Below are 71823 nucleotides of genomic sequence, written 5' to 3' on the forward strand. Positions count from 1 at the left end.
TGCCAAATTATAACTGCCAGTCAACTGTAATCTCTGCCCTATTTAAGCTAGGAATGCACACATGAAACTCCTGTCGCTGCTAATCCCTGGGATCATCCCATCCGTCTAGCAACAGAGTGGTGGAGTGGAACGCCTCCTGATTCTTCCAGACAATCTGCTTCTCCATAATGGACATGTAAAGCACGTACCTGGAAACCGAACGCTCCTTTCGAACATTGTTATATTCCATCACTTCCTTAGCAAACTCATCCTTTGTAAACTCATCAGGTTTGGACTTTTTCTTTTCCCTGTGAAAACAAGTTTGACCTTTACTACCATTGTAGTTTGACCTTCATTACCAAAAGACATCAAGAAACACAACATGGCCACTAGGAGAAAACGCCTACTGCATGCAAATGCAAAAGGTGAACAGCTAACATCGAAGGAAGACCAGTTTAGAATACCTACAACTTTTAGCCAATATTTTAGAACTACATTTGTCTTGTCTCAGTTTTGCATGTTTACCCTTTGCGAAGAAAAAGGACATGACATTATGACACCGTGACGATTCTTGCATTTTGTTGATGTCAGGTGCACTGTGGTGTAACTGCAGTCTGATATGCTATTGAAATACAACAACGAAAACCAAGGCAACTTCATTGAGCCAAATACTTACTCCTCTTGCAGTCTCTGCTGTTCTCGGTAAAACTCCTCCCTGGATAAAGGAGGTGCTTGTGTCATGAGGATGGTATTTGCATGAGCCCTTGGCACTGCTGTTGCTACCCAAGCTGATGACATGTTGGCAGGAGCTGGAGGATATCCTGAAGGAAGTGCATGGGGTGGTGGAGGGTATGAGGGAGCTGGAGGCACAGGCACGACGACGGATGTTGATGCTGCTTCTGTTGGGGCATGAGTCCTTTGGGAACGTCCACTGCGCAGGCGTCCTCGATTTGAACTTCTGAAGAAACCCAAAAACATGTGTCACTCTTTGTCACACTCTGCCCTGATTGTAAAGAGAAAAGCGAATGAAGCGACAGCCTGGTGGCGAGCACTTCCTACCCTCAACTTCAGCATTTTTCTCCCTGCTTTCCCTTCACTTGAGACTACGCTCCCTTCTTGATCCTCATGCTTGCCTTCCAGACCCTCGCCCACAACAGCTCCCGCAGTCTTCTCCCCTTATACTCCGCTTTGTGACCGTGGATGGAGGCTGCCTGTGCTTAAAAGACACTCCCATCTCCCATGTGCCAAGCGCCCACCGCTCCTCTGCCACTCCTTGATGTACTTACTGCTTATACTTACTACTGAAGATCACACTGCTGATCCTCAAAGTACTGCACAAATATTAACTAATCTTCTCTCAAACTTCTTTTAGCTTCTTCCAGAGGCATCTCCTGTGGTCTTGCCTCATGATGATGTCTTTGGCCTGTTCTTGTCCCTGAATTGTTATTTTCTTGCTTACTGAATTTGAGAGTTTTAGGAAATCTGTGGAATCATCCTGGCTTTTGTTGTGCTTTATCTTTAAGACATCATACACACAATGCACGCTTACAACCGATCTCTAACAAAGGCGTACCAAAAGGAAGGACTAACTTGACATGGCAATAATAGATCAAACAAACGCCTCTCTCTCCCACTGAGAGAAAGCACCTTGGCTCGTTGAGATGAGAACATTGAAGAAATTCAAAATTGTCATCAAATAACAGCCTTGACTTTTCCAAGAATTTGCTCCACCAGTATCCGCTAACTTGTGAAATAAAGAATGTTGGAGGCTGATTTGTATTGGGAAATCAATGTCTTCAGGTCTGTTCAGCCAGTAATCAAAAGGGTGGCTTTCCACCCAATCCTTTAGTTATATTTCATTTTTAGATGTACTGCTGGTTCCCTCAAAAACTGCTCCTTTTTCAGAGTCCTCTTTTCAATCACGTACTGGAGTTTTACTTTAAATACTCCTACTGCAAGCACAGATCCCCTTTGTCAAAGCCAAATCAAATTAAGCCCTTTAAAAATTAATCACCGCTTCTATTCTCCACAACTATCTGGGCATACTTACTCCATTATAAATCAGCTGTTGTCTAAGTTAAGTGTTACGGCCTCGTTGAACAGGTTACGGGTCGTAATATACCGGATTTCTGTAGAATACTTACCGTTGCCAGCCTGGTCTGCCACCAGCTGAGCCAACTGTGCTGCCTGTGATTGCATGAGCTTTTGGCGTAGGGAGAGGAAAAAGAGAAAAATCCCATTTAGTTTATCTCAAGACAGCTTTTTAAAAGAAATTCTAAAGTTATAGTGACTTACCGGTTGAGGGTACTGATTGCCCTTGGGGGCCCAGAAGACTTGGGATCGCTGGTTGCCTTAGTGCAGGAACATGATCGCCCTTGTCAATACATGCAAACAGATAGAAATTAAGCTCCACTAAAAGGCAACAGTCACTGCATCATTTGAAAGAAAACTGACCTCCTCTTCCAACAAGCTGCTGGTTGACAGAGAGGGAAATTTCAGAAGTTCAGTAGCAGTCACCAGAGCAGCAGGAGGTAACACAGTATCAGCATCACTACAAAAAAAAAAAAAAAGTTATTATTCAAACAGCATTTTCAAGTGCTACTGGAAATAGCAAGTCCAAGGTGAGAAAAGGCTGACTACTGCAAACAGGAAAAAAAAATTTAAAAAATCTTCATCAGATTTACAGATGTGAAGTTGGCCCATTCTTAATGAAGACTGGAAAGAAGTCGATTTGGACTACTGGCATGCCAAGAGAAAGCTCACTGGAAAAATATCTTCTTAAGCTAGCTGCACGTGAAAGGGTTAGAGCACATACAAGTCACACACTGAATCTCCGTTTTGGAAGACGCGAGAACTGAAATTCTATGAGGAAATGTTTATGTGCGAGTGCAGAGGCTGCCTTAGAGGTTCTTCTGAATTGCGGTTCTTTGCATTCAACGCTACAGCTGAGCCCGACAGTCTTCTGGACAGAGAGGCTATTTGCAGCCCAGGCATAAAGCTGAAAGGCCACAAGGCCTAAACAATCGTACAGATCTTTCACGTCTTTTCATGTGACTTCACCGGGCTGCAAACTCAGACTTTCATGTTTGTAAATACTTCAAAGTTACGGCGTTTCAGCGTTTATTAGCCAGGTCAGCACGCGTCACCGACTGCCCTTTGTGTTACTGAGGATGACTCTGACTTATCGTAAGATTGATGGTAGAAATACCGTAGAAAAAAGTAATAGGAAAACACCTGCTCAGTTTTAGCTCTAATTGTGCTTTTACAGGTTTCATGAAACTGTTGCTTCCTCCGTACTAGAGAGAAATTAATGCACTCAAGAAGCTTTGACATAACTAGAGGGCTCCTTTAGGAATTGCTAGCCACATAAATCCAAAGGGCCCCTGGGCAAAATGTGCCTCTTTCAGGGTAAAACTGGTAGCCGATGACTGATAAGGGAACTAAGCAAGAAATACTTCTGAGAAAATCCTTGCATGATCCGAGTTATCAAAGTGTCCTCACTCAAAGTAAATACAAAAACCAGAACTTCCACTAGTATCGGGAACTGTCACTACCGATAGATACATAGCTAGTGGAGAAGCTCAACAAGAAGAAGAATCTAACTTGAGCATTTTAGTGTCCTTTATATCCCTGTTGATCTACAGATTTACTTACCAAAGAGGTCCATCCGGCTGTTCAGCACAGAGAGACAGGGACACTGCTGGAGGGAGACCAGAGGTGACGACAGAAGACGGATTTACTGGCAGCCCAACGGCCACAGAGGACTGACCAGAGGCCAACGATGACAAAGCAGCAGCAGAATGAGGAGCCAGGGATGCTAATGGAGTCATTAGTGGGTCCTGCTGTCTGGAAACTGCTGGCCGGAGCTGAGGCTGCATGTTGTGCGCTCTTGTTTGTCTCGTTAGTGGTGGTGGAGGTGGTGGAGGTGGCGGCTGCTGCTCATGTTGCTGCTGAATCTGCTCTCTGTAGCCAGTTCCATTATTGAAGTTGTTCACAGCCTAGAGGCAGAAAAACACGTACAGAAAGGCACTATGAAACTTCAGTACATGTACGAACAAAAGCCTCCCCAGAGCAAAATTGCTTGTGTGTTCCTGTAAACATTATCAATCCTAAAATCAATCAACATACAGGTATAGGAAGACATCAGGTGAAACACTGACCCTAACGATGGGTAACGCAGAGTATCTCTATTTACAGTACCTCAGTGTTAACACCAAATCTGAAAGTGAGGCAATCACGTTAAGCAAAAGTGTGACCTGAATTTGCCAGATTCTCTCTAAAGAGTTGTAAGCTTCTCTAACACCAGATAACGTCTCTGAAAAGTAAATTTAGCCTTATTCCATTTAGCCTTGCTTAAGGAGATGTAAACGAGTATTTTCTTCCCTTTCAGCTTTTCGCAAATAGACCTGTCTAACAAACAGTTTACATAAATGTCAGCATGTCACCTGGCGTAACAACTTGTTGGCAGTTAAAGCATCGGGAGAAACGTCTGTTTGATGACACGTTGGGCATGTATGTTCCTCAGATTCCAGTAACGCTGTTCTAATACCTGTGAATAACGAGAACCGTCAAAAGAGTTTTCAGCAAAACTAAGGAAAATGTTGGGGTTCTAATCAATTATAAAAACACGTATATGATTAATGGGTGAATACGGTCTTGAACTGAGAGCCTGAAGCGGTAAATGTCCAATAGTGTAAAAAATGCCCAGCATGCAGCAAATAACTAAGCAGTGTTGATATTTCACTGTTGTTACTTGGAAGCTGTAGAGTAGGCTGTGTCTCGATGTTTGGACTGGTCTTTCCACTACACAGGACAGTGAGAAGTCACCAACCTCAAGGTTGATGAATAAAACACATCTCAAAAAACCGTTCATAGATTCAAGTTCTGAAGGATTTCACCAACTCTCCTGTGGAGAAGAATGTGGATTAAACGCCCAACTCTCCGTTTGTTGCAGACCACAGTAAGTCACCAGAGCAGGCTATAGAATTTTGCATGAGAGAAAGGACTGGGGACAAACTAAATGCATTCAGTATCTCATACTGTAATCACCTGCACGATTACACATTCTTCTTCTTCCACATGTACAGAGGGTTTAACTAGACACGTAACCAGGGAAAAAAGCTTTCTGCCTTTTTTTCTGCCATTTGCATGAGCAGGGTCCTCTCCCGTTCTGGGTATACTCAGGTATCAAATAGAACAGGTAACCAAGTAATTTCGTTCTCTCCCAGTTCTGCCTTCGGAAGGTCAGATGCCATGTTTTGAGTTAACAACCGTGGGAGTAAGACTTACATTCGTCACAGTAACTGTTTCCACAGCAGGGAGTAACAGCTGCGTCACTCATGACCTCTTTGCAAATGAGACATAACAACTCCTCTGGAATAGGAGCGTCTGAGGAGGAGGAGGAGGACGACTCCTCTGGTGAAAAGGGAGGCTTTTCCTTCTTTCCTCTAGCATACGCTTCCCTGGAGGCGGGGCGGGGAAGGAAAAACAACAAGTGAAGATGGGCAAAGGAGAACTTTTCCAAGCTTTGGATATCCTGCAAGGAAGGTAAAATAGATGGCATTCTTCTCAGTCCACATTAGCCTTCTAAAGCGTAGGCATTTAGTTTCAACTACTTCTCTTTGGCCACCACACCAGAAGAGGGAGGGGGAACAATTTTCCTTCTGCAGAACTCTCCCATTCATGGGATCAACTAAGAGATTGGCTCAGACTAGAAAAATCATTTTTCAACATCCAGAAATCAGCTGAAATGAATCCCACCTCTCCTCTGCCAGAGGGTCAATGTAAATTGCAGGCTCAGGATCAAGTGAGTCTCCGATTAAATCCACTTTATGAATAAAAGAAAACTATGTCTCAGCTTCTACACAAGGAGATCCATGACAGCCACAAACAGAAGTGCTACCAAGTGCATTTCTTCCCAGCCACTCTTGTCACCACACAGTAGGATTTTCTTAGGGTAAAGCAAAACAGGAAAACATCCGTCTGGTTCACACATGAGATTTGATGAAAGCCAGAGGGGGAGGAAATCTCAGTCACACAGCTATTTGCTAAATTTGGCAAGAAGCCTTTGAAACGTCAAAGAGAAGCAAAACGAGCTTTCGAGGAGAATGACTCCAACGGTAAGCACTAGTGAAATCTTTTGCAGACCTACAGATTCTAGGTGTACCACAAGTTGAACCAACTTCCAGGGGTGTGAACAGCAGGACCAGTCTATTTCCATATTAGAAAGTATCACAGATTTTAAGGGAACGATACAATGATGGTGCTTCCTCCCTCGTAATTACAGACGCTGGCCAACTTGCTTGCATTGCCACTTGGACACACACGCATGGTTTCTCTCATTCCCTTTCTGCTCAGTCCCATTAATCCCATACTTACGCACTAATAATTGGTATGGCGTATTTCCCAGTGCTTGTCAGCATAGCGCCCTTTATACTGGGATCTTTCACCTCCATCAGGAAACTCCTCGGAATTCCTGTGCTCCTTTTAATTCTGGGAACAGACTCAAAATTTCTGTCCTGTTAAGAAAAGAAGTGCAGATATCTCTCATCTTAAAACCCACCCTTTAAAGGACATTTCAATATTGATTTTCAGCAGCAAAAGCCTTTAATCCTCTGCTTTTACCCAGTGTAAGGCTTGCTTGACTAAAGTACCTTTCTTCCTAAAGGAATATAGCCAGGGTGTCCCAAAGGCTGGAGCAGTGTTTTGAACTTGGTCGACATTCATATCTCACGCATATACATTCAGCAACTGATGTCAAATGGCATGGCTACTCAGCCAGGTGCTTGTGTAATTAAAAGACGCAAACATTGAACGGATGTCGATAGAAACATCTTGGGTTTTTACAAACTACTGAAAACTGTGAACTGTCATTAAAAAGCATTGAAACCAGAAAAATTTCCAATAAAATTGAAATGTATAAAATATGCATGACAGTGTGCAGAGAAAGATCTATGGACATATGTAATGTCCATGGCCTAGAAGGAAGAAAATGTTACATTTATAACTCCACGTTTCCCGTGAACTGTAAAGGGCTTTGCAACATTGCCACATGACCTCTGAATTTCACCCCAAAAGAAACAATTCTTAACAGGAGTGTTCATGTATTTGTTACGGAACTGCCAAGGGAAAACAATTTAAAAGTAAGTCACACCAGAAGTCCCCCACAATCTTACCCCCTTTGTTGGGCAGTTCTTTACACAGTGGCCAGGTTTTCCACAACCAAAGCAAGTATATGATGTCGGAGGTGGACCCAAGGCTTTCTTCGTGTAACTAAAGGTGTTTTGGGGAAAAAAAAGAAAAAGGATGCATGTGTTAAATCCATGTTTGTTAAAACGAACAAGTTTACAGTTTTTCCATCATCGCCAAAGATCGGATTTGACATTATCCACACTTACTTGGCTGGATCATATTCACGGCAAGACTGGATCATCATGGCTTTTATTTTATCTTCTTCGGCAGCATTGGCTTCAGCCAGATTGGCAGTCTGTTGTTTAACAAGTAATCGTTTGAGAGGCACATTAGAAACACACTGAAGCGCACACAGCCAAAGACAACACCACTCACCCAAGCCTGTACAGAGCAGCACAACACTAGCTGAGGTTGCCTGAAAACAGCTGCTTATACAAAAAATAGTTGTGCTGAAGGTGTTCTGGGGAGTCCTTCTGCCATGACATGATGTTTATTTGCCTGTTAACCTACTTGAAAAGAGCATTCTTGGGCACTTAAAACCTTAGCCTCATGTTGGACCTTACATAAGGTCTTGAGCACCTACTCCAGTTTTCTTCCAAGTGGACTGAAGCTATGCACAGAAAAAGTTAGACCTGCCAGTATTATTAAAGGGATCTTTAAGCTCCAGCCTATTTGAAGGAGAAGACAGCCACTGTACATTGAATTGAGAAAGATGAAGGCAAGTACCATTGTTTACATTTGCAGCATCAGAAGGATACACAACTTAAAGGTCAGGGAAGTTGGTTTTGCTTGCTGAAATTCAGCTTCAGACACAGAAGCATTACAGAGATTCAAGCTTTTTAGAGCCCCTCAGCAAGACAAAAGACTCTTTTCAGTAGAAATTGGACCACTCGTGCTGTAGGCAGTCCAAACTGCACGTTCCCCCCTGCTAAATTCTTCATATTAACTGATGTAACTAGGAACATTTTCACAATCTACACTGTCTGTGCCTCAACAAATTAGACCGTGTTGTCCATTCTAGATATACTGCAATTTATGAAATTGTGCAGCATTCCAAGAACGGATCTATAACTATAATGACCTGAAATTCAAAAATAGCCATGCCATTGCCCATGCGACAGAAACGCTTCTACTTTGGCTGTTGCAACCCCCCCCAAGATGTCCATAACCAACAGCCAATTCAATTCTTCTGTGAACATTGTGTTCATTTCCAGTGTAAACCTAACGAAATGTGTGAACAAGTCAACAGCTTCTGCAGGGCTGCTGCTTTGTGTCTTGAAGCTGAGTCATACTGCAACACTATGTGGAGGCTGATAAGGTGCTCCCCTTGGATCTTCCCAAAGTGGGAACTGCTCTTCACAGGATACTATCAACAGCTACACAGGCTTTAAAGTTCAAATAAATAAATTATTAAAAACTACATTAAATTTTTCTTCCCATTACAACAGTTATCCTGCTATAGATCACAGTGTACAATTTAAAAATTTGAAGCAAACACTTTTTTTTTAATGTATTTGACAGGAAAAAAAAATATATATACCTTAATCAGCTGGGCCAGAGAAAGAGGTGCAGAAGAGTCATCACTCTGTTCACAAAAAATTAAAAACATCTTTAAGTTTTACAATCAAAACCTAGCAATAGTTAACCTCTACGGTAGTCGGAAATTCTGCACTATATCCTCTGAGCATCACTGAAATAGGCATTTCCAACCTAGTGTCATTTGCCTGTGTTCAAAACAAAGTCCAAACCCACGACAGCTTAGGAGTGCCTATGTGGTTAAGGAGAAGAAACTAAAACAACCAAAGACGCTTGAGATTACGTATTGCTCCAGAATGTCTCAGCCTTGTCAAATGCTCACAACTGCTTAAAAGTCCAAGGGGTAAGGAAGCTGTCAACTGTCCGCTAAAAGGGATTCTAAAACAATATTTATGTTTCTTGGAGAAGGAAGCATCACTACAGGAAACTTATTTTCAGTGTAGTTTGTAAATCAATCAGTTAGCGTCTCATCATTTATAAATGCACATGGCTATGCCTTTATGAACACAGCCTAGTTGCCTGTCAAAATCAAGCATGGGCACATCAGCCCTGAAACAGGAACTCTGCCTCTCCTCTCCATAAGTTTAAAAATGCCAGGCTCACCACACCCCACAAAACCCAAATGCAAACACCACTCCAAAGCATCCGCCATAAAAGTAACCCACCACTTTATCAAGAAAAAAAATAAGCTGCTCAAATTATTGAAATTAAGGTGTCTGCCATGACAGAGTAGCCTATAAAAACTGAGAAAATGGATTTCTTGTCGTGTATTAGACCACAGGCCACACTACGCAAATTAGTTTGGGAAGTGTGAGAATTTAATATTCTTCTCCTTGCCAGCAGACCAAAACCAAGTCTTAATGATGACGAAAACATGGATTCAGAGCACAATCCTGGGATTTTTTTTTTTCTCCTTTGCAACCACACTCCTCCCTCCCAGCTACCTCCTGCAACAGCTTGCAGGAATGAAGTCCTCAGGCCACCAGTCAGCAACAGACTGCGGCATTTACTGGGAACTAAGATGACATGCGGTTTTTCCACAAGTCAAAAGGGTAGCTCTCATCTGGTTCCTTTTCCAGGATATTGAATTCTATGATGCCACAAGCAGCAGTTAAGCTGACACTAGTAAAACATCATCAGAAAGACATCCGAATCACTGCTTAGTTTTTTAGAAACGTAGAATAAAATTTCTATGATGCTGAATCAAATACATTGTACATACAGCATCTATGTTTTAGTGGAAAATATATTAGGTTAATGTTGGGGAAATTAACACAAGGCTACATTGATTGGAATTAAGTGCAGTGTGTAGAAAAAAGTGTGAGATGGTGTTTTACATACGCCTCTTGATATTCCACTCACTGGCTCAGTTTGACATCTGGAAGAAGAAATAAAAGTGATCAGAACTTAAAAGAAAGCCCTTGTGCCCAACATACAGCAGTGACAACAGATTACAGAACTTGAACATCAAAACGTGATGTGCTGATAGTCTAGTGCATGTGGAAACGTATTCATATACATAAACGGTTCTCTCTTGGTACCTTCAGTGCAACTAAAAAAAGCCCAAAAAGCCCATTTCTACTTTGTCAGAAAATTACTCTAAGACTTACAGAAATAGAACACCAAAGTGCCTCAGATATTTTGTCTCTGCTACGTAAGTATCAAAAATATGAAGTCTGTACTACAGTTTTGTGTATTAAACATGGTGACTAAAAATAGTAGTAGAAATGTCACCTGAAGGCAGTGCCTAGGATTTTCTGCGATTTAGGAGTCCTGTGGGGAAATAAAAAAAAAAAAGGACTTAATTGCCAGAATTTGCTTTAAGATAACCTTGAAAATGCTACAGTATTTGGGGAAATATTTATTACATCTGGGAACTTGCTGAGATTCCACATACTCATTGATCTGTATCTGCCTGCAGATCATCATGAATGAGACATGCAGCCATCGATGTAGTGAACAAATAATTCCTGCATCATCCCAAGTGTCCCATCAGCAGAGCTGGCAAGCCTTGGTCTTTCCCCTCTAGCTAGTATGCAAAAACACCAGATTTGGGGCATAAGGATACCTGCCATATGCCACCCCCGTGCCCCAAATAGACACGGAAACACTGAGAATCAGACTCTTCTGAGATGGGAACAAATTCTAAGTTTACACTCCAGTGCGTACCTGTCTTCACTCTAAAAGCAAGACAAGCAAACACGTGTAACAAGGAATCTCTCCACGTAGAGGAAACAGCATCAAAAACTTGGCGCTCAGAAAAAACAACCCCAAGATCAAACCAAATAGAATCATTCTTAACAGTTACCGTTGTTGGAGTTTGAACCCCATGTCCCAGCAGGCCGAAAAGCATAAGTTTACTTTGGGACAGGAACAATAAAATCTACCCCATTACAACAAAAAGTAACAGCAGCTTTAACCAGAAAGATACAATCTGAGTGCCTCTGGAAACGAACATCAATTAGAAAAGGTAACACACCCAAACCACTAACACAGAACACAGTGCTTTATGGATACCTACAGAACGTATGTTTTGCGGGTAGCTTTAACTGCTCCGACAGGGATTCTTCTCACAATTACTGATGAGTTCTTAGGAATCAGGGCATTAGCCTCTGTGTATTCTGAAAACAACATAAATGCAGAAAAAAACATTAGTCAATTCATAAGAATGTATATGAATATGTAATTACACAGCGCGGCAGAGAGGGAAGCCCTTTGCAGATAGAAAAGCCAAATTTCAGATGTAACGGTGCATTTTTATCGTCTCAGCACACTAGCAGTACATTCCAAGAAATCTTCAGGTTTGAGAACCAAACGCAAGCAGCACAATCTTTTCCATTTTTTTTTGAGAGAGCGTGAATGCCAACAGAAAAATGGTCCCAAAGGTCACTAAAGGAGAGTCTGCTAGCGCATGAGGTTCTGTCCTGATCTAGCTTAAGTGGCTTTTGCTTCTGTTAGGCTACAAAACCAAGGTATCTTTGGAGAAAAACAAAGCACAGCCAAGTCTCACCTGTGTAAAGCAGATCTGAAGTCAGACAAGCTTGCCCTGCAACAAAACAGGCCCTTAGCTAAAGCATGAAATCTCTGCGCCGTTGCTTTCATAGCTGCTCACTAAAAGCGATTCGGCCACGCTGCTGGTGCTCAAGGCCGACAGAACACAGAAGACAGCCGGCCACCTCTGTCTATGGCTTGCAGCTTAAGACTGCAGACTTAAGGGATGTGGTACCAGTTGGCTTTAATACATTTCTATTTCCTTCGCCTCGATTAATTGAATTCATTTTGGTTGATGGCACCTTAATAAAGGTGAAGTCAAACAACGCAGACTAAAAAGTTAACTTTCTTTTTCTTCTTTTAATAGGAAAGGATTAAAGCTGGAGCACTATTCCTGAAGTGCCTGGAAATTTTTGTTTGCTTGATTTGAATTTAACAGATGCCAGCTTAGTTTAGCAGCTCTCGGACAAAACTGGCATCTCCCAGCAGGAACCTTTTCCTCCTGGGCAGCAATATCCCCGAGCAGAGACTTGGCAACAAATCTTTCTATTTCTGAAAAGTCACACCCCAAGGCCTGTAATCACATTCAAACTTGTCAAGACAGCAGCTTACCAAACTGAAATATCATACTAAGTACCACGAAACCATTATCATCTCTGAGAATCAAGCACCACTTTTTAGGTTTAAAAGAATTTATGACTTCTCTAAGAACGTTACTTACGTATAGTCACCATAAATGTTCTGCCGGAAAACTTCAGTAGTGCCCTGATATAGTTCACACGCAGTACCAGGGAAAAAAAACGCTTAGAGACATATGGTGAAATGATGCTCGATAGCACCTGAACGACAATGTCTTTGGTGTAGAAAAGAAGCGATATTAACAAGAAATTCCAAGGTGTCATTTAGATACGGAGAACATCCATGGCAGAGGGGCCATTAGAGGGTCTGCACAGATGGTAACTCACAGCTACCCTCTTGATCCAAAGTGTTGCTAGCAAGCAGTTGCTGCAACAGCCACCAAGCCAGTTTTCCAGTGCAGTGGAGTAAAGCAAGGTGATCACAAAACGAAGTCACCAAAGACAATTTATTTCTTCAAAGTAGCCACCTGTTCTCTTCCCGTCCCTTTCAGCTTTCTCCACCTGATTTCCAAGACATCTGGAGAGGTTATTAATATAAGATATCCTCCCATATTTCCTTATCATTTTACCTAGCAGAATTCCAGGAAAGCAAAAATTTCTAAGCCCTGTACATCACACATCAACCACACATTCTTCTATGCCTGCTCCGCGCCCAAAGCACAGATCTGAAGGTAGTTGTCAGAACAGCAACTACAAAAGAACAGCCCTGAGGCCCCCAACACAAGCCACAGCTACCGAGCGTGGCCAAATCACATTATCGCTTCCCACCCCGTGTAAGCCCCCGCGCCGCTTGCCCTCCCAGTCCCCCCGCAGGCCGGCAAGATGGGCCTCAGGCTGACTCAGGCTACGTGGGGACGAGCCACAAAGAGCAGAGCGTGGCTCCCACAGGCCATGGCCATCACAGGGTGGTCTGTGACACTGCCAGCCGGGCAGTCCCCGAGCCCCCACGCCCGCCGCCCCCACGCACCTTCTTTGGTCTGGGCGTTGGTGATCTGCAGGTCACAGGTGGCCGCCTTCAGCTTCTCCCGGCCCATGATCTGGCGCTTGAGGTCACACAGGGAGATGTGGAGGCCAGTGAAGGTGACCGTGTCATAGCTCAGCTTGGAGGAGAACTTGTAGTGGACGCACGACATGGTCGGGGCCTGCTCCCCGACGGCGTCTACTACAGCGGACCGAGGGGTCTGAGCTCACCCCCGCAACAAGTCCGGCCTGCGGCCCTCAGCGACGGGTGGGCGGGCGGATGACGGGGAGAGGCCCCCGCGGCCCCGGCTCGGCCTCTGCTCCCTCTCTCACGCAGCGCTCCCAGGCCCAACCACTCGCTGTGGGCACTCGGGCACCTCTGCCTCAGCGTTCCGTTGGGGGTTTAACGGACGCCAGCCGCAGGGGCTGCCCTGATCGCATCACTGCGCGTGCCCAACGGAACACTGCACCCCCCCGCGCCTCACCTGGCCTGTGGTGTCCCTCCTGTCACCCCCCTGGGCCTGCCACTGCCTGGTGTCCTGTCACACCCCAGGCCTGTGGTGTCCTTCCTGTCACCCCCCTGGGCCTGCCACTGCCTGGTGTCCTGTCACACCCCAGGCCTGTGGTGTCCCTCCTGTTATCCCCCTGGCTGCTCATTGCCCGGTGTCCTGTCACCCCCCAGGCCTGTGGGGACCCTCCTGTCACCCCCCAGGCCTGTCACCGCCTGCTGTCCCTCCTGTCACCCCCAGGCTGTCACCCACCCGCTGTCCCCTCCTGGCAGCAGCCGGCCAGGACAAGACAGCCTGGGGAAGATGCAGTGGGCTTTGCCGTGCGGCACTTGGCTGCCCGTGCCCAGGCCCAGCGAAGGGAGGGGACATCTCAGGGTGTCTGAGTGTCTCTTCTTGCATTTACGGGAAGTTCGGTCAAAGAGCCAATGGCCATTGATGGTTATTGCCATAAACCCATCTGCTTGTACTGGTACCGCTTCCACAAAAAGAAGACGACAGGTCATTGTCAGAGGAGACTCCCTTCTGAAGGGCACAGAAGGCCCCATATGCAGACCGGACCCACTTCTTAGGGAAGTCTGCTGCCTCCCTGGGGCCCCAGTTAAAGCTGTGAAGAATAAGCTTCCTACCCTGGTACGGCCTCAGATTATTCTCCATTATTGATTTTTCATGTAGGTAGTGACAAAGTTGCAGCAAGAAGTCCAAGGGCAATCAAGAGAGACTTCGGGGCCTTGGCACGACTGGCTAAGGGATCAGGAGCACAAGTAGGTTCTCCTCGGTTCTTCCAGTTGCAGGAATGCTGACGGAAGGAACAGGAAGAGCCAGCAGCTTGAGCCCGGTGACACCGGCAGAATTGGGAGGTTTTTGATCATGAGCTGGTCCACACGACACCAGGCCTGCTGGTGACAGGTGGGGTACACGTGTCTCAAAGGGGGAAAAGGGTCTTTGCACAGGACTTAGCAGGGCTCCATGAAAGAGCCTTAAACTAGATTCGAAGGGGGAAGGGGATAAAACCCGGCTCGCTAGAGATGAGCCTGGGGGCGGCACGCCGATGTTTGAGGGATGGTGCTAGCGAGGTGCTGCAGTCTGCCAGCTCAGTGGAGGTAGGGAGCATGGAGAGCTGTGTGACAGCAAAGACGCAAGGGTTATTGATGTGTTAGAAACCACAGCAGAACTGCCCCTTTGGACTTCCGGAGGGCATACTGGAGTCACTGTGTTCAGCCAGCTGGGCAGAGGATAGGGAATCCCCCATATGATGCGTCCCGTCTGCCTGGTGGGCCTGTCCCAGGGAAGGCAGGGTGCAGTTCCAAGAGTCTCTCGCTTGCTCGCTCTCCCTGATAGCCTCAACCTAGTCACCTCCTCCCGCAGCTCGGTCACTACGTGGAAGATTTCCTCTCCCTGGGCGCACCTCCCACAGCTGTGCTCACTGCTGCCGTCCATCAGCATTGCATCCGTCCGTTGCCTCAGCCGAGGACACTGGGACGGACAGAGCGAGCGACAGTAGTTCAGTTGATGTATGAATGACAGTGGCAACACAAAGACTGGAACTAAACAAGAAGCCAAAGCCAAACAAGCCAATGGCCTAATCCAACAACAGCCCAAGCATCCTGCCTTCCTACTGCCAAAACAGGACGGTGGTTCATACCTTAAAGGCTACTTAGCCCTTTGCAGGACCAGGCCTAGACATGAAGACTACAGCGCTAAGCTGTTTTACAGGGTTTTTTCCTTTTTTTTTTTTTTTTTTTAACACTGGGTGGCTGTTGCTTCACTTGCTCTTTTGACTGTCACAATTTCAAAGTGAGTGTACAGCTTATTCACAGGGTGAGAAGGAAGGGGACCTTCCAACTGAATTTGCTTTCCCTTGGAAATGGCTGAGGCAGGCAAGCATTTGTGGTCGTTACCTCTCTGTCTTAAGCCCTGTTTCGTCTTCAAAATAAATTCAGGAGCCAGAAGGCAGGAAGAAGAGAAACGGTCATATTTTACTCCTTGAGGGGCTGGGTTGTTCTCCCTCCTACCACCATGACTGTGACCATTGGCTACTTTATCCATCCACCTGTCCCACAGCACAAGCGTTGAGGTTCTATAGAGTTTTATTCTCAGTTCTGCTCTGAGCTGGCATGGGAGAAAGCCGGCTTGAAGCACTAGTGGCTGCTGCCGTTCTTATTCGCTTCCTTTGCTTCCGTGATCAGCGGCGTCAGGCTGGAGAGAGGCTTGGCTAATTTTAGGAATGGATGCTGTGCAAAGGAAAAAAAGAAATGAACCATTACTTTCCAAACTCAGGTACTCACAGCCTCAAGCAGCATTTCTCTGGTTATGGGGAATACGCTGAAACAGGACTGAGGGGACCATCTGCACCTGCGTCTTCATGTCCAGTACCTTGCTATCACAGGCAAACAGGGTCCAAAATCCCATTAATCCCTTTATCAAGTTGTCTTCAGCGTGCTGGCATTTCTGCCCTGCCAGCACTCTGGGAATGCTGTTTGCTCTCCCAGGGCCTTGTTCCTTTCAGGAAACGCAAGTTACTTACTTAGGTTCCTGTTTTTTAAAGACATGGGCTATCTGAGTTGTCAGAAAAGAGCAGAGGCATAAACCGTTCCTTAGGGAACTCCAATAGCTCCAGGAAATGTTTATGCCAGGAGTATTTAGGCCCATGTGTTCTTCTGAAGGCCACGGAGGTACAGGTTTTCAGCACCAAGACAAGAGCAGGGACACCAGTGACAGAGCGCTGACGGACTCAGCTCTGGCTTGCAGCGAGAGCAGTGGCTACCATCCCATTTGCCACTATGTAGAGCTGAATATACTACCAAAATTCAACACAGGGCCGCAAAAATGATCAGAGGGACAGAACACCTCTCCTAGGAGGACAGGCTGAGAGACTTGGGGTTGTGCAGTCTGGAGAAGACGAGGCTCCGGAGAGACCTTTTTGCAGCCTTCCAGTACTTAAAGGGGGCTTCTAAAGAAAGATGGGGACAGGTTTTTTAGCAGGGTCTCTTGCAACAGGACAAGGGGTCATGGTTTTAAACGACAAGAGGGTAGATTCAGGCTGGATCTAAGGAAGAATTTTTTTGCAATGAGGTGGTGAAACACAGGTTGCCCGGAGAGGTGGTAGATGCCCCATCCCTGGGAACATTCCAGGCCAGGTTGGACGGGGCTCTGAGCAACCTGCTCTAGTCGAAGATGTCCCTGATCACTGTACGGGGGTTGGACTAGAGGACCTTTAAAGATCCCTTCCAACCCAAACCGTTCTATGATTCCACTTCTTTTCCTTTTGAAAAGCACCAAGACTGGAGACTAATATGAGGGGGTTCCGTCTCATGCCTTTGAGTTTAGCTGGTGAGAAAACCATTACATAGAACAGCTGTTCCGCTTGCAGCCGTGTCCCATTTTACCTGCAGAAGTTCCTTGGCAGACCCTCGCCTGTCCACATCCACCTCCAGGCAGCAGCTCAGAAAGTCGCGAAACACCGCGGACAATCGCTCAGGGTTCTGCAGCTCTGGTGTCCCGTTCGTAGCGATCAGATGCAGCGCCTAGAGAAAAAGGGAACATGAGACTCCACCTGTTTCCTTCATATCCATAACTGCCCAGATAGACCCCATTTTTTAAGGTTCAGTCTCCAGTGGCAGTTTCTTCCCTGGCAGGGGGTCAGACAGGATTTTTCTATAGCTACATAAAAAACCTTGAGGCAGCCACAGCTCTTCCAATATCAAAATGATCTTGCCTTGACAGCTGATTTCACGGACTGACCTGGTTAGTATGAACTACATCGGCAAAAGCACATTTTGCTTCTCCAAGTAGTGACAGGCTTGTGACAGTGACAGTTTACAGCCTCTTTTAAAGAGTGAATTTGGCCTAACGCTATTATTTCTGAGGATTACTACAGAAAATGCATCTCGGCGGGGCTCACTGTTCCCTAAAGTACAGCTTCCATAAAGCAAAGGTAGCCAAGTTTTTTGCTCTGCTCTTGATAAAAATGGTAACCAGATGGGAAAAAAGGAAATCCATCAGCTTAGTCCTTGGATAAAGAAACAGAAACATTGGGAACCTTTTTTTCAACACAGGCACATAAGTTGCATGCACAAATATCTTATGAAGAAAATGCATCTTTGGGCAGATGGGAGCCAAGCTGCAACAACGTCTTTCAGCAGTCTCCAAATTCCAGATCAGCGTCACTTATGTGTTAAGAAGAAAACGTTTAATGCTTGCTATCAGAAAAACGAGTAATTCCATCGCTATGGTAACACTCCGCTGCCTCAGAATTGGGAGTATTCACCTGTGTTAAGGGTTGAGTCCTCTGTGGATTCCCCTCCATGTTGTGCATAAATGTCCAGCTGCTCATCTGAATGCACAGTCATTCTGTGCACACAAGCCTAGCCAAACACTTGAAAATTCCAGCCTTTCTCCTCTTCAACAGCATCCAGCCGAAGCTAAGCTCAAGTTTCCTAAGCAAAGCCAAGGATGTTCACTGCCAAGCAGCTGACGGTGTTCATGCAGCTGAGCAAGTCTTCCTGATATTCCTCAGGCCAAGGGAGTACAACGTCATTTTGCAAAACACAGGGTGAGCAGTATCCAGTGTGGTTCGCTTGTAACCGAGGTCTAACATGCTGAGAAGCCAGCGAGATGAGTTCATTGCGCTTTTGCAAGATGTTATGTAGAAACGGAAGACAAACCTTTTGAACTATTCAGACATAAACTTCCAGAATACGTCTAAACTACACAGCAATAATGATAGAAATAGGCCGTGGGGTCTTCCATTAAAACGTCTGCCATTAGAACACAGCTCTGTTCTACTGGCACTTAACTAGACCGGGACCACATTGACTTTGCTATTGTCCTCTTAAATACAGAGGACAATTTCCAAGCCTAAAAAGGCAAAGAAACGATCCTAGAGTAAAAACAATAAAAGGAAGCTTCTTTCCTTTTCCCACAACATAAATGTCACAACATCAGTCTGGTCCTGTCCATCTGCAGCTGACCTCAGCCACCGGACACAGTGGTGAGCTGGAGTGCCTGTCCTCACTACGCTTCAATTGCGCTACCCGAGGGATGATACTTCTCCTGCGGGAAAGGACTACAGCACCAACGGCAGCTTTGGGGATTTTACTGCAGCCACATTCACCTGAGTGTGAAACAGGAGTGCCAGGACAAATGGAGCTCTTTTAGTTACTTGTTTCTTCTCAGAACATGAATCCCAAAGAAGAGTCATCTTCAGCTCGGTACGTCCCCTTTTCAATATTTCCACCAGAACAGGGAAAGGTCTACGGGAAGCTGAAGTACCTTCTCATCACATATCTTTTGGTCTCCTATGATATGCAGCTGGCAAAGAAAAGCAAGTACGGTACAAAGGAAAGGAGCGTTCGCAGTAGCTGCAAAGGGGCAATAAGCTCATTAATTTGTTTCACATGCCAAGAAACAAGAAAGGCTTCAGCAGACCATTACAGCTGCAGTCTGTGAAAGCAAGATCCTAAAGGTATCCAGGTCACCCAGATACGTGACAGAACAACATACAGATGATTAAGAAGCCTGAAACTGTAGAAGATGTGCAGCATTTGAAAAAAATGCTACAGTTTTGAGACAAATTGATGCGCTGTGGTTAAGAAATGAAAAAGAAATGCTTAAGGGTTTGTTTTGTTTCTGTGGTTTTCTGTTTGTTTTTTTTTTTAATTGAAATCAGGAGGAGGTCCAACCTGAATTTCAAAGGGTTTTTATCACACCAGTGTTTGTCCCCCAGGCCCTCGGCATGTGCCGGATGGAAGGAAATCATAGTGAGAGGAAACAAATACCATCACAGACACATCCAAGACACACATGGCTCGAAAATTGTTCATTCCTGTGAGTTCTGCATCAGCTGGAAAGAACGTGAGCAGCATGGGATGCGCCTGCTCTACACGTGGAAAACAACACTGCATCTACATGAAGACTGCTGCTAACTCTAGGACTAATGAGCCTTTCATGCCCTTACAATTTATTTAGGTGTTTAAGTAACGGAAGCTCCTGTGTGCCTTCCATTATTAAAACAATCCTTCATAAAAAACAAATCAATCCTGTCGGGGTTGATTGACCTTAATAAAACTAGCTGATAACTGGGGAACTTCAGGCAGTCCATCACAGGCTGTTCACTGTTCCTAGCTCAGGGGCAACAACCGCTGAAAAAGAGCCCAGGAAGCCAATGTGGATGGAAGCAACTTCAGGTGCCTGATTTTCATCTACCACAGTTTTACTAAGACACCTGAAGATGCCTTGAAGCTATAAGTGTCCAAGCTGATCGTATCTCCAGCAGGAGATGAGGCATATATGGAGAAAAAGAGCATCTCAAAGAATCTGGGTGAGGGCAGGAAGAGCTGAGTTTGGTCAGAGAGAAGAAATCCAGTGATCTTTCTAACAAACAGTTGACCTGAGGCTTCTCGAGGAGCCCTAATCAGCATTTGAGGTTAAGGAGGCAGGGAACCTTCAGCATCCCGACCAGTCACGCTAATGCTCTTCACGGGTTTTTGCTGCCTTATGCAAGGCAAATGCATTTTTTGCAAGGGTCTCCCAGGGAAGCAGGTGGAGTGTGGGCTCCTCTCTTTGCTTGGCTGGGGGTATTTCCTGACCATTCTCTTGTTTCTTCTTTCAGTCTGCAGTACGCAGTCGGGGTGCCACAGACCAGAGAGAGCACAGCCTTACTGCTATGAGAAAAGCTAAAGGTCAGGCTCTATTTTAATTCTAGCCTTAATAAGAATTGCGTATGTATACGCATAGAGCAAACTTAATTTCCTCCTGAATTCCTGCATCCTGTCAGGAATTAACTGTGCAGCATTGAGCTCTGTTTCAGCTCTCAGTCATGAGGTGTTATCTTGGCAGACATTCCTCCACTATGACACACTCCTTTGGTATAAGAACTGGTCATTTCATTTTAAGGAATTAGGACAAAACTGGAAACTTCAAAACATCAAAATACACTAGTGTACTACAAGTATCTGTGCCAAAACAGACTTGTAGAAATGCATTTGTTAAGAAGTGATTATGGCATTACTAGAACCAGTGACACTTCCTGAAAGGCGCAGGTGAGCAATCGGCACTGATCTGAGTTTGGAAAGACTTCTGCACGTACAGTTGAAATATTTTTCATAAAAATTCCCCAACTGGCGGATCTTGCTGCTGAAAAATTCTTGTCATTCAGAGATACAGCTCAAAGAGAGTTCTAAAAGCACATGAGAAATCTCAAGCGTGGTTGAGGGCAAAAATGACACATTTCTGAACAGTCTACATGTCACTTCTCTTTTAAGGTCCCCCTATTGACATAACGACAGCTACAATATATGCCGATATGCTCCAGCGACATATTTAGAAGCAGCCCTTGGTGGAACTAGTTCAAGCTGGTGTAACTGGGATTTTGTCTCATGGGAGACAAAACATGGGGCAGGTTAGAAAGACGGTGGTCTCTGGTTTTATTCGCACCTTACCCTGAGAGGATGAGCATTAACGTAAGGAGGTTCTCCTTGTGCCATTTCAATTGCCGTGATCCCAAGCGACCAGATGTCCACTTTGGGCCCGTATGCGTTTCCCGACACCACTTCTGGTGCCATCCAGTAAGGAGACCCGACCATCGTGCTCCGTTGACTCTGCTCAGGGGTGATCTGAGCACACAAGCCAAAATCAGCTGAGGAGAAAAACAAGTACTGTTAAAGGCAGCTTGATTTATGAAACCAAGCAAAAGAAATCCCTTCCAGATGCCTCAGAAGGCGTTGTTGAATCTATCTGGTAAAGCGGCCATGCTCTGTTTACTCAGTGCTCGAGCCAAGGAAATACTGAAGTGGCCACTTAAAAACCCCTCAAGTTTCATGCAGTGGCTTTTATTCACTTGAAGCTTTAGATTATTCTTTATTACTGCCCCTTCTGGAAGGGACCTACACAAACCAAAACCACTCTTTACACCTTTTTCCTTTCTGTACCTCTCTGGACGTTGGCACTGTGCTCTTAGCTCGCAGCAGTGGTCTGCCAGTGCACTACCACAGGCATCGCTTTTGGGTAACAGGCAGTCAGTCAAAAGCAGCCCCACACCACATCCTGGGAATGCTGCACCTGACCAAAGATACCTACTCAGTTTGACAGATCCATCCATTCCGAGGAGGATATTGTCGCTTTTGATGTCTCTGTGGATCACTTGGTTGGAATGAAGGCAATCCAGAGCTTGTAGGCACTCATAGATCAAAAAGAAACATGAGGGTAAAACTTACTTAGTGATCACACAAGAAAAGAAATGGCTCTAAAGGATTTAATTTCTAGTTGAATTGAGAGTAATGGCAGAGTATTGTGCTCTCAAGAGGAAGAGCTTGCTGCTTCAACACAGAGTAATAACTTCCTAAACGAAGGCGTAGTAGCTTTTGAAACAGAAATGTCAATTCTTGGCACAGACTGTCCCCTGAAAGCACGCACGGAATGACTGCTGCTGCAGGGAATGTGCTATCTCCACCCAGATGACAAACTATGGTTTGCCAAAAACCAAAAAGTCCCTTCCTTCGGTATAAGATGGATCACTTTTGAGTCGGAGGTCGCATGAGAAAGATTTTATTGTTAGGCTTGACGGCAGATCTGGAAATAGCGTGTTAGGCATTTTTCAGGAGCAACCACCGTTTTGGGTGGAGTGCTATTCTTTTAAGCCGAGGACTGGGATGAAGGAGCCCCTCTTTTTCTTTGTTGGCATTTTAAAATTCTGCCACCAGCATATTTGCTTGTACACGAAACGAATGCAGTACAGGCATGCTCCAGGCAAAGGTTTAGAGAGGCAAAGTTGAGAAGAGTAAAATGAAAAACAACAAAAAAAGAAATAGTACAATAAAATTCTATGAGTAAAACAACAGAGTGTAATAAGTGCAGCGATACTGGCAGGCAGTTCACTTAAGATGCTCTTTCTTCTCCGTATCATAAAAGCAACACAGAAACAAAGCTCTGAACATGAAACCTCTCATCTTCTTACCACCTGCTTAGAAGTACCATCCTGTCCCAGTAATGGGAAGCACAGGCGGGATCCCTTACCTCCCTACAGACAGCTGCTATCTGTCCTTCATCCATACATGTCTCCTCAAGAACATCATTTAAAGAGCCTCCAGCTAGGTATTCCATAACCACCCACAGTGTGTCACCGACGAGGTAGCTGAAAGAAGAAAACAATGGCACTGAGATGAGTGTGCACGGCTAAATTACCTCTGGAAAAAGGCTACAGCTGATTTTGTTTCCAAGTCATTCTTACATGAGGACAGGACAACATGAATAGACATTCCCTCTAGGCTATACAGGACTTAGAACCTGTGCGGTCTAAATGAGGAAGGCCCATAAGTGAACAATTAGAGGTCCGAGTTGGCAAGCAAGTGAAAAATTGAAGTTCAGTAATGGCAAAGATAAATCTTGGACCAGGAGGATGTGTACCAGTGAGGACAGGAATTGGTCAACAGTTTGGAAAACCTACCAGAAAATACATCCAGGAACAGGAGAAACAATTTAAAAAGTGGCAAATTACGTGTTTCTGCAAACAAGAACTTCACCTTCCTGATATCCACAGCAATGGAAAAGAGCAGGAACAGCCCAAAGGAAGTAATTTCGAGGAGGATTTACCAGCACTTATGATAAGACACAGAAAAGATGATCAACTTAAACAACCACAAAACCAATCAAGCCAACAACAAAACAACATGGAGGTAGGCTGAGATGGCTGTGCCAGGTCCTTGAAAACAGTCTTAAGCAATATATGCCAGAAAAGATTAATGCAGACAAAATGCAGTCTCCTCCCATACACTGGCTATGAGTAGATAAACAATAGAGGTCAATTTTCTGCCAGTGACCAAAGGGGTTTTAAAAAAGGTTTGGCTTGCAGCATGTAAATGAACATTCACGTGATCATACCAGAACTACTCACCTCTCTAAATAGTTCACAATATTGGAGCTCTTGTTTTCTCTCATGATGAGGATTTCGTTAACTATTAGCTCCTTTTTGGGCTGTTGTTGGAGATTAATTTGCTTTATGGCCACCTAAAACGACAGGGAAAGCCATTAACTTGAGTAGCCTGTTGCACAAGGTCCCAATGAACATGGAGCGCGTGTTTTTGGAATGACATAGCAGAGCTGTGCCAAACTGTCTTGGTATCAGACCAAAGAGCTCAGTAACTTATATTACAACACCCGATTTCTCTGCTAGCCTGGGTGCTAGTTACAGGACACACGGCCATATACATTTTGTCTTGTAAAATCTGTACAAATGCTCTTTAAACTATCAAGCACGCATCTCTAACAACACTCTCTGGACCGACATTCTTCTCAGATGGTCTTAGTTTACCACCACTATTATTGTTGATGCACAGTTTGCAAGCAGGAAGTGATTTTGTTACTGCCAAGATACACAAAAACTGCTGGTAATGCTTTAGTAATTGTACGATTTGTCATCATTATTTCAGCAACTGCTGTTACTCTTGACTTGACGGCATAACAGAGAGAAAACACAGACGTACATTACATTTCAAAAGCCATACTAAAACAATCATTAAGGTTACACACACAAAAAATACAGTCCTGGCTGTTGCCTTCGCAGGCGTGGCGACCTGGTTCAGGAACGGCACGGAGACCAACCCCAGGCCGCTCGGGCCATCAGCTCGCTGACACCAATGTGGTAGACGGCAAATGGCGTTTATTAGTGTGTGACACGGCGTTATATAGCTTAGGTTTATAACCTCACTTCCGTCTGCTTGCATCATAAATTAAACGCTATTGGCTTTCAGGAGAGGGGCCCTAACTTTCCGTACAGCGCGATATCTTCCGGCCGCCAGACCCTAGCTATCTACACCTGGCACTTCCTAGCTTCTTGAATCTTGATTTTGCAACTCGAAATACACATTCCTTAACACAGTTCAGACTGGCAATTACTTTGAGGGTTTCAAAAAAATAATCCATTCTATGTCATTTGATGGATACACCCCGGGTTCTAAGCAGGGCTAGACCTCTACCTAAGAGCAGTTATAAAGCGCCTCTATCTAGTCCTGCTCTCAACATGGCACGAAAGAGACCACCCCTCCGCTCCCATTCCTGGGTTTCTAGCCACATTTTCAGGCAGGGTTTGTATAGATTCAAGACCGCTTGCCTTGGAAAAGGAAAGGAATGTGAAGAGGCCACTTTAAACTGGTCACTACAGGGGCTGTCAAAGCTAACGCCGCTTTCCTTCAAGATTCGTTTCTCACCCTCCTGGCCCCCACTTCCCTGCGAGCACTTCACGGGCTGTAATGGGCTGTCACCGACACCAGACTTAAACACGACTGTTTGGTTTGGGAGAGATCTTTGCTCTTGATATACTTCTTCTACACTGACAGACATGAGAATGATTTCTAAACCAACACATTTACGCTGGCAATAAAAATGATACTGTTTTTATCAGTCCCAAAAGCTTGCTGGGATTTCTGAAGGCTGAAGACAGCAGATGATGCATTTTGCCAGCTGACACTAGCCTGTGCTTCAGAGGAACCGCCTTGGCAGTAAAGATCTACTGGCCACCCAAAAGCCCCATCCACCCTTCGCACCAGAGGGGAGAGCACTAAAGACCTGCAAAATCGGCTGGGACTGTGGACACTTACCTCTTGTCCTGTGGTGATGTCCATCGCCATGTAAACAGTTCCTGACGCCCTAAAAGCAAAACAGCAGCAAAGAAAGGAGCACTTTAGTCCCTAGGAGTGAAAGCAAGCCCAGACAGGAGATCGCTGCTGCCTGTAGGGTTTAAAAAACACCTTTGTTCACCCACTCCTTCAGGCAGCAGCGCACAGCGCAGCAGCCCACCAGCCCTCTGCCACGCAGGGTATCCAAGAGAAAACTTATGCCCAACGTGAAGAACAAGGGATGTCCAACATGAGGAAAGGATCCACACACAGCTTTCTCCAGCATAGCAAAGCAAGGAAACTATTCTCCAGCCATCCTACAAGGTCACAGCTAGAGCAGGTTAAGGCATGTTGTGCTCCAAACAGGGGATCCTTAGACAGCTTCTTTAGGTGTCAAGAGCCCTCAGCAGCTGCTTCTGTTAGGTGCACCGGACACGTGAAGGACTCTTCATGGTATCTGTATTTTCCTCCTGTGGCAGACACGGGTTGTGTTGTAGAGCCACCAGAAAGAAATGGTGCTCTCATCTGCGGACTAGGCAGTGTGGCGTTTTGTTTGCCATCTGCCTCTTGTTAAAAGAGGTTCTTCCCCTGTAATGATGTGAAGGGCCTGAAAGGCCACGGTCAGAGGAAACCCCTTTGGGTTTAAAGTAACTGCAGGCTTGTAAACCCCATTAGTGTTCCTTCTGAGCTAAGCACAGGTTTACACTGCCATCATGTCAAAGCTGACGTCTGCACGGGCAGTGAGGCAACGGAGAGCCAGTGAGGGAATTCTGAGAAGTGGGAACACCCATCCGGCAAGTGTCCCACTGACTGACAATGCCAAAATCAGTTTGCTCCTTTTCACCTGATCCCCTGGCTTGTTTGTGTACCTGCAGGCTGAAATATGTCTGAAGCACTGCTATCCAACAGGCACCAGGGACGATTTTTTTCTGGAGGATTTTTCCCCATCACTACAAATTGACCTGCAGCATGACAGTCACGAGCTGGTGACGGCAGCACGCTCACTGCTCTGTAAGAAGGGCGTGCCATCTTCAGGCTGCACTAAAAGCTGGAGGAAATCAGTTCAGAGACCCTTTCAGGCCAGATATTAGCCACTTCTCTTCCCACCAGCTGCTGAGGCACCTTTGTACAAGCTCACTCCTAGGATGGGCAAAACAAAAGACGGTGAGGGCGATGGTCATACTGTCACGGTCACACGTGCGTCACACGCATGTTTCTTCTGGCTCTCACTTCTTCAGTTGACACATATCTTTTGAGAGCCTGGCACAGCTCTAAGTGTCCACTGACATTTTACAAATGACAATGAGAACCAAACCTTCGGGTACAACGCAAGCGGCAATCCCAGAAAGGGTTTTTATACAACGAATGGAGCAGAAACACCTTCCCACAAGTGCCCCACCAAACAAGAAGTGTCTACGATAAAGCCTGCCAGAGAAAGAGCGTGAGTGCGTCTGGCTTTCTGCAGCATCTATCAGTTCTAGGTCAGCAACGTGCTACCCTGACTCCAAACCTCACAAGCAGTCACGGTTTCTTTACAAACACTAAGGTCACCTGCCTTAACAGGCAGGAAAACATCTCCTGATGTCAGTGAACAGCTTCTGTCAGACACTGACAGCAGCGTGATCCTGGTGCTACACAATGGCGCTGGCCCTCCCGGAACTACGACACAGCCACGGAAACTTTGACCGAGCAGGGAGTCTGTCTGTATTTAAAACGCAAGTCAGATACCTAATTTTGATGCCATTTCTTCTTGCCTCCTCACATCAGAACCATTTCAAATCAATCCTAGTTACAGTAAGCATGGTTGGGCTTCAAAGGGAAATAGCCTGATGGTTTTTTTTCTGTAAACTCCTAAAACCTGCAGGATCCACAAGTGGTCTGCCATCAGGCAGATGATGCATGTTCTCATCAAGTACTTTGTGCTTCAACTCTCTGTTTATTACTGAATTTTTGTTCTTTTCTGCCTCTGCTAGAAAAGAGAGCTTATTATTTAATCTCTGCGTTCTGTTGCTAAACTATGTGGTTATAATCCAGATCACTGAATATCTTTTTAGAGCAAAATATTCGAAAGAAATGGTATTGAGAACTGGTATCTATCTCACAACTAGCAGGTGCTAAGTTGCTCTTTTAGGCAACAAAGTTTTTTCGCCATTCTTTAGCGTGGCCAGATTATTTTGCGACATACAAAAAACTATTCCCCCTTCTCCCCCTAAGAACATAAGCAAATAGGGGCCACACACTTGAGGGACAGTAGACCTTGCCGGTCCTGCTCCTTGCTGCAGACAAGACATTGGCTCCACCAGGTTGTCTTTGGCCGTGCCTTCCGACCGCACTTATAAATTTGATCGGTACTGAGAGACAGGAGAATCTAAATCCAGGGTTGTCTGAACATGTCTGGAGCTTGCCCGACTTCACTCTTGATATTACACCAGCAAAATAGCTGGCCCATTTTTCGTGTCAGTAACTGTGGTCAGACTTACCCTTGGCCAATTTGCTCCAATTCAGTATATTTCTTCTTAGGATCTCCCATGCTCACAACGCTCCCTGAAAGAAACAAAATTAAAGATGCTCACTGCAAACTGGAGATACCAACTTCCAGCAGGTCAGAAATGCAGCTCCACTGTCTGGGCTTGTCAGTCGTTTGTAGCCACTTGGGCAACAACAACAACAACAACTTCGTCATACAGGCAGCTCCACAGCACAGACAGCCTCCACAAAGACGGATTTTCTACAGTCCTTTGGAGAGTTACCTTGACAGCAAACTAAGAGCATGGAGAAACATTCACAGCAGACAGGTATCAGAAAAGAACAAGCACCAATGCAAGTGTTTGTTGTCGAGAAACACTAACGAGCGCTGGAACAACAGAGCCTTTATTTCCTTAGGAATAAATACTCTGTGTGATTCAACGGAAGGTTTAATGCTACCAAAGATTACATGCACCTTGGGTTCTGGAATCAATTTTGATGAACAGGTGCCATTTTCAGAACAGGAAAAATACTGCAGTGTTTCCAGGAGGGGATCTTCTCAACCTTTCAGCAGTTTGCCGGAAGAATGCCTTTATGTTTTTAAAGAACAGCTTCTCATGTTCATTCACCAGGAATGATGGGGTTTTAAGAACTATCACCATCATCCACTCATTACCAGGCTAAGTTCTGAAGACCTTGCTTATGCCACTCTAAGAACCACACTGCTTGTCTGCAACCTGACTGGGATTGACACGCACTTGTCCTGCACTCTCAACACTGCACGCATGTTGATCTCCACAGAATCACAGAATGGTAGAGGTTGGAAGGGACCTCTGAAGATCATCTGGTCCAACCCCCCTGCCAAGGCAGGATCACCGAGGGCAGCTTGCACAGGAACGTGTCCAGTCGGGTTTGGAAGGTCTCCAGAGAAGGAGCCTCCAACAACCTCTCTGGGCAGCCTGTTCCAGTGCTCCATCACCCTCACAGTAAAGAAGTTTTTCCTCATGCTGAGGTGGGACTCCTGTGCTGCAGTTTATGCCCATTGCCCCTCGTCCTGTCACTGGGCACTACTGAAAAGAGACTGGCTCCATCCTCCTGACAGCCACCCTGCTGATATTGATAGACATTGTCCTGGTTTCAGCCAGGATAGAGCTGGTTTTCTTCACAGAAGCTAGTGTGAGACTGTGTTTTGGATTTGGGATGAGGAACTGTTGATAATGTGCTGATGTTTTGGGTTGTTGCTGAGCCGTCAAGGACAGTCCAGCTTCTTGTGCTGGCCAGCCAGCAAGCAGGCTGGGGGTGCACGGGGAGCTGGGAGGGGACACAGCCGGGACAGCTGACCCAGGCTGGCCAAAGAGATATTCCCTACCATCCGACGTCATGCCCAGTACATAAACTGGAGTTGGCTGGGGGGCGGAAATCGCTGCTCGGGGACGGGCTGTCGATCACGGGGTGGTGAGCAATTTCTGTATTGGGCCTCACTTGTTCTTGTACATTCCTTTGTTGGTATTATCATTATTGTTCCCTTCTTTCTTTCTGTCCTATTAAACCGTGTTTATCTCAACCCACGAGGTTTTTCCTAATTCTCTCCCCCGTCCCACTGTGGGAGGGAGAGTGAGCGAGCGGCTGCGTGGTGCTTAGTTGCCGGCTGGGGCTAAACCACGACAGTCCTTTTTGGTGCCCAACGTGGGGCCCGAGGCTTGAGATAATAACGGTTGCAGGTCACAGTATCAGTTTATTTGATTTGCATCATGCTCTCGTCTTTGCTGTACATGTTAAGGATCGGTGTTGGTTTCTGCGGGCTGCTGTACTCTGCAATGATTAGTAATGTCTCGCCTGTGAATTTTGTTTTTAGAGCACTGACCTTGAGCTTAATGTGGTATCATCTGAGCTCTGTACTAAAGCCGTTACTGTATTTTGGCTACAGTCTTGTGGAGACGATTAGCAATTATACTTCTGCCTCTGAAAGGTTTTTTATGGAGGAAATGCAGAGTGGTACCTTTGCTACCCTCTATCATAACATTTCCTCCTTCATCACAATAATTTTTCAGTATTTTGAACACCCTTGGCTGGTTAAAATACCTCTATTGCTACTTCTGGGGAACATTGTTTCGGTTTTGTCTAAGGTTGGCAAGCAATTTAAGAATATCACCCGGAGATCTGCCCCAAGGCTGGATAGTTATGAATGGCAGGGCGTGTGGAACAGCATGGGCAGATGCCTGGGGCGGTGGGCACCTCCGGTGTTTTGGAGCTTCACTCCCGAACAAGTGCAGAATCCTGATAAACTAGCAGAATATCTGGAAGAAGTATGCTGTCAGCCTGGCACCTCCAAGGAGACACAAATCATTGCCATGTGCTGGGGCCTGGCCCATGCCTACCGAACCCTATTTAACACTATGCAAAGGGGAGAGAGGCTCTCTGGGTCTGATGGCAATGTGGCAGGCACTGTGACTACTCCAACCCCTGTGGCAGGCACTTTCACTACTCCAACTCCCACGGCGGGCACTGTAGCTACTCAGACTGTTGCAGCTGAACCAGAGAACCAGCCCATCCCGGTATCAGTTGCCCCTGTACAAAAGAAGAAATCTTGGAAGCGGAAGTCAGCTCGTTTAGTAAGGGAGGAGGAAGATTCTGCTAAGAAGGAGCCAGAGGAAGAGAGTGAGGAGGCAGAGTGCTCTGAAGCAGGGCCATCACAAGCACGGAAGAGGGAAGAGAGCGAGTCATCACTTGAAGAGGAGGAAGAGGAAGAACTTATAAAAGAGACGGTAACTACCCGATCTCTATCCCTGAGTGAATTGCGAGATATGCGAAAGGATTTCAGCCGTCGTCCAGGTGAGCACATTGTCACCTGGCTGCTCCGATGCTGGGATAATGGGGCCAGTAGCCTGGAATTAGAGGGTAGGGAAGCCAAGCAGCTGGGATCCCTTTCTAGGGAAGGGGGCATTGACAAAGCAATTGGAAAAGGTGCACAAGTCCTCAGCCTCTGGAGACGACTCCTGTCGGGTGTGAAGGAAAGGTATCCCTTCAAGGAAGATGTTCTATGTCACCCAGGCAAGTGGACCACCATGGAGAAAGGTATCCAGTACCTGAGGGAGCTAGCGGTGCTGGAAGTGATTTATGGTGACTTGGACAATGGACAATCATCCAAAGATCCAGATGAAGTCAATTGCACGCAACCTATGTGGCGGAAGTTTGTACGGAGTGCACCATCATCATATGCCAACTCATTAGCAGTAATGGCCTGGAAGGACGGAGAGAGACCAACGGTGGATGAATTGGCTGGCCAACTCCGGCAATACGAAGAAAGTCTCTCTTCCTCCCTACGGGCCTGCGTCTCTGCTATAGAGAAACTGTCCCGAGAGTTCCGGCAATTCAAAGAGGATATGCCCTACCCTCCACCCGTACGGACCAGTGTCTCAGCCATTAGGAGTAAGCGCTCTTCTGTTCAAGAGAGAAGATACAGAGGATACACACCACGAGCCACCCTGTGGTTTCAATTGCGTGACTACGGAGAGGACATGAGGAGGTGGGATGGAAAACCTACCTCGACCCTAGAGGCACGAGTACGCGAGCTGCAAGGAAAAACAATTACAAAAGGGGGTTCAGGTTCCTCGAGGAAAATCGTCGCTCCACTTTCCAGTGGGCAGCTTCCCAGAAAGAATAGAAGAGCTGATCTCACCTCTGATCCTCTTGAAGGGACTTCTGATTCCTATTTACAAGAAGTGGGTAACGACTACTATGAGCAGGATTAGAGGGGCCCTGCCTCCAGCCAGGCGGAGGAGAGGGACAACCGAGTTTATTGGACAGTGTGGATTAGATGGCCTGGCACATCAGACCCACAGGAATATAAGGCTTTAGTGGACACCGGTGCACAATGTACCCTGATGCCATCAAGCCATATAGGGGCAGAACCCATCTGTATTTCCAGAGTGACAGGGGGATCCCAACAGCTGACTGTGCTGGAGGCCAAAGTGAGCCTAACTGGGAATGAGTGGCAGAAGCACCCCATTGTGACTGGCCCGGAGGCTCCATGCATCCTGGGCATAGACTACCTCAGCAGAGGGTATTTCAAGGACCCAAAAGGGTACCGGTGGGCTTTTGGTATAGCTGCCTTGGAGACAGAAGAAATTAAACAGCTGTCCACCTTGCCTGGTCTCTCAGAGGACCCTTCTGTGGTGGGGTTGCTCAGGGTCAAAGAACAACAGGTGCCGATCGCTACCACAACAGTGCACCGGTGGCAATATCACACCAACAGAGACTCCCTGATCCCCATCCATGAGCTGATTCGTCGGCTGGAGAGCCAAGGAGTGATCAGCAAGACTCGCTCACCCTTTAACAGCCCCATATGGCCAGTGCGAAAGTCTAATGGAGAGTGGAGACTGACAGTAGACTATCGTGGCCTGAATGAAGTCACGCCGCCATTGAGCGCTGCCGTGCCGGACATGCTAGAACTTCAATATGAACTGGAGTCAAAGGCAGCCAAGTGGTACGCCACCATTGATATTGCTAACGCATTTTTCTCGATCCCTTTGGCGGCAGAGTGCAGGCCACAGTTTGCTTTCACTTGGAGGGGTGTCCAATACACCTGGAATCGACTTCCCCAGGGGTGGAAACACAGACCTACCATTTGCCATGGGCTGATACAAACTGCACTGGAACAGGGTGAAGCTCCAGAGCATCTGCAATACATTGATGACATCATCGTATGGGGCAACACAGCAGAAGAAGTTTTCGAGAAAGGGAAGAAAATAATTCAAGTCCTTCTGAAAGCTGGTTTTGCTATAAAACAAAGTAAAGTCAAGGGACCTGCACAAGAGATCCAGTTTTTAGGAATAAAATGGCAAGATGGACGTCAACAGATCCCAACGGATGTGATCAACAAAATAACAGCTATGTCTCCACCAACTAGCAAAAAAGAAACACAAGCATTTCTGGGTGTTGTGGGTTTCTGGAGAATGCATATTCCAAATTACAGTCTGATTGTAAGCCCTCTTTATCAAGTGACCCGGAAGAAGAACGATTTTAAATGGGGCCCTGAGCAACGACAAGCCTTCGAACAAATCAAACAGGAGATAGTTCATGCCGTAGCCCTCGGGCCAGTCCGGGCAGGACAAGATGTTAAAAATGTGCTCTACACGGCAGCCGGGGAGAATGGCCCTACCTGGAGTCTCTGGCAGAAGGCACCAGGAGAGACTCGAGGTCGACCTCTAGGGTTTTGGAGTCGAGGATATAGGGGATCTGAGTTCCGCTATACTCCAACTGAAAAGGAGATATTGGCGGCATATGAAGGAGTTCGAGCTGCCTCAGAAGTGGTTGGTACTGAAGCACAGCTCCTCCTGGCACCCCGACTGCCGGTGCTGGGCTGGATGTTCAAAGGGAGGGTCCCCTCTACGCATCATGCGACTGATGCTACGTGGAGTAAGTGGGTCGCGCTTATTACACAGCGGGCTCGAATAGGAAATCTTAATCGCCCGGGAATCTTGGAAGTGATCATGGACTGGCCAGAAGGCAAAGATTTTGGAATATCACCGGAAGAGGAGGTGGCGCGTGCTGAAGAGGCTCCACCATATAATGAACTGCCAGAGAACGAAAGGCAATATGCCCTGTTTACTGATGGGTCCTGTCGTATTGTAGGCAAACATCGAAGGTGGAAAGCTGCTGTATGGAGCCCTATACGACGAGTTGCAGAAGTGGCTGAAGGACAAGGTGAATCAAGTCAGTTTGCGGAGGTGAAAGCCATCCAGCTGGCTTTAGATATTGTTGAACGAGAAAAATGGCCAGTACTCTATCTTTATACTGACTCATGGATGGTGGCAAATGCTCTATGGGGGTGGCTGCAGCAATGGAAGCAGAGCAACTGGCAACGCAGAGGCAAGCCCATCTGGGCTGCTGAATTGTGGCAAGATATTGCTGCCCGACTAGAGAATCTCGTCATAAAAGGACGTCACGTAGATGCTCACGTACCCAAGAGTCGGGCCACCGAAGAACATCAAAACAACCATCAGGTGGATCAGGCTGCTAAGATTGAAGTGGCTCGGGTAGATCTGGACTGGCAACATAAGGGTGAATTATTTATAGCTCGGTGGGCCCATGACACCTCAGGCCATCAGGGAAGAGATGCAACATATAGATGGGCTCGGGATCGAGGGGTAGACCTGACCATGGATGCTGTTGCACAGGTTATCCATGAATGTGAAACGTGTGCTGCGATCAAACAAGCCAAGCGGTTAAAGCCCCTCTGGTATGAAGGACGATGGTTGAAATATAAATATGGGGAGGCCTGGCAGATTGACTATATCACACTTCCACAAACTCGCCAAGGCAAGCGCTATGTGCTTACCATGGTGGAAGCAACCACCGGATGGCTGGAAACATACCCTGTGCCCCATGCCACCGCCCGGAACACTATCCTGGGCCTTGAAAAGCAAGTCTTATGGCGACATGGCACCCCCGAAAGAATTGAGTCAGACAATGGGACTCATTTCCGAAACAACCTCATAGACGCCTGGGCCAAAGAGCACGGCATTGAGTGGGTGTATCATATCCCCTATCATGCACCAGCTTCCGGAAAAATTGAACGATACAACGGACTGTTAAAGACTACACTGAGAGCAATGGGTGACGGGACATTCAAACATTGGGATAAACATTTAGCCAAAGCCACCTGGTTAGTCAACACTAGGGGATCTACTAATAGAGCCGGCCCTGCCCAATCAAAACTTCTACGTACTGTAGAAGGGGATAAAGTCCCTGTGGTGCATGTGAGAAACATGCTGGGGAAGAGAGTCTGGGTTACTCCTGCATTAGGAAAAGGCAAACCCGTTCGTGGGATTGCCTTTGCCCAGGGACCTGGGTGCACTTGGTGGGTAATGCGGAAGGATGGGGAAGTCCGATGTGTACCTCAAGGAGACTTGATTTTGGGTGAAAACAGTCAATGATTTGAATTGTATTATGTTAATTGTTCAGTATGACATTACTACTATGGTTGCTATCTACCATATCAATGGTATTATAGTAAGAATCACCCAGACTGATGAAGAAACCAAGCAACGTGCAGCAGTGATGAAACCAGAACTGGCTTCAGCAGCTTGCGCCCAACAAATCCCTCGAGATCGACATCTTCGACCTGCAGATCATGGACATGGACCGTGCCAGATGACAATCCAACACCACATACCATCTCCCCTGCCCTGAGAGACTGCTATGATGGATGAAGCCCAGAGTCATGGACTGACTGAACTCCATAGACATTTTAAAGTGATGGCCCATGGACTAAGAGAGTGATATCTGTGTGTATATATTAAAAGACAGGAAGAGTAATAATGAATAATTGGAATGTATTGAAAAGTATAGGACCTGGGCATGAGGTAAATGGTATGGAATAAGGGGTGGATACTGTCCTGGTTTCAGCCAGGATAGAGCTGGTTTTCCTCACAGAAGCTAGTGTGAGACTGTGTTTTGGATTTGGGATGAGGAACTGTTGATAATGTGCTGATGTTTTGGGTTGTTGCTGAGCCGTCAAGGACAGTCCAGCTTCTTGTGCTGGCCAGCCAGCAAGCAGGCTGGGGGTGCACGGGGAGCTGGGAGGGGACACAGCCGGGACAGCTGACCCAGGCTGGCCAAAGAGATATTCCCTACCATCCGACGTCATGCCCAGTACATAAACTGGAGTTGGCCGGGGGGCGGAAATCGCTGCTCGGGGACGGGCTGTCGATCACGGGGTGGTGAGCAATTTCTGTATTGGGCCTCACTTGTTCTTGTACATTCCTTTGTTGGTATTATCATTGTTGTTCCCTTCTTTCTTTCTGTCCTATTAAACCGTGTTTATCTCAACCCACGAGGTTTTTCCTAATTCTCTCCCCCGTCCCACTGTGGGAGGGAGAGTGAGCGAGCGGCTGCGTGGTGCTTAGTTGCCGGCTGGGGCTAAACCACGACAACATTGAAAAGGTCCCCTCTCAGTCTTCTCTTCTCCAGACTAAACAGCCCCAGGTCTCTCAGCCTTTCCTCATACAAGAGATGTTCCAGTCCCTTAATCATCCTCGTAGCCCTCCGTTGGACTCGCTCCAGGAGTTCCCTGTCTCTCTTGAACTGGGGAGCCCACAACCGGACGCAATAGTCCAGATGAGGCCTCACCAGCGCAGAGTAGACGGGGAGGATAACCTCTCTCGACCTGCTGGCCACACTCTTCTTAATGCACCCCAGGATACCATTGGCCCTCTTGGCCACCAGGGCACAGTGCTGTCCCATGGATAACTTACTGTCTGCCAATATTATGCTTATTCACAAATAAGCACAGCCGTGGTGGACAGCACGAACAGCATTATTCCTCAGGCTGCCGCGTTACACAGGCAGCTGCACAAACGAGATGCTGATCATTCCAGCAGTAAGGCTCAGAAGCCAGGCCAGATGGGGTGCTGCCGCCTCCCGGCAGCTCTGCGCTGCAGCAGCGGGAAGGCAGGGCCGGCACATCTGGCACAGGGCATGGGACAGAAAGAAATACCGAATACGTACTCAGTTTCTCTAGGATCTCCTCATCTGTCAGCCCAGATTTTGTCTCCTGCCCGTCTGTGTTTCTGGACAAAGCGTTTGATTGTCCACATTGCAGAGTGGTGGCCACTTTAGCTGGTGCCAGCGCAGCGGCAGGTTCAGTTACAGAGCATGAGTAGATCTGTGACAAGAAAAGGCTTTGTATCAGAAAGCTGGCTTGCAGAGATGCCCCTAAGGTCATATTGCAAATGCAAATGCTTACGAAGATGCCTCTTCTCTGCTACTAAGATAAATTCACGGACCCTATCAGAATCACAGGAAACTCATGACTAAATGGGAAAGTTCAAACCCGATTGTCGGGGTGTCAGTGGCCTGGGTGAAGCACTGTCATGGTAGGACTGCGGCCCGCAGAGTCTTCACCCGCAAGTGCTGTCTGACCAGAAACATGCAGCTCTGAATTACCCCAAATACAGTGCTATCCAACGCTGGGACTTACTGGTTTTGTATGTTCAGGCCAGGGTGCGGGAACAGGGGGAGGTTCAATGCCTTCTTCCTCCTCCTCATGACCGTCATCCGCTTCTTCAGAAACAGGCAGAGCTGGTGGGGGTTCACATGCTGGTTTTGTGCCCTGTGGACAGACGGGAGCATGAGCGACAGTCACCACTTTGGCACTTGGGAGCTTTGACAATTACACACCACTTGGGTCTGCTCAGACAGCTTCAGGAACCAATCTGGACATGCCTGTAGTCCTACAGGCCCCGGTGCTAAGTAACACATGGCACAGCACAATTTAAAGGTTACAAATGACCCTGCTGTTTTGTTAAGTTGTCTTGACGTTTTTCATTCTTGCTGAAAACAACTTATCCATGCCCATGCTTAGTCAAAGTCCAATTTTACAAAATGTCATGCTTGGATATATCGCTAGAAGTCACATCTAGTTGCTGGTTCATTGCTTTGGCATTGTATCTACAGTCATGGTAACAGTTAATTAAGCTAACAGGTATCTACTTATTCGAACGTGGTTAAATACAAGGGTTTAAGAACCCTCCTATTTAACCCCAACCTTTGCTGCTGCTGCAAAGACGCTACGGTTGACTTTCCTTCAGCCTGCAAGGCTGGCACTCTGTCACAAAAGGCAAATCTCACAGCTTGCTCCACCATTCTTAAATGCTAGGAAAGCTAAAGGTTACTTTCACACTCACCGAAGGATGGACTTCTACGTATCCACGGGCGATTTTACCTGCAATGCGCAAAGGAAAATTAACCAGACGCTGTTATAAAAATGCCTTTTGTGGGGAAACCCACAGAACAAGGAAATCCAAAGAGACGACATGTTTCTTTCACAACATCCCTCCAGGAGCAACAGCTATTTTACACAGAGAGGAGGGTAACAGGACAATAGAAAATTCTACACTTTCTTGTGTCTCTTTTTTGCCCTGTTTTGCCAGTAACTAAAAGAATTGGAAACTTATTCAAGAAAATGCAGATTGGTCTTTAACTGTCAATGCTTCTGTTCCCCCATTAAAGCTTGCCAAAATTCCACCTTAGCTGTGCCACTTCTATTCTGACAAACCACAGTCACAGCTCCTGAGTTCAGGAGCGTACACAAAGTGTTTTGAATTTTGCATTTCACCACAAAACTAATTGCTTTTTTAGCAAACATTAAGTGTCAACTTAGACAGTCAAACCTCTTCATTATGCAAATTAAAGAAAAAAAGATGCTTTCCCTCAAAAGAAGAGAAACAGTAATAAATTCTGGAGATTAACCTCACAGTTTCTCTCTCACAGAAGCTCTCCCAGTCCACATTTTAGCAGTTGCACTGGTTGAACCAGCAAACTGAGGAAATTGCAGACCCCACTGCCACACACTACCAGGCATGGGGAACTGAACCACTGCAGGTAAATCTCTCCAAAAGCTGTCCACACCCGGTGGGATAGAGACACCCCCTTATTAGCTGAAGCTGTTGACAGAAGCTTTACCAAAGTAATGGTATCTTACTGGCATTTTTGTTCAAAAATCAACTCCGTTATTAAGGAACAGCCAAAGAACACATCGATACAGAAGCCAACTAGTAGTAAAAACCTCCACTTACTTGCTACATGTGTGGCCAGCCAGGGTCTGTCTGGCAAATACAATACAGAAAAAGCCAAAGAAAAGAAAACACGAACTGCAGCACAGACTTGCTCTCTCATTTTTGCAACGATTCGTCACAATTTTGCAGACTCTAGGCATCCAGGAGGATAAAGGACTTCCCCATCACATCTGCAGGCTCTTGGACGGGAATGCCCACACCACGAGGGTCTTCCTGGAGTGAGCCTGCTATGGAGATTGCTCGGGACACTTATGCCTGCCTTCTCGCCCTCTGTGACACCGTTCCTGTTACATCACAATGGCAGCCGTTCTGGGTTGGTTTGTGAGTTTATGCACAGCAACCTCGTCCTCTGCATGGGGTTTACGTGGCAAGGTTGTGGCAGCAGGGCTGCAGGGGTGGCTTCTGTGAGAAGCTGCTAGAAGCTTCCCCTGTGTCCCATAGAGCCCGTGCCCGCTGGCTCCAAGACGGACCCACCACTGGCCAAGGCCAAGCCAGGCAGCGACGGGGGCAGCACCTCTGGGATAACATATTTCAGAAGGGGACAAAACCGGCACGTGGCATTTGCAGCCGGAGAGAGGAGAACATGTGAAAAGAGCTCTGCAGACACCAAGGTCAGTGCGGAAGGAGGGGCAGGAGGTGCTCCAGGCGCCGCAGCAGAGGTTCCCCTGCAGCCCCTGGTGAAGACCATGGTGAGACAGGCTGTGCCCCTGCAGCCATGCAGCTCCACGCTGGAGCAGATGTCCACCTGCAGCCTGGGGAGGACCCCACGCTGGGGCAGGGGGATGCCCGAAGGAGGCCGTGACCCCGTGGCAGGCCCGTGCTGGAGCAGCCTGTTTCTGGAGGGTGGCACCCCGTGGCTGGGGCCCAGGCTGGAGCCTGCCTGAGGATGCCGACACAGTCTCACGTAGCCTGACGTGATCCTGCCCTGCTGTGCCAGCCTGCAAGAGTTAGAGGAACTGGATTGTCCGGTCTCCAAGCCAAGGGCCGTACGCTTTCAGGACCTGGTTAACGTTTTGTAGTTTCATCTCACTCAAACCTATAGCGTAAGAGGAAGCTTTCCTTCTGTTTCTCTATGGTGGGTCTCCACTACAAAAGAACCCTTCAGTCCAGAAGAATATGCCCAGAGGTCTCTGGGACTCCCTCGTAACTGACTGGAAGAAGGGACGTGAGATGAGAAAGTGTACCCTCCTGCTCACACTGCTGAGCTTAACCAGCCCCCAGACAGGGATCCCCATGGGACCCTGCAGTACTAAACCAACCACTGCCGTAACCCTGGGCTGGGCTGGGCAGCAGGAAAAACACCGTGTTGTCGGTGTCTGGCAGGTGCTATTTTCAGCTTGTTAGTGGAACTGTGTACCTATCCAAACAGGTATCACAAGTTCATGGAAGCTCTTGTTAGAAAAGAATAAAGAAAAAGACTGCAGAACAAATATTTTGAAAAAGAATTCTCGTAGTAAGTTTCAGTGGATTATGCTGCTAAGTTTTATATGATTTGATACTGTGACTTATCTCGGCATTGTTAGTGAATGTGATTGCTGCTATTTTGTATTGGATAAATTGCCATCTTTAAGTGACAGGAAGCACAAAATCATGGACTATATCACTACACCAGAATCCTTGATACTCTATCCCTTTAGTCATGTAAACCGTTGACCAAATCTGGGACTAGGAGTGGATTCAGTCGCACCTAGACTCCCCTCTGAAAAGGACTTTAGAAAGCATGGGGGTCCACCCTGATCCTCGTGACTCAACGGGAGGGCATTCCTTTACTTTCCTTACCTAACCTTAGTCATAAACCGTTGACCAAGTCCAGGACTAGGGGTGGATTTCGGTCCACTCTGAGCCTCGTGTCTCAAGAGGAGGGTCTCCCCTAGTTTCTCTCCTCAAGATACACATTAACTCGATCCGATAGACACGTAAATCATTCCAGTTTAATTGTAATCTGGCTTCTCTCTGCATAGCTTTTCCACGTTGAATATGGAATAGAGTGGACCTTGCCAGCAACTTCTGTTAATTCGCGCTTTTTACAAATCTAGATTAAAATCATTCGCTTTCTGGTATCTTCGGCAGTGATTCTTTAAGCAGCCTAAATTATCCATCCGTGACAGCCCAGGACGAAGGGAGGGGTGCCAGGAAGGTGTTTTAAGATTTCATCATATTTCCCATTATCCTACTCTGATTTTGATTGGCAAGAACTTAAACAAATTTCCCCAAGTTGAGTCTGTTTTGCCCGTGATGGGAATTGCTGAATGATCTCTCCCTGTCCTTATCTCAAGCCACAGGCTTGTCCTTATATTTTCTCTCCCCTGTCCAGCTGAGGAGGGGGAGTGACAGAGCAGCTTTGGTGGGCACCTGGCGTCTAGCCAAGGTCAGCCCACCACATCTTCTCTACAGCTAATGCAAGAAATCCTTGAAAATTCCCCTCTATCACAAAACACCACAAAAAAATCCTCAGGGTCCATAACCTGTTGCTCAAAGGATCCAAGAATAACTCATAAAACGCACAAAACAAGTATACCCTGTACCCCAATCTGAACAGCGTGAAGGAGCAAGGATGCAAAGAAACAAAAGTAAACATGACCTTTGGCCACTAATGCTTCTCCGGAAAAATGGTCATGATTGCTCCATCTACTGTCTGCTTTAGTTGTAAAAACAAGCAAGAGAAGAAAAGTCACAGTTTCAATGCCATTTAGGGGACAAAAGCAGAAAGAGAATTCATTTCAGGAGTATTCCACAAGGTGGAAGTTTTTAAGGCTGCTGCTTGACCATCTCATTTTTGAACGTGGGTCTGACTCATTTTGGGGCCTGACACTACCTCTTTCGCAGTGAGATGTCAACTTACCTCCTGACAGGGAGGCGATTCGAGACAGTCAGCACGGCTTCACCTAGGACAAGTCCTGCCTGACCAACCTACTGGCCTTCTGTGATGCAGCGACCACATTAGTGGGCAAGGGAAGAGCAACCGACGTCGTCTATCCAGAGTTCTGTAAGGCCTTTGAGACAGTCCCCCACAACAGCCTTCTCTCTAAGTTGGAGAGAGAGAGATTTGATGGGCTGTGGACTGTGCTGAGTGGTGCGGTTGACACGCCTGAGCGATGGGATGCCGTCCAGAGGGACCTGGATAAGCTCAAGGAATGGGCTCATGTGAACCTCTAAGGTTCAGCATGGCCAAGTGCAGGGTCCTGACACAGTACTCCAGCTGGGGTCTTGCCACAGCGGAGTGGAGGGGCAGAGTTCATGTACTTCACGGCATCCTTCGAATTTATGAAGGACTATCAACAGAGATGGGGTTGTCCATGAGCATGAGAACCACATGAAGTCTAAAAGTCAGCAAAAGCACCTGCTCCAAAGCGTGGCAGCCTCCTGTCACACCGGAGGCAGCTCTACCTTCCACTGTCTCCAGATGTCAGGGCTCCGGTGGGTCACTCTTGGGGTAGCAGCAGGAACACTTTGGCACAGGTAAAAAGCGTTCCCAGAGCTTCCTGCAAGCATTTGCACAGCTCACAGCCCAGGACAGCCGTGCCTGTGACGGCCACACCGTTTTTACCCTGCCTCCCCAGAACAAGGACAACATTCTGGACATCTCACTCCTGGGCAGAAAGCCCAGAGACTTCCTTTAATGACAGAAATCCAAAGAGCTACAAGAAGCTTTTTAAATCAAGTACAGCCAATAAAAAGCAGACAAACCCACCAAAAATGACGGGTAATCCTCTGAGGCACTACTGAGGAAGAAAAGCTCTCCCGTTAAGTCCACTGCCCCTCACAAAACAGACAAGTGGCTTAAAGAGATGCCTTCAAAGAAACTGCAGATGGAAGAGAACCCTGGTAACTCTAGTACAAGAAACTGCCCAACCTGCTGTAGACATATTAGACCAGAAAAGTGGCTTACAAGACACAAAACACAGTACAATCCACCAGAGCAGCAAAAAAGTCAACCAGAAGAAACATCGTACACAAACCAAAGGTGCCTGTCCAACCACTAAAAAGACAAGCTGAAAAAGGACTCTCCACAAAAAAAGGCTACACAGAACACAACGCAAGGCAGAAATAACCTAACCCCAGGAACCCAGGGCAACAAACCCAGATTCTGTCCATAGCAAGAACACGCTTTAATCCTACCTCGCTGAAACTCTGGCATGCCATAACCCTGCCACCCCATCAACCTAGCAAACTGTAGCCCTAGCTTCCCATAACCCTCGCCCATTGTAGCTCTAGGATGTCAACAAAATGAACACAAACTCTCTGGAAATCTCTGCCGGGACCTTCAGGTGGCCCCGGATTTCAGACATCACAACTTGGAAGTGGGAGCAGGACTAGAGCCACAGGGATGTCACCAGCATCCATCTTTACATCATCCGTCACACCCTGATAACGGGCCCAGGTTAAACACTCCCAGGGAGAAAGGCTGAGGCACTCAGAGACATTGAACCAGACAGCCACAGCCATGGGGCTTCAGCTCATCTTTGCTGTGTCAGAGCCACCAGGCAGATGACCCCATCCTCCTGGAGACACTCCTCAGGGCAGACGTACCCAGTGCCAGGTGGCTGGATATGGCCTTTGCTCTATGGGGAGGCGCCTTCTGGGAGCAGGATCCCTCACAGGGGCACTGGGAAGCCCTCCTGGATCCCAGAGAAACATCTCTGTGCTGCTCCGTATCTCACCAAAACCAGGGGTGGAGGAAGGCTGCTTTCATAGCCTCCAAGGCAACCAGCTCACCTGGGCCGCTCTGTGGCCACCTTTGCTGTCAGGCAGGTCTCAGCACTGCTCTGCAAGCAGCTGTCTCCTCCCTGCAGGGCACTCTCCAGCACAGGGTACATCTCCACTTGCTCAGTCTGTGGGCAAAGATCGAAAGGGAGGGATGGGTTTGCTTTGCCCTCATTCCCAGGGTGCCACAAGAGAGACTTGCCACCCCCAAATCAGCCGTGTGACGTGGACACCACATACGAGCTGCAGACGTGGGTCAGGATGGCTGTGGGGAGCGGGCAAGCCAATCTGCGGTGCCCTCGGTGCTGGCTGAAAGCAGAGCTGGAGGCAACGGGGCGAAGCCCAGGGCAGCCGGCAGCAGGGCCCGGCAGGATGCAGTGCCCGCAGAAATGCCCGGCTCCTGGAGCCTTAGCCCTGGGGCTGCAGCACGGGGACGGCACCAGCTGGGGCTTCGCCGGGAAAAACCAGGCAGGGGTGACCCTGACATCCCACATATGCACCTGGCCTTGGGACTTGACAACCTGGCCCTCTGCCCATCACCACCAGGGGATCCAGAAAGCAGCGCCACTGGCCATGAAGTGGTCCTGAGACATCGCTCCATGGGTGAGTCTTTAACCAGCGGGCCTAAAATGAGGACAAAGCCTGGAGGCCATCGCTGTTCTGTCCTTCTCCATCCCCCTGTCCTCATCTACATCCCTCTGTCACCCCTCTCTGCCCCTCTGTGCCCCTCTCCTCCTCTTCCCTGCTCCGCCTGGGCCTGGACCTGGGCCCGGGCCCGGGCCTGGGCAAGCCCAGGCAGACGGCCATGAGGCTGTGGGCGGGCGGGGCCTGGCTGGGGGGCGGGATGCAGGCTCAGGCAGCAGGAGGGCGTGCCCCAGGGCATGCCGGGAGCTGTAGTCCTGGGCTCGGGGCTGCCAGGCGGCCATCTTGGTCTTGGAGGCCCAGTCTCCCTGCTCCAGCTGCAGCGAGGCTGCCCTGAGGGCCGGGGCCTCTCAGCCTGCATCTGGCTCGGGTTTGCGTGGGCTGTCTCTGGCCTTGCTCTCCTGGTGACGTGGATGCAGAGGGGCAGATGGACACTTAGTGCCTCTGGAGAGGAGCTGCCGTGGCTGAAGCTGAAGCTGAAGAGCTCAGCAGAAGGTGAAGCAGCTGGAGAATGAGATGAAGAGGATCCCAGCAGCTGCTGCCTCCAGCTGCAGACAAGAGACAGCCGGCCTCTCCAGGTGAGGAAGGGTCCCTCTCAGTAGTCCTCAGCAGACCAGATCTCCAATGTGCACCGCGGGGTCTGTATAAATAAGGAAAAGTGCAGTACGGCCACGTAGTGTGTGTTGGCGGGGGGGGGTGGGGGGGGGTTGGTGTGGGTGCGTGCGTGCGTGCGTGCGTGCGGGTGCGTGGCTGTGCATCTAGGCAGCCTCATGTTGTCGGAGCTGTAAGGCACCAATGTGTTCTCTTAGGTGGACAGTCAAGTGAGTGGAGCTACAGCAGAGGAAGGGAGGAAAGGGCAGACAGAGACAGAAGTGCCTGAATTCTCTAACTGGCCTGGCAGTGCAGAGGGCAGGAACTCCGGTGAGTGCTGGGTCCATGGGGTCATGTCACCCCTCTTCTGTGTCCCAGTCCCTCCCTGCCCGCTCCCCTTTCCCTCTGTGTAACTTTTTTTTTTTTTGGTTCTGTTTCCCTCTATTACCGTGCTCTGCTCCCTACCTCCCCTTTCTCTTTTCTCCAAGTCTTTCTCTTTCTCTCTCATCTCCCTCTCCCTTTACTTTCCCTCTTGCCCCTCTTTCCTGTTCCCTGTGCTTCTTTTTTTCTGTCTCTCTCTGTCTGCAGGCCAGTGCAGGTTTTTCCTTCTCCACCTCTTTGAATCATAGACTAGTTTGGGTTGGAAGGGATCTTTAAAGGTCGTCCAGTCCAACCCCCCTGAAAGGTTGAGAAGATCCCCTCCTGGAAACACTCTGCAGTATTTTTCCTGTTCTGAAAATGGCACCTGTTCATCAAAATTGATTCCAGAACCCAAGGTGCATGTAATCTTTGGTAGTATTAAACCTTCTGTTGAATCACACAGAGTATTTATTCCTAAGGAAATAAAGGCTCTGTTGTTCCAGCGCTCGCTAGTGTTTCTCGACAACAAACACTTGCATTGGTGCTTGTTCTTTTCTAATACCTTGTCGTGGTTTAGCCCCAGCCAGCAACTAAGCACCACGCAGCCGCTCGCTCACTCTCCCTCCCACAGCGGGACGGGGGAGAGAATTAGGAAAAACCTCGTGGGTTGAGATAAACACGGTTTAATAGGACAGAAAGAAAGAAGGGAACAACAATGATAATACCAACAAAGGAATGTACAAGAACAAGTGAGGCCCAATACAGAAATTGCTCACCACCCCGTGATCGACAGCCCGTCCCCGAGCAGCGATTTCCGCCCCCCGGCCAACTCCAGTTTATGTACTGGGCATGACGTCGGATGGTAGGGAATATCTCTTTGGCCAGCCTGGGTCAGCTGTCCCGGCTGTGTCCCCTCCCAGCTCCCCGTGCACCCCCGGCCTGCTTGCTGGCCGGCCAGCACAAGAAGCTGGACTGTCCTTGACTGCTCAGCAACAACCCAAAACATCAGCACATTATCAACAGTTCCTCATCCCAAATCCAAAACACAGTCTCACACTAGCTTCTGTGAGGAAAACCAGCTCTATCCTGGCTGAAACCAGGACAGTATCCACCCCTTATTCCATACCATTTACCTCATGCCCAGGTCCTATACTTTTCAATACATTCCAATTATTCATTATTACTCTTCCTGTCTTTTAATATATACACACAGATATCACTCTCTTAGTCCATGGGCCATCACTTTAAAATGTCTATGGAGTTCAGTCAGTCCATGACTCTGGGCTTCATCCATCATAGCAGTCTCTCAGGGCAGGGGAGATGGTATGTGGTGTTGGATTGTCATCTGGCACGGTCCATGTCCATGATCTGCAGGTCGAAGATGTCGATCTCGAGGGATTTGTTGGGCGCAAGCTGCTGAAGCCAGTTCTGGTTTCATCACTGCTGCACGTTGCTTGGTTTCTTCATCAGTCTGGGTGATTCTTACTATAATACCATTGATATGGTAGATAGCAACCATAGTAGTAATGTCATACTGAACAATTAACATAATACAATTCAAATCATTGACTGTTTTCACCCAAAATCAAGTCTCCTTGAGGTACACATCGGACTTCCCCATCCTTCCGCATTACCCACCAAGTGCACCCAGGTCCCTGGGCAAAGGCAATCCCACGAACGGGTTTGCCTTTTCCTAATGCAGGAGTAACCCAGACTCTCTTCCCCAGCATGTTTCTCACATGCACCACAGGGACTTTATCCCCTTCTACAGTACGTAGAAGTTTTGATTGGGCAGGGCCGGCTCTATTAGTAGATCCCCTAGTGTTGACTAACCAGGTGGCTTTGGCTAAATGTTTATCCCAATGTTTGAATGTCCCGTCACCCATTGCTCTCAGTGTAGTCTTTAACAGTCCGTTGTATCGTTCAATTTTTCCGGAAGCTGGTGCATGATAGGGGATATGATACACCCACTCAATGCCGTGCTCTTTGGCCCAGGCGTCTATGAGGTTGTTTCGGAAATGAGTCCCATTGTCTGACTCAATTCTTTCGGGGGTGCCATGTCGCCATAAGACTTGCTTTTCAAGGCCCAGGATAGTGTTCCGGGCGGTGGCATGGGGCACAGGGTATGTTTCCAGCCATCCGGTGGTTGCTTCCACCATGGTAAGCACATAGCGCTTGCCTTGGCGAGTTTGTGGAAGTGTGATATAGTCAATCTGCCAGGCCTCCCCATATTTATATTTCAACCATCGTCCTTCATACCAGAGGGGCTTTAACCGCTTGGCTTGTTTGATCGCAGCACACGTTTCACATTCATGGATAACCTGTGCAACAGCATCCATGGTCAGGTCTACCCCTCGATCCCGAGCCCATCTATATGTTGCATCTCTTCCCTGATGGCCTGAGGTGTCATGGGCCCACCGAGCTATAAATAATTCACCCTTATGTTGCCAGTCCAGATCTACCCGAGCCACTTCAATCTTAGCAGCCTGATCCACCTGATGGTTGTTTTGATGTTCTTCGGTGGCCCGACTCTTGGGTACGTGAGCATCTACGTGACGTCCTTTTATGACGAGATTCTCTAGTCGGGCAGCAATATCTTGCCACAATTCAGCAGCCCAGATGGGCTTGCCTCTGCGTTGCCAGTTGCTCTGCTTCCATTGCTGCAGCCACCCCCATAGAGCATTTGCCACCATCCATGAGTCAGTATAAAGATAGAGTACTGGCCATTTTTCTCGTTCAACAATATCTAAAGCCAGCTGGATGGCTTTCACCTCCGCAAACTGACTTGATTCACCTTGTCCTTCAGCCACTTCTGCAACTCGTTGTATAGGGCTCCATACAGCAGCTTTCCACCTTCGATGTTTGCCTACAATACGACAGGACCCATCAGTAAACAGGGCATATTGCCTTTCGTTCTCTGGCAGTTCATTATATGGTGGAGCCTCTTCAGCACGCGCCACCTCCTCTTCCGGTGATATTCCAAAATCTTTGCCTTCTGGCCAGTCCATGATCACTTCCAAGATTCCCGGGCGATTAAGATTTCCTATTCGAGCCCGCTGTGTAATAAGCGCGACCCACTTACTCCACGTAGCATCAGTCGCATGATGCGTAGAGGGGACCCTCCCTTTGAACATCCAGCCCAGCACCGGCAGTCGGGGTGCCAGGAGGAGCTGTGCTTCAGTACCAAGCACTTCTGAGGCAGCTCGAACTCCTTCATATGCCGCCAATATCTCCTTTTCAGTTGGAGTATAGCGGAACTCAGATCCCCTATATCCTCGACTCCAAAACCCTAGAGGTCGACCTCGAGTCTCTCCTGGTGCCTTCTGCCAGAGACTCCAGGTAGGGCCATTCTCCCCGGCTGCCGTGTAGAGCACATTTTTAACATCTTGTCCTGCCCGGACTGGCCCGAGGGCTACGGCATGAACTATCTCCTGTTTGATTTGTTCGAAGGCTTGTCGTTGCTCAGGGCCCCATTTAAAATCGTTCTTCTTCCGGGTCACTTGATAAAGAGGGCTTACAATCAGACTGTAATTTGGAATATGCATTCTCCAGAAACCCACAACACCCAGAAATGCTTGTGTTTCTTTTTTGCTAGTTGGTGGAGACATAGCTGTTATTTTGTTGATCACATCCGTTGGGATCTGTTGACGTCCATCTTGCCATTTTATTCCTAAAAACTGGATCTCTTGTGCAGGTCCCTTGACTTTACTTTGTTTTATAGCAAAACCAGCTTTCAGAAGGACTTGAATTATTTTCTTCCCTTTCTCGAAAACTTCTTCTGCTGTGTTGCCCCATACGATGATGTCATCAATGTATTGCAGATGCTCTGGAGCTTCACCCTGTTCCAGTGCAGTTTGTATCAGCCCATGGCAAATGGTAGGTCTGTGTTTCCACCCCTGGGGAAGTCGATTCCAGGTGTATTGGACACCCCTCCAAGTGAAAGCAAACTGTGGCCTGCACTCTGCCGCCAAAGGGATCGAGAAAAATGCGTTAGCAATATCAATGGTGGCGTACCACTTGGCTGCCTTTGACTCCAGTTCATATTGAAGTTCTAGCATGTCCGGCACGGCAGCGCTCAATGGCGGCGTGACTTCATTCAGGCCACGATAGTCTACTGTCAGTCTCCACTCTCCATTAGACTTTCGCACTGGCCATATGGGGCTGTTAAAGGGTGAGCGAGTCTTGCTGATCACTCCTTGGCTCTCCAGCCGACGAATCAGCTCATGGATGGGGATCAGGGAGTCTCTGTTGGTGTGATATTGCCACCGGTGCACTGTTGTGGTAGCGATCGGCACCTGTTGTTCTTTGACCCTGAGCAACCCCACCACAGAAGGGTCCTCTGAGAGACCAGGCAAGGTGGACAGCTGTTTAATTTCTTCTGTCTCCAAGGCAGCTATACCAAAAGCCCACCGGTACCCTTTTGGGTCCTTGAAATACCCTCTGCTGAGGTAGTCTATGCCCAGGATGCATGGAGCCTCCGGGCCAGTCACAATGGGGTGCTTCTGCCACTCATTCCCAGTTAGGCTCACTTTGGCCTCCAGCACAGTCAGCTGTTGGGATCCCCCTGTCACTCTGGAAATACAGATGGGTTCTGCCCCTATATGGCTTGATGGCATCAGGGTACATTGTGCACCGGTGTCCACTAAAGCCTTATATTCCTGTGGGTCTGATGTGCCAGGCCATCTAATCCACACTGTCCAATAAACTCGGTTGTCCCTCTCCTCCGCCTGGCTGGAGGCAGGGCCCCTCTAATCCTGCTCATAGTAGTCGTTACCCACTTCTTGTAAATAGGAATCAGAAGTCCCTTCAAGAGGATCAGAGGTGAGATCAGCTCTTCTATTCTTTCTGGGAAGCTGCCCACTGGAAAGTGGAGCGACGATTTTCCTCGAGGAACCTGAACCCCCTTTTGTAATTGTTTTTCCTTGCAGCTCGCGTACTCGTGCCTCTAGGGTCGAGGTAGGTTTTCCATCCCACCTCCTCATGTCCTCTCCGTAGTCACGCAATTGAAACCACAGGGTGGCTCGTGGTGTGTATCCTCTGTATCTTCTCTCTTGAACAGAAGAGCGCTTACTCCTAATGGCTGAGACACTGGTCCGTACGGGTGGAGGGTAGGGCATATCCTCTTTGAATTGCCGGAACTCTCGGGACAGTTTCTCTATAGCAGAGACGCAGGCCCGTAGGGAGGAAGAGAGACTTTCTTCGTATTGCCGGAGTTGGCCAGCCAATTCATCCACCGTTGGTCTCTCTCCGTCCTTCCAGGCCATTACTGCTAATGAGTTGGCATATGATGATGGTGCACTCCGTACAAACTTCCGCCACATAGGTTGCGTGCAATTGACTTCATCTGGATCTTTGGATGATTGTCCATTGTCCAAGTCACCATAAATCACTTCCAGCACCGCTAGCTCCCTCAGGTACTGGATACCTTTCTCCATGGTGGTCCACTTGCCTGGGTGACATAGAACATCTTCCTTGAAGGGATGCCTTTCCTTCACACCCGACAGGAGTCGTCTCCAGAGGCTGAGGACTTGTGCACCTTTTGCAATTGCTTTGTCAATGCCCCCTTCCCTAGAAAGGGATCCCAGCTGCTTGGCTTCCCTACCCTCTAATTCCAGGCTACTGGCCCCATTATCCCAGCATCGGAGCAGCCAGGTGACAATGTGCTCACCTGGACGACGGCTGAAATCCTTTCGCATATCTCGCAATTCACTCAGGGATAGAGATCGGGTAGTTACCGTCTCTTTTATAAGTTCTTCCTCTTCCTCCTCTTCAAGTGATGACTCGCTCTCTTCCCTCTTCCGTGCTTGTGATGGCCCTGCTTCAGAGCACTCTGCCTCCTCACTCTCTTCCTCTGGCTCCTTCTTAGCAGAATCTTCCTCCTCCCTTACTAAACGAGCTGACTTCCGCTTCCAAGATTTCTTCTTTTGTACAGGGGCAACTGATACCGGGATGGGCTGGTTCTCTGGTTCAGCTGCAACAGTCTGAGTAGCTACAGTGCCCGCCGTGGGAGTTGGAGTAGTGAAAGTGCCTGCCACAGGGGTTGGAGTAGTCACAGTGCCTGCCACATTGCCATCAGACCCAGAGAGCCTCTCTCCCCTTTGCATAGTGTTAAATAGGGTTCGGTAGGCATGGGCCAGGCCCCAGCACATGGCAATGATTTGTGTCTCCTTGGAGGTGCCAGGCTGACAGCATACTTCTTCCAGATATTCTGCTAGTTTATCAGGATTCTGCACTTGTTCGGGAGTGAAGCTCCAAAACACCGGAGGTGCCCACCGCCCCAGGCATCTGCCCATGCTGTTCCACACGCCCTGCCATTCATAACTATCCAGCCTTGGGGCAGATCTCCGGGTGATATTCTTAAATTGCTTGCCAACCTTAGACAAAACCGAAACAATGTTCCCCAGAAGTAGCAATAGAGGTATTTTAACCAGCCAAGGGTGTTCAAAATACTGAAAAATTATTGTGATGAAGGAGGAAATGTTATGATAGAGGGTAGCAAAGGTACCACTCTGCATTTCCTCCATAAAAAACCTTTCAGAGGCAGAAGTATAATTGCTAATCGTCTCCACAAGACTGTAGCCAAAATACAGTAACGGCTTTAGTACAGAGCTCAGATGATACCACATTAAGCTCAAGGTCAGTGCTCTAAAAACAAAATTCACAGGCGAGACATTACTAATCATTGCAGAGTACAGCAGCCCGCAGAAACCAACACCGATCCTTAACATGTACAGCAAAGACGAGAGCATGATGCAAATCAAATAAACTGATACTGTGACCTGCAACCGTTATTATCTCAAGCCTCGGGCCCCACGTTGGGCACCAAAAAGGACTGTCGTGGTTTAGCCCCAGCCGGCAACTAAGCACCACGCAGCCGCTCGCTCACTCTCCCTCCCACAGTGGGACGGGGGAGAGAATTAGGAAAAACCTCGTGGGTTGAGATAAACACGGTTTAATAGGACAGAAAGAAAGAAGGGAACAATAATGATAATACCAACAAAGGAATGTACAAGAACAAGTGAGGCCCAATACAGAAATTGCTCACCACCCCGTGATCGACAGCCCGTCCCCGAGCAGCGATTTCCGCCCCCCAGCCAACTCCAGTTTATGTACTGGGCATGACGTCGGATGGTAGGGAATATCTCTTTGGCCAGCCTGGGTCAGCTGTCCCGGCTGTGTCCCCTCCCAGCTCCCCGTGCACCCCCAGCCTGCTTGCTGGCCGGCCAGCACAAGAAGCTGGACTGTCCTTGACGGCTCAGCAACAACCCAAAACATCAGCACATTATCAACAGTTCCTCATCCCAAATCCAAAACACAGTCTCACACTAGCTTCTGTGAAGAAAACCAGCTCTATCCTGGCTGAAACCAGGACAATGTCTATCAATATCAGCAGGGTGGCTGTCAGGAGGATGGAGCCAGTCTCTTTTCAGTAGTGCCCAGTGACAGGACGAGGGGCAATGGGCATAAACTGCAGCACAGGAGTCCCACCTCAGCATGAGGAAAAACTTCTTTACTGTGAGGGTGATGGAGCACTGGAACAGGCTGCCCAGAGAGGTTGTTGGAGGCTCCTTCTCTGGAGACCTTCCAAACCCGACTGGACACGTTCCTGTGCAAGCTGCCCTCGGTGATCCTGCCTTGGCAGGGGGGTTGGACCAGATGATCTTCAGAGGTCCCTTCCAACCTCTACCATTCTGTGATTCTGTGGAGATCAACATGCGTGCAGTGTTGAGAGTGCAGGACAAGTGCGTGTCAATCCCAGTCAGGTTGCAGACAAGCAGTGTGGTTCTTAGAGTGGCATAAGCAAGGTCTTCAGAACTTAGCCTGGTAATGAGTGGATGATGGTGATAGTTCTTAAAACCCCATCATTCCTGGTGAATGAACATGAGAAGCTGTTCTTTAAAAACATAAAGGCATTCTTCCGGCAAACTGCTGAAAGGTTGAGAAGATCCCCTCCTGGAAACACTGCAGTATTTTTCCTGTTCTGAAAATGGCACCTGTTCATCAAAATTGATTCCAGAACCCAAGGTGCATGTAATCTTTGGTAGCATTAAACCTTCCGTTGAATCACACAGAGTATTTATTCCTAAGGAAATAAAGGCTCTGTTGTTCCAGTGCTCGTTAGTGTTTCTCGACAACAAACACTTGCATTGGTGCTTGTTCTTTTCTGATACCTGTCTGCTGTGAATGTTTCTCCATGCTCTTAGTTTGCTGTCAAGGTAACTCTCCAAAGGACTGTAGAAAATCCGTCTTTGTGGAGGCTGTCTGTGCTGTGGAGCTGCCTGTATGACGAAGTTGTTGTTGTTGTTGTTGCCCAAGTGGCTACAAACGACTGACAAGCCCAGACAGTGGAGCTGCATTTCTGACCTGCTGGAAGTTGGTATCTCCAGTTTGCAGTGAGCATCTTTAATTTTGTTTCTTTCAGGGAGCGTTGTGAGCATGGGAGATCCTAAGAAGAAATATACTGAATTGGAGCAAATTGGCCAAGGGTAAGTCTGACCACAGTTACTGACACGAAAAATGGGCCAGCTATTTTGCTGGTGTAATATCAAGAGTGAAGTCGGGCAAGCTCCAGACATGTTCAGACAACCCTGGATTTAGATTCTCCTGTCTCTCAGTACCGATCAAATTTATAAGTGCGGTCGGAAGGCACGGCCAAAGACAACCTGGTGGAGCCAATGTCTTGTCTGCAGCAAGGAGCAGGACCGGCAAGGTCTACTGTCCCTCAAGTGTGTGGCCCCTATTTGCTTATGTTCTTAGGGGGAGAAGGGGGAATAGTTTTTTGTATGTCGCAAAATAATCTGGCCACGCTAAAGAATGGCGAAAAAACTTTGTTGCCTAAAAGAGCAACTTAGCACCTGCTAGTTGTGAGATAGATACCAGTTCTCAATACCATTTCTTTCGAATATTTTGCTCTAAAAAGATATTCAGTGATCTGGATTATAACCACATAGTTTAGCAACAGAACGCAGAGATTAAATAATAAGCTCTCTTTTCTAGCAGAGGCAGAAAAGAACAAAAATTCAGTAATAAACAGAGAGTTGAAGCACAAAGTACTTGATGAGAACATGCATCATCTGCCTGATGGCAGACCACTTGTGGATCCTGCAGGTTTTAGGAGTTTACAGAAAAAAAACCATCAGGCTATTTCCCTTTGAAGCCCAACCATGCTTACTGTAACTAGGATTGATTTGAAATGGTTCTGATGTGAGGAGGCAAGAAGAAATGGCATCAAAATTAGGTATCTGACTTGCGTTTTAAATACAGACAGACTCCCTGCTCGGTCAAAGTTTCCGTGGCTGTGTCGTAGTTCCGGGAGGGCCAGCGCCATTGTGTAGCACCAGGATCACGCTGCTGTCAGTGTCTGACAGAAGCTGTTCACTGACATCAGGAGATGTTTTCCTGCCTGTTAAGGCAGGTGACCTTAGTGTTTGTAAAGAAACCGTGACTGCTTGTGAGGTTTGGAGTCAGGGTAGCACGTTGCTGACCTAGAACTGATAGATGCTGCAGAAAGCCAGACGCACTCACGCTCTTTCTCTGGCAGGCTTTATCGTAGACACTTCTTGTTTGGTGGGGCACTTGTGGGAAGGTGTTTCTGCTCCATTCGTTGTATAAAAACCCTTTCTGGGATTGCCGCTTGCGTTGTACCCGAAGGTTTGGTTCTCATTGTCATTTGTAAAATGTCAGTGGACACTTAGAGCTGTGCCAGGCTCTCACAAGATATGTGTCGACTGAAGAAGCGAGAGCCAGAAGAAACATGCGTGTGACGCACGTGTGACCGTGACAGTATGACCATCGCCCTCACCATCTTTTGTTTTGCCCATCCTAGGAGTGAGCTTGTACAAAGGTGCCTCAGCAGCTGGTGGGAAGAGAAGTGGCTAATATCTGGCCTGAAAGGGTCTCTGAACTGATTTCCTCCAGCTTTTAGTGCAGCCTGAAGATGGCACGCCCTTCTTACAGAGCAGTGAGCGTGCTGCCGTCACCAGCTCGTGACTGTCATGCTGCAGGTCAATTTGTAGTGATGGGGAAAAATCCTCCAGAAAAAAATCGTCCCTGGTGCCTGTTGGATAGCAGTGCTTCAGACATATTTCAGCCTGCAGGTACACAAACAAGCCAGGGGATCAGGTGAAAAGGAGCAAACTGATTTTGGCATTGTCAGTCAGTGGGACACTTGCCGGATGGGTGTTCCCACTTCTCAGAATTCCCTCGCTGGCTCTCCCTTGCCTCACTGCCCGTGCAGACGTCAGCTTTGACATGATGGCAGTGTAAACCTGTGCTTAGCTCAGAAGGAACACTAATGGGGTTTACAAGCCTGCAGTTACTTTAAACCCAAAGGGGTTTCCTCTGACCGTGGCCTTTCAGGCCCTTCACATCATTACAGGGGAAGAACCTCTTTTAACAAGAGGCAGATGGCAAACAAAACGCCACACTGCCTAGTCCGCAGATGAGAGCACCATTTCTTTCTGGTGGCTCTACAACACAACCCGTGTCTGCCACAGGAGGAAAATACAGATACCATGAAGAGTCCTTCACGTGTCCGGTGCACCTAACAGAAGCAGCTGCTGAGGGCTCTTGACACCTAAAGAAGCTGTCTAAGGATCCCCTGTTTGGAGCACAACATGCCTTAACCTGCTCTAGCTGTGACCTTGTAGGATGGCTGGAGAATAGTTTCCTTGCTTTGCTATGCTGGAGAAAGCTGTGTGTGGATCCTTTCCTCATGTTGGACATCCCTTGTTCTTCACGTTGGGCATAAGTTTTCTCTTGGATACCCTGCGTGGCAGAGGGCTGGTGGGCTGCTGCGCTGTGCGCTGCTGCCTGAAGGAGTGGGTGAACAAAGGTGTTTTTTAAACCCTACAGGCAGCAGCGATCTCCTGTCTGGGCTTGCTTTCACTCCTAGGGACTAAAGTGCTCCTTTCTTTGCTGCTGTTTTGCTTTTAGGGCGTCAGGAACTGTTTACATGGCGATGGACATCACCACAGGACAAGAGGTAAGTGTCCACAGTCCCAGCCGATTTTGCAGGTCTTTAGTGCTCTCCCCTCTGGTGCGAAGGGTGGATGGGGCTTTTGGGTGGCCAGTAGATCTTTACTGCCAAGGCGGTTCCTCTGAAGCACAGGCTAGTGTCAGCTGGCAAAATGCATCATCTGCTGTCTTCAGCCTTCAGAAATCCCAGCAAGCTTTTGGGACTGATAAAAACAGTATCATTTTTATTGCCAGCGTAAATGTGTTGGTTTAGAAATCATTCTCATGTCTGTCAGTGTAGAAGAAGTATATCAAGAGCAAAGATCTCTCCCAAACCAAACAGTCGTGTTTAAGTCTGGTGTCGGTGACAGCCCATTACAGCCCGTGAAGTGCTCGCAGGGAAGTGGGGGCCAGGAGGGTGAGAAACGAATCTTGAAGGAAAGCGGCGTTAGCTTTGACAGCCCCTGTAGTGACCAGTTTAAAGTGGCCTCTTCACATTCCTTTCCTTTTCCAAGGCAAGCGGTCTTGAATCTATACAAACCCTGCCTGAAAATGTGGCTAGAAACCCAGGAATGGGAGCGGAGGGGTGGTCTCTTTCGTGCCATGTTGAGAGCAGGACTAGATAGAGGCGCTTTATAACTGCTCTTAGGTAGAGGTCTAGCCCTGCTTAGAACCCGGGGTGTATCCATCAAATGACATAGAATGGATTATTTTTTTGAAACCCTCAAAGTAATTGCCAGTCTGAACTGTGTTAAGGAATGTGTATTTCGAGTTGCAAAATCAAGATTCAAGAAGCTAGGAAGTGCCAGGTGTAGATAGCTAGGGTCTGGCGGCCGGAAGATATCGCGCTGTACGGAAAGTTAGGGCCCCTCTCCTGAAAGCCAATAGCGTTTAATTTATGATGCAAGCAGACGGAAGTGAGGTTATAAACCTAAGCTATATAACGCCGTGTCACACACTAATAAACGCCATTTGCCGTCTACCACATTGGTGTCAGCGAGCTGATGGCCCGAGCGGCCTGGGGTTGGTCTCCGTGCCGTTCCTGAACCAGGTCGCCACGCCTGCGAAGGCAACAGCCAGGACTGTATTTTTTGTGTGTGTAACCTTAATGATTGTTTTAGTATGGCTTTTGAAATGTAATGTACGTCTGTGTTTTCTCTCTGTTATGCCGTCAAGTCAAGAGTAACAGCAGTTGCTGAAATAATGATGACAAATCGTACAATTACTAAAGCATTACCAGCAGTTTTTGTGTATCTTGGCAGTAACAAAATCACTTCCTGCTTGCAAACTGTGCATCAACAATAATAGTGGTGGTAAACTAAGACCATCTGAGAAGAATGTCGGTCCAGAGAGTGTTGTTAGAGATGCGTGCTTGATAGTTTAAAGAGCATTTGTACAGATTTTACAAGACAAAATGTATATGGCCGTGTGTCCTGTAACTAGCACCCAGGCTAGCAGAGAAATCGGGTGTTGTAATATAAGTTACTGAGCTCTTTGGTCTGATACCAAGACAGTTTGGCACAGCTCTGCTATGTCATTCCAAAAACACGCGCTCCATGTTCATTGGGACCTTGTGCAACAGGCTACTCAAGTTAATGGCTTTCCCTGTCGTTTTAGGTGGCCATAAAGCAAATTAATCTCCAACAACAGCCCAAAAAGGAGCTAATAGTTAACGAAATCCTCATCATGAGAGAAAACAAGAGCTCCAGTATTGTGAACTATTTAGAGAGGTGAGTAGTTCTGGTATGATCACGTGAATGTTCATTTACATGCTGCAAGCCAAACCTTTTTAAAAACCCCTTTGGTCACTGGCAGAAAATTGACCTCTATTGTTTATCTACTCATAGCCAGTGTATGGGAGGAGACTGCATTTTGTCTGCATTAATCTTTTCTGGCATATATTGCTTAAGACTGTTTTCAAGGACCTGGCACAGCCATCTCAGCCTACCTCCATGTTGTTTTGTTGTTGGCTTGATTGGTTTTGTGGTTGTTTAAGTTGATCATCTTTTCTGTGTCTTATCATAAGTGCTGGTAAATCCTCCTCGAAATTACTTCCTTTGGGCTGTTCCTGCTCTTTTCCATTGCTGTGGATATCAGGAAGGTGAAGTTCTTGTTTGCAGAAACACGTAATTTGCCACTTTTTAAATTGTTTCTCCTGTTCCTGGATGTATTTTCTGGTAGGTTTTCCAAACTGTTGACCAATTCCTGTCCTCACTGGTACACATCCTCCTGGTCCAAGATTTATCTTTGCCATTACTGAACTTCAATTTTTCACTTGCTTGCCAACTCGGACGTCTAATTGTTCACTTATGGGCCTTCCTCATTTAGACCGCACAGGTTCTAAGTCCTGTATAGCCTAGAGGGAATGTCTATTCATGTTGTCCTGTCCTCCTGTAAGAATGACTTGGAAACAAAATCAGCTGTAGCCTTTTTCCAGAGGTAATTTAGCCGTGCACACTCATCTCAGTGCCATTGTTTTCTTCTTTCAGCTACCTCGTCGGTGACACACTGTGGGTGGTTATGGAATACCTAGCTGGAGGCTCTTTAAATGATGTTCTTGAGGAGACATGTATGGATGAAGGACAGATAGCAGCTGTCTGTAGGGAGGTAAGGGATCCCGCCTGTGCTTCCCATTACTGGGACAGGATGGTACTTCTAAGCAGGTGGTAAGAAGATGAGAGGTTTCATGTTCAGAGCTTTGTTTCTGTGTTGCTTTTATGATACGGAGAAGAAAGAGCATCTTAAGTGAACTGCCTGCCAGTATCGCTGCACTTATTACACTCTGTTGTTTTACTCATAGAATTTTATTGTACTATTTCTTTTTTTGTTGTTTTTCATTTTACTCTTCTCAACTTTGCCTCTCTAAACCTTTGCCTGGAGCATGCCTGTACTGCATTCGTTTCGTGTACAAGCAAATATGCTGGTGGCAGAATTTTAAAATGCCAACAAAGAAAAAGAGGGGCTCCTTCATCCCAGTCCTCGGCTTAAAAGAATAGCACTCCACCCAAAACGGTGGTTGCTCCTGAAAAATGCCTAACACGCTATTTCCAGATCTGCCGTCAAGCCTAACAATAAAATCTTTCTCATGCGACCTCCGACTCAAAAGTGATCCATCTTATACCGAAGGAAGGGACTTTTTGGTTTTTGGCAAACCATAGTTTGTCATCTGGGTGGAGATAGCACATTCCCTGCAGCAGCAGTCATTCCGTGTGTGCTTTCAGGGGACACTCTGTGGCAAGAATTGACATTTCTGTTTCAAAAGCTCCTACGCCTTTGTTTAGGAAGTTATTACTCTGTGTTGAAGCAGCAAGCTCTTCCTCTTGAGAGCACAATATTCTGCCATTACTCTCAATTCAACTAGAAATTAAATCCTTTAGAGCCATTTCTTTTCTTGTGTGATGAAATCTGGTCACTAAGTAAGTTTTACCCTCATGTTTCTTTTTGATCTATGAGTGCCTACAAGCTCTGGATTGCCTTCATTCCAACCAAGTGATCCACAGAGACATCAAAAGCGACAATATCCTCCTCGGAATGGATGGGTCTGTCAAACTGAGTAGGTATCTTTGGTCAGGTGCAGCATTCCCAGGATGTGGTGTGGGGCTGCTTTTGACTGACTGCCTGTTACCCAAAAGCGATGCCTGTTGTAGTGCACTGGCAGAGCTCTGCTGCGAGCTAAGAGCACAGTGCCAATGTCCAGGGAGGTACAGAAAGAAAAAAGGTGTAAAGAGTGGTTTCGGTTTGTGTAGGTCCCTTCCAGAAGGGGCAGTAATAAAGAATAATCTAAAGCTTCAAGTGAATAAAAGCCACTGCATGAAACTTGAGGGGTTTTTAAGTGGCCACTTCAGTATTTCCTTGGCTCGAGCACTGAGTAAACAGAGCATGGCCGCTTTACCAGATAGATTCAACAACGCCTTCTGAGGCATCTGGAAGGGATTTCTTTTGCTTGGTTTCATAAATCAAGCTGCCTTTAATAGTACTTGTTTTTCTCCTCAGCTGATTTTGGCTTGTGTGCCCAGATCACCCCTGAGCAGAGTCAACGGAGCACGATGGTCGGGTCTCCTTACTGGATGGCACCAGAAGTGGTGTCGGGAAACGCATACGGGCCCAAAGTGGACATCTGGTCGCTTGGGATCACGGCAATTGAAATGGCACAAGGAGAACCTCCTTACGTTAATGCTCATCCTCTCAGGGTAAGGTGCGAATAAAACCAGAGACCACCGTCTTTCTAACCTGCCCCATGTTTTGTCTCCCATGAGACAAAATCCCAGTTACACCAGCTTGAACTAGTTCCACCAAGGGCTGCTTCTAAATATGTCGCTGGAGCATATCGGCATATATTGTAGCTGTCGTTATGTCAATAGGGGGACCTTAAAAGAGAAGTGACATGTAGACTGTTCAGAAATGTGTCATTTTTGCCCTCAACCACGCTTGAGATTTCTCATGTGCTTTTAGAACTCTCTTTGAGCTGTATCTCTGAATGACAAGAATTTTTCAGCAGCAAGATCCTCCAGTTGGGGAATTTTTATGAAAAATATTTCAACTGTACGTGCAGGAGAAGTCTTTCCAAACTCAGATCAGTGCCGATTGCTCACCTGCGCCTTTCAGGAAGTGTCACTGGTTCTAGTAATGCCATAATCACTTCTTAGCAAATGCTTTTCTACAAGTCTGTTTTGGCACAGGTACTTGTAGTACACTAGTGTATTTTGATGTTTTGAAGTTTCCAGTTTTGTCCTAATTCCTTAAAATGAAATGACCAGTTCTTATACCAAAGGAGCGTGTCATAGTGGAGGAATGTCTGCCAAGATAACACCTCATGACTGAGAGCTGAAACAGAGCTCAATGCTGCACAGTTAATTCCTGACAGGATGCAGGAATTCAGGAGGAAATTAAGTTTGCTCTATGCATATACATACGCAATTCTTATTAAGGCTAGAATTAAAATAGAGCCTGACCTTTAGCTTTTCTCATAGCAGTAAGGCTGCGCTCTCTCTGGTCTGTGGCACCCCGACTGCATACTGCAGACTGAAAGAAGAAACAAGAGAATGGTCAGGAAATACCCCCGGCCAAGCAAAGAGAGGAGCCCACACTCCACCTGCTTCCCTGGGAGACCCTTGCAAAAAATGCATTTGCCTTGCATAAGGCAGCAAAAACCCGTGAAGAGCATTAGCGTGACTGGTCGGGATGCTGAAGGTTCCCTGCCTCCTTAACCTCAAATGCTGATTAGGGCTCCTTGAGAAGCCTCAGGTCAACTGTTTGTTAGAAAGATCACTGGATTTCTTCTCTCTGACCAAACTCAGCTCTTCCTGCCCTCACCCAGATTCTTTGAGATGCTCTTTTTCTCCATATATGCCTCATCTCCTGCTGGAGATACGATCAGCTTGGACACTTAGAGCTTCAAGGCATCTTCAGGTGTCTTAGTAAAACTGTGGTAGATGAAAATCAGGCACCTGAAGTTGCTTCCATCCGCATTGGCTTCCTGGGCTCTTTTTCAGCGGTTGTTGCCCCTGAGCTAGGAACAGTGAACAGCCTGTGATGGACTGCCTGAAGTTCCCCAGTTATCAGCTAGTTTTATTAAGGTCAATCAACCCCGACAGGATTGATTTGTTTTTTATGAAGGATTGTTTTAATAATGGAAGGCACACAGGAGCTTCCGTTACTTAAACACCTAAATAAATTGTAAGGGCATGAAAGGCTCATTAGTCCTAGAGTTAGCAGCAGTCTTCATGTAGATGCAGTGTTGTTTTCCACGTGTAGAGCAGGCGCATCCCATGCTGCTCACGTTCTTTCCAGCTGATGCAGAACTCACAGGAATGAACAATTTTCGAGCCATGTGTGTCTTGGATGTGTCTGTGATGGTATTTGTTTCCTCTCACTGTGATTTCCTTCCATCCGGCACATGCCGAGGGCCTGGGGGACAAACACTGGTGTGATAAAAACCCTTTGAAATTCAGGTTGGACCTCCTCCTGATTTCAATTAAAAAAAAAAACAAACAGAAAACCACAGAAACAAAACAAAGCCTTAAGCATTTCTTTTTCATTTCTTAACCACAGCGCATCAATTTGTCTCAAAACTGTAGCATTTTTTTCAAATGCTGCACATCTTCTACAGTTTCAGGCTTCTTAATCATCTGTATGTTGTTCTGTCACGTATCTGGGTGGCCTGGATACCTTTAGGATCTTGCTTTCACAGACTGCAGCTGTAATGGTCTGCTGAAGCCTTTCTTGTTTCTTGGCATGTGAAACAAATTAATGAGCTTATTGCCCCTTTGCAGCTACTGCGAACGCTCCTTTCCTTTGTACCGTACTTGCTTTTCTTTGCCAGCTGCATATCATAGGAGACCAAAAGATATGTGATAAGAAGGTACTTCAGCTTCCCGTAGACCTTTCCCTGTTCTGGTGGAAATACTGAAAAGGGGACGTACTGAGCTGAAGATGACTCTTCTTTGGGATTCATGTTCTGAGAAGAAACAAGTAACTAAAAGAGCTCCATTTGTCCTGGCACTCCTGTTTTACACTCAGGTGAATGTGGCTGCAGTAAAATCCCCAAAGCTGCCGTTGGTGCTGTAGTCCTTTCCCGCAGGAGAAGTATCATCCCTCGGGTAGCGCAATTGAAGCGTAGTGAGGACAGGCACTCCAGCTCACCACTGTGTCCGGTGGCTGAGGTCAGCTGCAGATGGACAGGACCAGACTGATGTTGTGACATTTATGTTGTGGGAAAAGGAAAGAAGCTTCCTTTTATTGTTTTTACTCTAGGATCGTTTCTTTGCCTTTTTAGGCTTGGAAATTGTCCTCTGTATTTAAGAGGACAATAGCAAAGTCAATGTGGTCCCGGTCTAGTTAAGTGCCAGTAGAACAGAGCTGTTGTAATGGCAGATGTTTTAATGGAAGACCCCATGGCCTATTTCTATCATTATTGCTGTGTAGTTTAGACGTATTCTGGAAGTTTATGTCTGAATAGTTCAAAAGGTTTGTCTTCCGTTTCTACATAACATCTTGCAAAAGCGCAATGAACTCATCTCGCTGGCTTCTCAGCATGTTAGACCTTGGTTACAAGCGAACCACACTGGATACTGCTCACCCTGTGTTTTGCAAAATGACGTTGTACTCCCTTGGCCTGAGGAATATCAGGAAGACTTGCTCAGCTGCATGAACTCCGTCAGCTACTTGACAGTGAACATCCTTGGCTTTGCTTAGGAAACTTGAGCTTAGCTTTGGCTGGATGCTGTTGAAGAGGAGAAAGGCTGGAATTTTCAAGTGTTTGGCTAGGCTTGTGTGCACAGAATGACTGTGCATTCAGATGAGCAGCTGGACATTTATGCACAACATGGAGGGGAATCCACAGAGGACTCAACCCTTAACACAGGTGAATACTCCCAATTCTGAGGTAGCGGAGTGTTACCATAGCGATGGAATTACTCGTTTTTCTGATAGCAAGCATTAAACGTTTTCTTCTTAACACATAAGTGACGCTGATCTGGAATTTGGAGACTGCTGAAAGACGTTGTTGCAGCTTGGCTCCCATCTGCCCAAAGATGCATTTTCTTCATAAGATATTTGTGCATGCAACTTATGTGCCTGTGTTGAAAAAAAGGTTCCCAATGTTTCTGTTTCTTTATCCAAGGACTAAGCTGATGGATTTCCTTTTTTCCCATCTGGTTACCATTTTTATCAAGAGCAGAGCAAAAAACTTGGCTACCTTTGCTTTATGGAAGCTGTACTTTAGGGAACAGTGAGCCCCGCCGAGATGCATTTTCAGTAGTAATCCTCAGAAATAATAGCGTTAGGCCAAATTCACTCTTTAAAAGGGGCTGTAAACTGTCACTGTCACAAGCCTGTCACTACTTGGAGAAGCAAAATGTGCTTTTGCTGATGTAGTTCATACTAACCAGGTCAGTCCGTGAAATCAGCTGTCAAGGCAAGATCATTTTGATATTGGAAGAGCTGTGGCTGCCTCAAGGTTTTTTATGTAGCTATAGAAAAATCCTGTCTGACCCCCTGCCAGGGAAGAAACTGCCACTGGAGACTGAACCTTAAAAAATGGGGTCTATCTGGGCAGTTATGGATATGAAGGAAACAGGTGGAGTCTCATGTTCCCTTTTTCTCTAGGCGCTGCATCTGATCGCTACGAACGGGACACCAGAGCTGCAGAACCCTGAGCGATTGTCCGCGGTGTTTCGCGACTTTCTGAGCTGCTGCCTGGAGGTGGATGTGGACAGGCGAGGGTCTGCCAAGGAACTTCTGCAGGTAAAAGGGGACACGGCTGCAAGCGGAACAGCTGTTCTATGTAATGGTTTTCTCACCAGCTAAACTCAAAGGCATGAGACGGAACCCCCTCATATTAGTCTCCAGTCTTGGTGCTTTTCAAAAGGAAAAGAAGTGGAATCATAGAACGGTTTGGGTTGGAAGGGATCTTTAAAGGTCCTCTAGTCCAACCCCCATACAGTGATCAGGGACATCTTCAACTAGAGCAGGTTGCTCAGAGCCCCGTCCAACCTGGCCTGGAATGTTCCCAGGGATGGGGCATCTACCACCTCTCCGGGCAACCTGTACCAGTGTTTCACCACCTCATTGCAAAAAAATTCTTCCTTAGATCCGGCCTGAATCTACCCTCTTGTCGTTTAAAACCATGACCCCTTGTCCTGTTGCAAGAGACCCTGCTAAAAAACCTGTCCCCATCTTTCTTTAGAAGCCCCCTTTAAGTACTGGAAGGCTGCAAAAAGGTCTCTCCGGAGCCTCCTCTTCTCCAGGCTGAACAACCCCAACTCTCTCAGCCTGTCCTCCTAGGAGAGGTGTTCTGTCCCTCTGATCATTTTTGCGGCCCTGTGTTGAATTTTGGTAGTATATTCAGCTCTACATAGTGGCAAATGGGATGGTAGCCACTGCTCTCGCTGCAAGCCAGAGCTGAGTCCGTCAGCGCTCTGTCTCTGGTGTCCCTGCTCTTGTCTTGGTGCTGAAAACCTGTACCTCCGTGGCCTTCAGAAGAACACATGGGCCTAAATACTCCTGGCATAAACATTTCCTAGAGCTATTGGAGTTCCCTAAGGAACGGTTTATGCCTCTGCTCTTTTCTGACAACTCAGATAGCCCATGTCTTTAAAAAACAGGAACCTAAGTAAGTAACTTGCGTTTCCTGAAAGGAACAAGGCCCTGGGAGAGCAAACAGCATTCCCAGAGTGCTGGCAGGGCAGAAATGCCAGCACGCTGAAGACAACTTGATAAAGGGATTAATGGGATTTTGGACCCTGTTTGCCTGTGATAGCAAGGTACTGGACATGAAGACGCAGGTGCAGATGGTCCCCTCAGTCCTGTTTCAGCGTATTCCCCATAACCAGAGAAATGCTGCTTGAGGCTGTGAGTACCTGAGTTTGGAAAGTAATGGTTCATTTCTTTTTTTCCTTTGCACAGCATCCATTCCTAAAATTAGCCAAGCCTCTCTCCAGCCTGACGCCGCTGATCACGGAAGCAAAGGAAGCGAATAAGAACGGCAGCAGCCACTAGTGCTTCAAACCGGCTTTCTCCCATGCCAGCTCAGAGCAGAACTGAGAATAAAACTCTATAGAACCTCAACGCTTGTGCTGTGGGACAGGTGGATGGATAAAGAAGCCAATGGTCACAGTCATGGTGGTAGGAGGGAGAACAACCCAGGCCCTCAAGGAGTAAAATATGACCGTTTCTCTTCTTCCTGCCTTCTGGCTCCTGAATTTATTTTGAAGACGAAACAGGGCTTAAGACAGAGAGGTAACGACCACAAATGCTTGCCTGCCTCAGCCATTTCCAAGGGAAAGCAAATTCAGTTGGAAGGTCCCCTTCCTTCTCACCCTGTGAATAAGCTGTACACTCACTTTGAAATTGTGACAGTCAAAACAGCAAGTGAAGCAACAGCCACCCAGTGTTAAAAAAAAAAAAAAAAAAGGAAAAAACCCTGTAAAACAGCTTAGCGCTGTAGTCTTCATGTCTAGGCCTGGTCCTGCAAAGGGCTAAGTACCCTTTAAGGTATGAACCACCGTCCTGTTTTGGCAGTAGGAAGGCAGGATGCTTGGGTTGTTCTTGGATTAGGCCATTGGCTTGTTTGGCTTTGGCTTCTTGTTTAGTTCCAGTCTTTGTGTTGCCACTGTCATTCATACCTCAACTGACCTACTCTCGCTCGCTCTGTCCGTCCCAGTGTCCTCGGCTGAGGCAACGGACGGATGCAATGCTGATGGACGGCAGCAGTGAGCACAGCTGTGGGAGGTGCGCCCAGGGAGAGGAAATCTTCCACGTAGTGACCGAGCTGCGGGAGGAGGTGACTAGATTGAGGCTATCAGGGAGAGCGAGCAAGCGAGAGACTCTTAGAACTGCACCCTGCCTTCCCTGGGACAGGCCCACCAGGCAGACGGGACGCATCATATGGGGGATTGCCTATCCTCTGCCCAGCTGGCTGAACACAGTGACTCCAGTATGCCCTCCGGAAGTCCAAAGGGGCAGTTCTGCTGTGGTTTCTAACACATCAATAACCCTTGCGTCTTTGCTGTCACACAGCTCTCCATCCTCCCTACCTCCACTGAGCTGGCAGACTGCAGCACCTCGCTAGCACCATCCCTCAAACATCGGCGTGCCGCCCCCAGGCTCATCTCTAGCGAGCCGGGTTTTATCCCCTTCCCCCTTCGAATCTAGTTTAAGGCTCTTTCATTCAGCCCTGCTAAGTCCTGTGCAAAGACCCTTTTCCCCCTTTGAGACACGTGTACCCCACCTGTCACCAGCAGGCCTGGTGTCGTGTGGACCAGCTCATGATCAAAAACCTCCCAATTCTGCCGGTGTCACCGGGCTCAAGCTGCTGGCTCTTCCTGTTCCTTCCGTCAGCATTCCTGCAACTGGAAGAACCGAGGAGAACCTACTTGTGCTCCTGATCCCTTAGCCAGTCGTGCCAAGGCCCCGAAGTCTCTCTTGATTGCCCTTGGACTTCTTGCTGCAACTTTGTCACTACCTACATGAAAAATCAATAATGGAGAATAATCTGAGGCCGTACCAGGGTAGGAAGCTTATTCTTCACAGCTTTAACTGGGGCCCCAGGGAGGCAGCAGACTTCCCTAAGAAGTGGGTCCGGTCTGCATATGGGGCCTTCTGTGCCCTTCAGAAGGGAGTCTCCTCTGACAATGACCTGTCGTCTTCTTTTTGTGGAAGCGGTACCAGTACAAGCAGATGGGTTTATGGCAATAACCATCAATGGCCATTGGCTCTTTGACCGAACTTCCCGTAAATGCAAGAAGAGACACTCGGACACCCTGAGATGTCCCCTCCCTTCGCTGGGCCTGGGCACGGGCAGCCAAGTGCCGCACGGCAAAGCCCACTGCATCTTCCCCAGGCTGTCTTGTCCTGGCCGGCTGCTGCCAGGAGGGGACAGCGGGTGGTGACAGCCTGGGGGTGACAGGAGGGACAGCAGGCGGTGACAGGCCTGGGGGGTGACAGGAGGGTCCCCACAGGCCTGGGGAGTGACAGGACACCAGGCAATGAGCAGCCAGTGGGATAACAGGAGGGACAGCACAGGCCTGGGGTGTGACAGGACACCGGGCAGTGACTGGCCAGGGGGGTGGCAGGAGGGACACCACAGGCCTGGGGTGTGACAGGACACCAGGCAGTGGCAGGCCCAGGGGGGTGACAGGAGGGACACCACAGGCCTGGGGTGTGACAGGACACCAGGCAGTGGCAGGCCCAGGGGGGTGACAGGAGGGACACCATAGGCCAGGTGAGGCGCGGTGGGGTGCAGTGTTCCGTTGGGCACGCGCAGTGATGCGATCAGGGCAGCGCCTGCGGCTGGCGTCCGTTAAACCCCCAACGGAACGCTGAGGCAGAGGTGCCCGAGTGCCCACAGCGAGTGGTTGGGCCTGGGAGCGCTGCGTGAGAGAGGGAGCAGAGGCCGAGCCGGGGCCGCGGGGGCCTCTCCCCGTCATCCGCCCGCCCGCCCGTCGCTGAGGGCCGCAGGCCGGACTTGTTGCGGGGGTGAGCTCAGCCCCCTCGGTCCGCTGTAGTAGACGCCGTCGGGGAGCAGGCCCCGACCATGTCGTGCGTCCACTACAAGTTCTCCTCCAAGCTGAGCTATGACACTGTCACCTTCACCGGCCTCCACATCTCCCTGTGCGACCTCAAGCGCCAGATCATGGGCCGGGAGAAGCTGAAGGCGGCCACCTGTGACCTGCAGATCACCAACGCCCAGACCAAAGAAGGTGCGTGGGGGCGGCGGGCGTGGGGGCTCGGGGACTGCCCGGCTGGCAGTGTCACAGACCACCTTGTGATGGCCATGGCCTGTGGGAGCCACGCTCTGCTCTTTGTGGCTCGTCCCCACGTAGCCTGAGTCAGCCTGAGGCCCATCTTGCCGGCCTGCGGGGGGACTGGGAGGGCAAGCGGCGCGGGGGCTTACACGGGGTGGGAAGCGATAATGTGATTTGGCCACGCTCGGTAGCTGTGGCTTGTGTTGGGGGCCTCAGGGCTGTTCTTTTGTAGTTGCTGTTCTGACAACTACCTTCAGATCTGTGCTTTGGGCGCGGAGCAGGCATAGAAGAATGTGTGGTTGATGTGTGATGTACAGGGCTTAGAAATTTTTGCTTTCCTGGAATTCTGCTAGGTAAAATGATAAGGAAATATGGGAGGATATCTTATATTAATAACCTCTCCAGATGTCTTGGAAATCAGGTGGAGAAAGCTGAAAGGGATGGGAAGAGAACAGGTGGCTACTTTGAAGAAATAAATTGTCTTTGGTGACTTTGTTTTGTGATCACCTTGCTTTACTCCACTGCACTGGAAAACTGGCTTGGTGGCTGTTGCAGCAACTGCTCGCTAGCAACACTTTGGATCGAGAGTGTAGCTGTGAGTTACCATCTGTGCAGACCCTCTAATGGCCCCTCTGCCATGGATGTTCTCCGTATCTAAATGACACCTTGGAATTTCTTGTTAATATCGCTTCTTTTCTACACCAAAGACATTGTCGTTCAGGTGCTATCGAGCATCATTTCACCATATGTCTCTAAGCATTTTTTTTCCCTGGTACTACGTGCGAACCATATCAGGGCACTACTGAAGTTTTCCGGCAGAACATTTTGGCATTCACGCTCTCTCAAAAAAAAATGGAAAAGATTTTGCTGCTTGCGTTTGATTCTCAAACCTGAAGATTTCTTGGAATGTACTGCTAGTGTGCTGAGACGATAAAAATGCACCGTTACATCTGAAATCTGGCTTTTCTATCTGCAAAGGGCTTCCCTCTCTGCCGCGCTGTGTAATTACATATTCATATACATTCTTATGAATTGACTAATGTTTTTTTCTGCATTTATGTTGTTTTCAGAATACACAGAGGCTAATGCCCTGATTCCTAAGAACTCATCAGTAATTGTGAGAAGAATCCCTGTCGGAGGAGTTAAAGCTACCAGCAAAACATATGTTCTGTAGGTATCCATAAAGCACTGTGTTCTGTGCTAGTGGTTTGGGTGTGTTACCTTTTCTAATTGATGTTCATTTCCAGAGGCACTCAGATTGTATCTTTCTGGTTAAAGCTGCTGTTAGTTTTTGTTGTAATGGGGTAGATTTTATTGTTCCTGTCCCAAAGTAAACTTATGCTTTTCGGCCTGCTGGGACATGGGGTTCAAACTCCAACAACGGTAACTGTTAAGAATGATTCTATTTGGTTTGATCTTGGGGTTGTTTTTTCTGAGCGCCAAGTTTTCGATGCTGTTTCCTCTACGTGGAGAGATTCCTTGTTACACGTGTATGCTTGTCTTGCTTTTAGAGTGAAGACAGGTACGCACTGGAGTGTAAACTTAGAATTTGTTCCCATCTCAGAAGAGTCTGATTCTCAGTGTTTCTGCGAATCCGTCTATTCTTTGCATTTGGGGCAGGGGGGGTGGCATATGGCAGGTATCCTTATGCCCCAAATCTGGTGTTTTTGCATACTAGCTAGAGGGGAAAGACCAAGGGTCGCCAGCTCTGCTGATGGGACACTTGGGATGATGCAGGAATAATTTGTTCACTACATCGATGGCTGCATGTCTCATTCATGATGATCTGCAGGCAGATACAGATCAATGAGTATGTGGAATCTCAGCAAGTTCCCAGATGTAATAAATATTTCCCCAAATACTGTAGCATTTTCAAGGTTATTTTAAAGCAAATTCTGGCAATTAAGTCCTTTTTTTTTTTAATTTCCCCACAGGACTCCTAAATCGCAGAAAATCCTAGGCACTGCCTTCAGGTGACATTTCTACTACTATTTTTAGTCACCATGTTTAAGACACAAAACTGTAGTACAGACTTCATATTTTTGATACTTACGTAGCAGAGACAAAATATCTGAGGCACTTTGGTGTTCTATTGCTGTAAGTCTTAGAGTAATTTTCTGACAAAGTAGAAATGGGCTTCTGGGGTTTTTTTAGTTGCACTGAAGGTACCAAGAGAGAGCCGTTTATGTATATGAATACGTTTCCACATGCACTAGACTATCAGCACATCACGTTTTGATGTTCAAGTTCTGTAATCTGTTGTCGCTGCTGTATGTTGGGCACAAGGGCTTTCTTTTAAGTTCTGATCACTTTTATTTCTTCTTCCAGATGTCAAACTGAGCCAGTGAGTGGAATATCAAGAGGCGTATGTAAAACACCATCTCACACTTTTTTCTACACACTGCACTTAATTCCAATCAATGTAGCCTTGTGTTAATTTCCCCAACATTAACCTAATATATTTTCCACTAAAACATAGATGCTGTATGTACAATGTATTTGATTCAGCATCATAGAAATTTTATTCTACGTTTCTAAAAAACTAAGCAGTGATTCGGATGTCTTTCTGATGATGTTTTACTAGTGTCAGCTTAACTGCTGCTTGTGGCATCATAGAATTCAATATCCTGGAAAAGGAACCAGATGAGAGCTACCCTTTTGACTTGTGGAAAAACCGCATGTCATCTTAGATCCCAGTAAATGCCGCAGTCCGTTGCTGACTGGTGGCCTGAGGACTTCATTCCTGCAAGCTGTTGCAGGAGGTAGCTGGGAGGGAGGAGTGTGGTTGCAAAGGAGAAAAAAAAAAATCCCAGGATTGTGCTCTGAATCCATGTTTTTGTCATCATTAAGACTTGGTTTTGGTCTGCTGGCAAGGAGAATAATATTAAATTCTCACACTTCCCAATCTAATTTGCGTAGTGTGGCCTGCGGTCTAATACACGACAAGAAATCCATTTTCTCAGTTTTTATAGGCTACTCTGTCATGGCAGACACCTTAATTTCAATAATTTGAGCAGCTTATTTTTTTTCTTGATAAAGTGGTGGGTTTCTTTTATGGCGGATGCTTTGGAGTGGTGTTTGCATTTGGGTTTTGTGGGGTGTGGTGGGCCTGGCATTTTTAAACTTATGGAGAGGAGAGGCAGAGTTCCTGTTTCAGGGCTGATGTGCCCATGCTTGATTTTGACAGGCAACTAGGCTGTGTTCATAAAGGCATAGCCGTGTGCATTTATAAATGATGAGACGCTGACTGATTTACAAACTACACTGAAAATAAGTTTTCTGTAGTGATGCTTCCTTCTCCAAGAAACATAAATATTGTTTTAGAATCCCTTTTAGCGGACAGTTGACAGCTTCCTTACCCCTTGGACTTTTAAGCAGTTGTGAGCATTTGACAAGGCTCCCTCCCTGAGACATTCTGGAGCAATACATAATCTCAAGCGGCTTTGGTTGTTTTAGTTTCTTCTCCTTAACCACATAGGCACTCCTAAGCTGTCGTGGGTTTGGACTTTGTTTTGAACACAGGCAAATGACACTAGGTTGGAAATGCCTCTTTCAGTGATGCTCAGAGGATATAGTGCAGAATTTCCGACTACCGTAGAGGTTAACTATTGCTAGGTTTTGATTGTAAAACTTAAAGATGTTTTTAATTTTTTGTGAACAGAGTGATGACTCTTCTGCACCTCTTTCTCTGGCCCAGCTGATTAAGGTATATATATTTTTTTTTCCTGTCAAATACATAAAAAAAAAAAGTGTTTGCTTCAAATTTTTAAATTGTACACTGTGATCTATAGCAGGATGACTGTTGTAATGGGAAGAAAACTTTAATGTAGTTTTTAATAATTTATTTATTTGAACTTTAAAGCCTG

General features: G+C 47.4%; 2 protein-coding genes across 2 annotated transcripts; one reads left to right on the plus strand and one right to left on the minus strand.

Annotated features, from left to right (window-relative positions):
* Positions 1-14824: 14824 nt before the first annotated feature.
* On the minus strand, positions 14825-42663 carry LOC309416453 (serine/threonine-protein kinase PAK 3-like; the record flags this gene model as incomplete). Its single annotated transcript, XM_082016000.1, has 12 exons — positions 14825-16035; positions 17191-17328; positions 21244-21440; positions 21881-21980; positions 22817-22934; positions 23694-23806; positions 25396-25444; positions 27894-27957; positions 36391-36547; positions 36863-36994; positions 37569-37606; positions 42579-42663. 12 exons carry the CDS (start codon positions 42661-42663, stop codon positions 15943-15945), a joined length of 1284 nt encoding a protein of 427 aa, XP_081872126.1. The 3' UTR covers positions 14825-15942.
* Positions 42664-67530: 24867 nt separating this feature from the next.
* LOC309416454 (E3 ubiquitin-protein ligase RBBP6-like) lies at positions 67531-70305 on the plus strand (the record flags this gene model as incomplete). Its single annotated transcript, XM_082016001.1, has 4 exons — positions 67531-67912; positions 69028-69127; positions 69469-69479; positions 70286-70305. Exons 1-4 carry the CDS (start codon positions 67747-67749, stop codon positions 70303-70305), a joined length of 297 nt encoding a protein of 98 aa, XP_081872127.1. The 5' UTR covers positions 67531-67746.
* Positions 70306-71823: the final 1518 nt, after the last annotated feature.

This window comes from Phaethon aethereus, assembly GCF_964289735.1.
Source record: "Phaethon aethereus genome assembly, contig: HAP1_SCAFFOLD_108, whole genome shotgun sequence".
Lineage (NCBI taxonomy): Eukaryota > Metazoa > Chordata > Aves > Phaethontiformes > Phaethontidae > Phaethon > Phaethon aethereus.